Source organism: Lactuca sativa, chromosome 1 (assembly GCF_002870075.4).
Source record: "Lactuca sativa cultivar Salinas chromosome 1, Lsat_Salinas_v11, whole genome shotgun sequence".
NCBI lineage: Eukaryota > Viridiplantae > Streptophyta > Magnoliopsida > Asterales > Asteraceae > Lactuca > Lactuca sativa.
This window is the reverse complement of record NC_056623.2, coordinates 14,655,476-14,727,564: the sequence shown is the minus strand read 5'-3', so window position 1 is coordinate 14,727,564 and position 72,089 is coordinate 14,655,476. Positions and strand designations below refer to the sequence as shown.

The following is a 72,089-nucleotide window of genomic DNA, read 5'->3' as shown; positions in this document are numbered from 1 at the left end:
ATAACAATTTCTCAAACAATTAAAAAAAAAAACACCGGGTTTAGAAATATTAACTTGAGATGACAGTACCATTTCAAGCCATCAATTCCTAAGGACACACATGATAATAGAATCAATAATAGAATAAGATAAGTAATATTATAAATAGGAGATAATGAAATCAAGATAACTAAAATGAAATCAAATAACCTTGTGATGTTTGTAATGTTATGTAACAATGCAGTGAAGGAGAAAAATGATACACTTGATATAGAGGTAAATGCCGGAGATTTCTCATTTTCCAAGAAATTCATTATGCGATTGTTTATGTTGATGGAATATTGGTAAATTACTGTTGTGTATGTGTGCATAGATATAAGAAGCTCAGTTAACTTTAGAATTAGGTTCATTTTCCAGTTGGAGTTATGATATCAACAACTGAACTTGCACAAGATATACTTGAACAAGTAAGATTAGATATTGTTTGCCTTTTTTTTTATCTGATTGTTGCTTGCAATAAATTGATTTCAACCAATTACATGCAAAATGAAATTGAAGACAAATGGAAGAAATAATAATATACTTTGAAATATTTCTGCACTATACCATTTGTAACATTGAATTTTCAATCTATTGTTATTGTTGTTGCTTTTATAACGGCATCTCCAGATTATACCAATAGTTGAAGACTTTTTGGGTAATCCCATCAAATGCATTGTTATTTCTTCAACCTCCAAGATTAAAGCAAGGCAAGGAAAGTCTAAAACAATACAACTGATGTTCGATTTGTGGCATCTTGATTTAGTGATGTACATTTTCTTAGCAACATGGGAAAAATTAGAGCCAATATATATAAAGCATTATAAAGTTTGTTGTTATTTTCTGTTTTTTAATAAAAGACTATGAAATACCGTCCAACCCCCGCAACTCCAACACCCGCAACACGGGTGTTGGAGTTCCCTAGTTTGTAACAAATGTTAATGATGACAATTATTGGTTTAAAATGAAAAATATAAATAATATGAGAATTATTAACTGTAATTGGAAATTTTAAGAAATAATTTGATATTTACATAAACATCTAAACATAAATAATATGTTAAAAAATAGAAAATAAATTTTCGGTTCTTGGGTTAACAATCTGTAGCAAAAAGCATAAACCGTAACCGAACCGAAAAAACAAAGATTTTACAGGTTCGCTTAACCAAACCGAAAATAAAAAAAAATATCAATTCAGCTAACCTAAAATCGGTACGGTTTTTAAGTTCGGTTTTTCAATTTTCGGATATTTGAATATCGGTGCTCTTTAAGTTGGTAATAGTGTGAAGGTGTTCACGTGTGGTATGGGTCACATATGCGACTAGTGCCTTTAGTTGTGTTTAATATAATTCTTTTGTTATTTTCTAATAATCATAATTTGTTAAATAATCACATGGGTTTATTTTTAATATAACTCTTTGTTATATTTTAATAATCATAATGCGTCGTTTCCAAAAAAATGATTTGTTAAATAATCACATGGTTTTGCTTACGATAATAAATCGCAATCATATATACATTAAATTAAGTAGGAAATGAGGTGTATCCACATATTACCTCGGAATCAACCAAGTATGTTCTTCAGCTTTTTGTTGAATTAATTCAAATGAGTTACTACTCATAAAACGATTGGAACTTTGGTGTTATATCCTACATGAGAGTTGTCGATGAAGCCTATAAGGCCAAACGGAGTGGAGTCGCCAAATGAAGCCGTTAAGCTCGCTAATGGTATGAAAACACCGCCCCCTAGCGCTCGCTAGGGGGCTCGCTAGATGAAGCTCGTTAGGGGCTTGGCGAGAGAAGAGAGGGAAGGATGTTCCATATGAAACTATGATTGTCAAAATCGCGATCCTGATCGTAAGATCGTACAATCCTAGATATGAAAAACGAGTCGGATCGTAAATAAATCATATTTGGGATAGGATTGCATGTAGGATCGGAATCCAATCTGATCCTACCTTCCCTTGTTTTTTTATTTTATTTTATTATTTTTTAAATGAATTTTTTTATCATTTTATGTTTTTTACTTTTTATCAATTTACCGGTTTATCATTTTGTGTTGTGATGACTAATATTTTGAAGTTTTTATAACTTTTGGACGAAAAATAAAATGTTTGAAATATTTTTCATGTTTTAAAATTATAAATTAAAATTAGAGTAAATTACACGAATGGTCCCTATGGTTTAGGGTAATTTGCACGTTTGGTCCCTAACTTATTTTTTTAACTTTGAAGGTCCCTATTGTTTGTTTTTGTTGCGCGCTTGGTCTCTATGTTACTTAAAAAGACTATTTTGCCCTTGATTTTTTAATTTATTTAAATAAACACACCCCCAAACCCATCCCCTTCACTTTACCTTATCCATCCCGTTATTTTCCCTATTTAAATAATAGTCTTTTTAGGTTAGACAGGGACCAAACACGTAACAAAAACAAATAGTAGGGACCAAGCGCGTAACAAAAACAAACAGTAGGAACCCTCTGAGTTAAAAAAATAAGTTAGGGACTAAGCGCGCAAATTACCCCTAACCATGGGGACCATTCGTGTAATTTACTCTTAAAATTCTGTTTTATTTTGTGAGATCTTAGGATCTCAATCCCGATGTTACAAACTCAAAAACGATTATACATAAGATTCCGATTTTAACAACCTTAGATGAAACTATTTGAAGATTAATCCAACTACAAAAACTTTTCATGCGACAATTAGACAAAGACATTTGGTGATTTAAGAGGTGTTTAGCAAATCAGATTATTAGCTTATTACTAGTTTCACATAGCTTTATGTTTGAAAAGTGTTTTGATAAAGATAACACAATGATGACAAGTCGTTAATAACTCAATTTTTCATAAGTTAACTCCTCTAACTTATCAATTTATAAGCTAATAAGCTATTAAGAACGATAATTTTTCTTTTCTTGCCAAACACCCTATTTAAAACATCGATTCTTTAACCCTAACGTGTTTGAGTTTTTTAAAGAAGGTTCTTTAGTATGTGGGCCCAGATGGGCCTATTGGTCAAAATGGCCATCCTTGGTATTTCTAGAAACCTATCGGTATTTACCATACTACCCTTGATTTAATCTATCATAATAAATGAAAATGTTATTGTTCCTTGTCATTCTCTTATTTAATTTGCCACATGTCATTTTGTCATAATTTTGAAATATATTAATTTTCCACTTGTCAATTACTTCATTATTCATTTCCACTATATCATTAATTTAGTTTCCATAAATTACACCTACTATAATAACTATTAATTTCAAATTTGAAATTTGAAATTTCAATTTAAATTTCAAATAAATTTACACTTTAAACCTTTGTATTTAACATTTTATTATAATAACTCGTTTAGTACACGGGTCTAACAATTAAACACATAATTTTAATTAATTTATTTTTTGTATGTTTTTTTTTTCATAATTTTCACTTCTTTCATATTTTAAATTCAAATAAACTTCTCATTTAATCGCTTCTATTTAACATTATGTTTTAATTAACCCGTATAATATACGGGTTTCACGACTAGTTTGTTCCAATATATAACATACAAATACAATAAGTTTGTGTCTCAAAAACCGATTTTACTTAATATAATTAAAGGGGTAATATTGAAAATTGAAACCTAACTGGATAAAGCTATTTGACTTTCAAACCTCAGGAGTCAGGTCATCCATCCAGACATTTCCTAGATCGTCGGCGTGCGCATCCTAAAGTTGAGATGCTAACAAGCGCACACAAACCCACTCTATATATATGACATGAACATGATATATTGCAAGTATACACAAAATCTTCATCAACATATTTTCTTTCGGAATTGACGTTCCAAATCAAAAACAGAAGTCGACATGGTGCTAGACAACAGTTATAATTCATGGGCCGATCAGTGGGATACAAGATCAGAGTACGTGAATCCCACAAGCAAGAAGAACAACACAGTGAAAGAAAAGGTCGGTGATGGCTTAGGCAAGACAAAAGCGGTGGCTTTAACTGGGATGAAGAAGGTTAAACAAGGAACAAGTATTGGGTTTCATTGGATCAAAGAGAAGTACAACAAATCTGCTAATAAACGTTGATGATTGATCCATTATATATAAGGATATCTTTGTATATCATCTTTGTATTATTCTGTACATCCATGTTTTGAAGATTAGTGGTTTGATGAATTTGGCTTTGTTTCTATTCTTAGTCGAGTTTTAGTTAATTGTTTGATTGATTTAATAAAAATATGCATTTGTGTTGCTATAAATGTTTTTGTAAATCAAAATAGGGTATTTTTATAAACTTTCACCAAAGTATATGAAAATTTCGTCGTTCATTCTGGATCTTGTTGATCAGGTAATTTGTATTATATTATATGATCATGTAATTAGAGTTAATCTCGTTGTGAATTCAATATTCACCATCAACAAACTTTTGGTCATATATTGTATCATATCAAATATATAATTAAAGACTTAATATATAATTTAAACCTTGACATGAACGTTCTTCGCAATATACAAGAAATATAGCATTTACATATTACATCAGTGTGACTGTGTTATAGATATTATTTAGTTTCTATTTTGAAGAATATAACTCTAAAACGGCCGTCGAATAATACAATACATGTTATATTTAAATGGAAATTTAATAATCTGCGCTCCTTGCTCTTTTATGTAAATTGATATACAAAAAATATGATGGGGAAAGGTCAGGAAGGTTATAGACCACATGGAAATATAGAAATTGAGCAGTTTATATTGGAAAATAACAAAAAAGGTAGCAAGGAATTGTGGACGTAGGTAATGAAGAAAGAATAGGCTGCCCAATGACCGCGCTGCCCGTGCACGACCATCTTCTAGAAGCAAAAGTCCAACTGCCAAGACATAGAGACAACGTGATTATAGAAACAAAATGTTTTATTTTATCAAATAAAAATTATAAAATTATTAATATAATAAATATAAATAATACTTATATTCTACATCAATAAATTGAACATATGATATTTTATGACGCCATAGTTTAAAGCGATTTTCTTTTGTAGTGTATACTGTATATCATCAAGATAAATGTTTGTCTCAATTCGTTTAAAGTTTCGTTTTCAAAATACGATCCGGATAAATAGAAAGCTCTCTAGATCATGGGGCGGCAGTTTTTTTTTTCTTTTAACCAGTCGTGTAATAGGAATAATATGTAGGTTTTGTGGCTTTAGCCGGATTGATTAAACAATATCTCAATTATCAAAAGACGTATCAGATGATATAAGTTCAAAGATACCTATTTAAAGCTAAATTACAAAATACTTTGTAGAAATATCTGAATTATGTTGTATTGGTTCTTTGTCCACAAAACGTTTCTAAAAGTATCTTAAAATAGAAAATAAAAAGAGATATTTATACATTGTTTCTATCATGTCACTAAAACTATCATGTCTACATAAGTCCTTAACATTAAAAAATCTCAATATTTCACAACCTCTAAAACTATTAAAACATTGTTTAAAGTTAAACAAGTCAACTCTAGTACCAATGTGAGCAGTGGCGGACACAGAACGATTTAGTAGGGTGACACTAATTTTTTTTTTTCCAAATAAATCTAAATTTGTAGTGACACTCGTATTTTAAGCCAGTGTATTTAATAGAAAAAACATATTTTTTTTACATTACGCTCCGGAATCGGAGCAGTGGCCCGGGACCCCCTCGGCACCACTAAGATCCGCCACTGAATGTAAGACTAGCCCGATAGGAAGATGTTTTGCCTCTTCGACTGGTGGTCCTGAGTTTTATTCCAAACATTAGCAAATACTAATAATTTGGCGATACTAATTCTAACAATTAACTAACTGTTCAATATATATATATATATATATATATATATATATATATATATATATATATATATATATATATATATATATATATATATATATATATATATATATATATATATATAATCAAGCTCCATCACAACCTAGTTCATTGTCACTTAGATTTAAAATGGTTTTTTTTTAGCTTAAAACAACCAAAAATACATATCCTATTATATTGCTTTTAAATCTACATAGTTTACCATAAACTTGAGCCTTTAACCATTTGGAAAATGACATCATCAAATATAACCTAACTAGCTTTACATACATTTAATTATTTTATGTGTAGCCTTTTGTTGGAGACAAAGAACATAATAATTATCTTTATAAAATCAAAAAATAAATAGATCGAAAAAAGGTAAAACATTACAAGTTCTTAATATCATTAAGGGTGTGTTCGGAAAAACTAACTAGTAGCGGATAACTGATAGCGTTTTGTTAAATGTTACATGAAGTAACTTTTAAATTTGGAGTGTTTTGTTTAAACTAAACACTAGAAGTTTGTAATGTCAAACGAGACTTTTTTTTTAAAACATAGCGTCTTGTCAAACGCTAGAAGCTAAAAGCTCTTAAACATTTAGTGTCGAACACACCTTAAATCAATATAGCATATGGGTCTTTGGCATAACGCTAACGAGTAACTCTCTATGAGAGGTCATGGTTCAAGTCTCTTAGGAGATATATGTGGTATTTAGGAGTGAAGGTTCTAAAGTTGTTAGAGTTGAGCCATTTAATTCTACAAAAATAAATAAATAAATAAATAAAATAAACGAATGGGAGTGGTGTTGAAGCTTCCGGAAGGAATCGTGCGAGCTCATTGTAAAAGTGCTTTGGAGATAATACTGGTTGCGTGTGAGAATATGACTAACGAAAATGCCAAAGTTGTCCCTCTTGATGAGATATCAGTTAACAATCTCATGGGTATAATTGAGAAATTTACGGATGCAGCTCTTTGAATATAATAATTATGTGAATTAGAAGCATTATTTCCAAAAGTCAAACTAAAAAATCAAAGATAGTTCCATGAAGTCGAAGTTATATTGTTAAGAAAAATCAAAATTTATACTTCGAAGGGAGTTCCCTAGAGTTTTAGAAATATGATAGTTTTTGGTCGTCTAATTTAAACTATAGATGGTAAGGGACCAACTACGAAAGAAATTTAGACCATAGGGGACATTCATGTAATTTCGAGTAACTGGTTAACGGATTAATGGATAAAACTAACGATAATGACTTAATTGACATGTACAACAAAAATTAGACGAATTATTGCGTAAAAAAACATAGCAAAACACTTAAATTCATTGTGCTACAACGAACATTTTCCTATTAAAATATCCTACAGATAAGAAAAAAGACGTTATATAAACATAAATGTGATACCTTATTTATGAATAGCAACTTTCTATCGGAACCAAAAATTACAAAAACAATATACATACAAATTAGAGAAAATTACAAATTTAGCCAAAAACATTAATTAATTTGTAGAAAATATCCAAAAAAAATTGAAGTTGCAAATATAGCCACCAAAATCGCAGATGGGGATGGTCCATCTGCGATTTGCCTATCCCATCTGCGAATGTACAAGTGGCTAAAGCACAGACGTGCTTTAGCCACTTGTACATTCGCAGATGGTGTTTTTTTATGTATATATAAGGAAGAATCAGGCTAAAAGCGCAGATGGACAGTGTCCATCTACGATTTCTTCTCTGTTTGATCTGCGATTTTATGGTATGTTTTTCATTTTTTTTTAAATTTTGACTATTTTATCAAAAGGTTTGACTATGAAATTAATGGGTTTAACTACAAAATAACCTTATATATATATAAACTTTTATAGAAAATTATCAGTTTACTTGTTATTTCTTTATGAAATTTCTTAAAAACCCCTCTAAAAAAGATGAATGAATATATGGTTTGTCTTGTAACCGGCGGGAGATGGCAAGTTATTGAAACAAATATGGAATACGTATATCCACAGGGAGGTATTTCTGAATTCGCTTTGATATTTTCTGAATATATTAGTTATAGTGATTTTTTATGTTTGGTGAGAAACAAAATTGGTTTGTTAGAAAAATATAGAATTAGTCTTCGTTTCCATCATCATGAATTGAATTATTATATAATCATGGTTGAAGACATAGATGTTAGAATGTTGATAAATGTAATCAAATGTAATGGAGGAAAGGTTGTGAAAGTGTTTGTGGTGGTTGATAAAGGAGATGAGGTTAATGAGGCTGGTTAAAGTGGAAATCTGGATGTTGGTAATTTATGCAGCTATAAAGGGAGCAACGGTCTGATAGGTACTTTCAATACTCCTAGTGTACCTCAATTTCACAGTGTTGCTGAATATGTTAATGTTACTTATTCACCTATTCAATATGTTGATCCTGAGAATTACAAGTATGTTGGTGATGATGATGTTGGTACATATCTTAATGACGTGGGTGGTCATTGTGTTGATGTTCCTGAACAAGAAGTTAAAGTTTTGAATAGGGTTGTAGTAGACAAAAGTAAAAAGATAAAAAAAATGCCTCAAAAAGATGAAAAAAAAGCATATTTACAGGGATTATGTTGATGTTGTTGATGTAACTTTAGATATAACCGACTTAGAAAACAATTCAGATGGAGATGAGTTGGGTGATGAAGTTAAAGCTAAGTTTCTCGATAACTTTTTTTATGGTATGCCCCCTCTACCAGATTGTCAAGTTGATATTAACGAAAATATCCCAACACAGATGGTAGACATCAATCTTCAAAAGATTGAATGTGAGAGTATATTTAATAACAAAGAACTTTTAAAGCAGGCTATTGGTAAAAAGTGTCTCCGAGAAGGTTTTCAGACGAGGACAAGTAGATCCACTAAATCAAGGTATGAAGTTGTGTGTGTTTCGGAAAATTGTTCTTGGTTACTAAGAGCAAAAGCAATTAAAAATTCCGATGGACTTTTCCAAGTGACTAAATTTGTTGATGTACACACATGTTCTTCAACAATTTTTCAACCTAATCATCGACAAGCAAACAAATATGTTTTGGGTGAATATCTTGCTGATGTTTTGGTTGAAGATTATAGTAGAGTTTATCGAGGAAAAGATATTATTAATGATATGAATGCTCAATTGAATATCAATATCTCATACCATCAGGCTTGGCGTGCGAAGCAATATGCATTGTTGTTGTTGAGGGGTACAAAAGAGTATTCTTTTACCAAACTTCCGGCTTATTTCCACAATTTGGTCAAACATAATCCGGGTATAGTGACACATATTAAAACAGATGGTGATGATCGCTTTGAGTTTTTGTACGTCGCACTTGGTTGTTCGGTTAGTATTTTAATATTTTAGTATTTATTTATTTTTATTTTGGTGTATTTGAATACATATACAATATATTTTAGGTGCGCACTTTTGTCAATTTTTGTAAACCGACCCTTGTAGTAGATGGTGCCCACCTAAAGGGCGAGTTCAAAGGTACCATGTTACTTGCAGTTACTAAGGACGGACAAAACCAAATATTACCGGTTGTTCGGTTAGTATTTTAATATTTTAGTATTTATTTATTTTTTAGTTTTTATAGTCACTCTATCGATATACATTTTTGTAGGGAATTTTTTTTTCTCTATTTACGCTTATATTTCAATTTTAAACTTATATTAAAAACTATATTTTGTATAAACATACGGATCAAAACTATACGCACACAATCTACAATAAAAATAAAACAACAAATCATTCAAATACAGTTAATCATAGACAATTTTTTTTACACTAACTTATCAAAACATAAAGTAAATAAATGTTAAATATAACATAAAAAGAGTTAGAATCTTACCATATTTTCGGGAATGTTAAAGAAATCCTCCATTTTCTTGAAAAAATCAGAGCAAAAACGTAGGGGAAATTGCCTAGAGAGATAGTTTTTGTAAGTTGAATAGTGAAAATGAAGAAAAAAAAAACGGTTTTATACAAAAAAAAATGGGCAAATGTCATATTAGCCCATCGAACTTTTCGTGTTTATTTTAAAAGGTCACTAAATTATTTTTTTTTTTTGTACATTTAGGGAATGAAGTCCGAGTTTACCGTTTTAAATGGTCCTTATTTGACCTGATACCGGATAACCAGGTAAAATTTGGTCCTTTACCCCTCTTCACGTCGTTACCCTCTTCGAACTCGCCACTATCGTCTCCCTCATTCCTTCCTTTATCTACCTTCTAGAGTTCTTTGGCATCGATTTCATTCAATCCTTCATCGGTACCTCACGTGTGGATTGCCGGATAGCGGCTTCGATTTGACGGGAGACGTTAAAGAGAAAACCTGGGAGGTCGTTATTAGGGTTACCACTTGAAGGATTCGATTACAATTCGATATTGGGGCCGTGTTGTGAGATGCCTATTGGTTATGTTCAGGTACCTGTCGGAATCACAGGACCTTCGTTGTTGAATGATAGCGAGTACATGGTGCCCATGGCTACGACAGAGGGATATTTGGTTGCGATTTGCTCGACTTCAAAGCATTAAATGCTCAATCGCCAGAAAAAATCTCCACATCAGCTTCACATGTAGCACAAGTGCTGCAATGGTGATGAACATGGTGTCAAAAGGCGTCCAAAAAGTTCTAGATTTTTTTTCAAATCGACAAAATCGGGTTTTCATTCGATTTCAAGCCCTTGAGGATTGAAATTTGTACAAAATCTGAAATTTGAAATTGATGTATAACAAGTTTTAATCTCAAGTTCATTACAATGAAACTGAAGTACAAAGAATCTAAAATCAACAATTGAAGCTCGGATTAACAGAAAAAGAAGATGAAGTGGATTGTTCCGATTCACGTTTCTGCTGCTCCGATTCGCGTTTCTGGTACACCGATTCACGAAGAATATGAATTAGATTGTTCCGATTCACCCAAATGATTCTAAAGTGGGAAGTATTTCAATTTAGTTTTAGGGATAAGTTTGGAGAGGGAAAACTTGTTACTGTTACAGTTACAGGGGAGGAGGTTGGAGGAGATGAGGCTACAGTCTGAGATTAAAACCTGTTATAATGGGTCATGTGACTTTTTTAACAGGTCAAACGATAGTTTATTCCCTTAATGTATAAAAAAAAAGTTGGATGACCTTTTAAAATAAACACGAAAAGTTCGATGGGCTAATATGATATTTGCCCCCAAAAAAAAAAAGGGAAATCGCAGATGGACTAGTCCATCTGCGAACGTACAAGTGCTTAAAGCCATCTGTGTTTTAGGCACTTGTACCTTCGCATATGGAATGGTAAATTCGCAGATGGATCATTCCCATCTGCGAAATCAGTGACTATTTTTGTAATTGTTATTTTTTTTATTAAATTTGCAAGGTAATTAGTTTTTTTTTGCTATTTTTTGTAATTTTCTCTATAAAATAAACAAAATAGCAGTATTTATTAGGCCTGTCGAAAAAACCCGAAACTCGTTCTACCCACCCGACCCGTTCCGAATTCGGGTAGAATGGGTCGGGTAGAACGGGTAACGGGTATGAACATTCGGGTAATAGGTTAACCTGATAATAATATAGGTTGGGTTTTAGGTATGAATATGTATTTTCGGGTATAGCCGAATACCCGAATCCGTTTTTTAAATAATACCAAATATACAATGCAGTCATGTACGCACACTTCAAATAAAACAAAACTCTTCGTTTCCTTCTTATGAACGACGGCTTGACATTCGACGCAAAATTGCAAAGGGAATACGACGCTGAAGCTGAAGTCCTGAATCGTCATCACAATTCTCAGTTTCTCTCTATCGCACGTAATGAAATTAAAAAAGTATGTAACATATTATAAAGATTTGTATTGTTATTATAGATGTACTTGTTAATTGTATGGAGTATTTTCTTATCCAATTCTTTATTAAACCAACCAACATGTAAAAAAAATATCAGTAAGTGTCATTTAAAAAAATTTCGGGTATACCCGATAATTACCCGACCCGACCTCAAACCCAAATACCCGAAACCCGAATTACAATATAGGTTGGGTATCGGGTATTATTTTCTTAAGAAAATACCCGTTCTACCCGACCCCCGAAAATTTTACCTGTTCGACACCCCTAGTATTTATACTAATCTATAAACCAACTTCACCATCTAATTTAATAATGAGGAAAATGCGTAAGCCCTTCATCCAGTTGATCAATTGTCTACTAATGTCTAATTATATAAAAAAAATTAATAATAATAATAAAAAAAAAATAATAAAAAAAAAAAAGCAAAACGTGGCATGCTTAAAAAAGTAGTTAAACGAAACGGAGAAAGGGCAATACCGTCATTTTCAAAGGTCAAAATTTTTGACTTCAAACACGAGCCATCCACACGTAAACCATAGAAATCTAGAATATAAATAAATAGCCACCTAAAGTTGAAATTCATCGTTCAAATTACATATATACCCTCCAAACCATCATCTCTCTATATAAACACCAACAATCTACATTAATCTCCATTAGTTCAACCTCAAGCAATAAGTACCTTCACATTTCTCTAATCAACATTACTTCTCATTTTTCATCAAATTGGGCGTCTTTGAAAGAAACTGAGGATCGGTATACAAATATTTGATCAAAAAAATCAAGAAAATGGCACTAGACAACAGGTATAACTCGTGGGCAGATCAGTGGGATACAGAGCCAGAGTACTACAATGGTTATCCAGGAAGCAAGAGCAACCATGGTAGTGGTGATGGCATTAAGAGTAAGGTAGGAGAAGGGTTTGATAAGTCAAAAGCAGCAGCAGTAACGGGGATGAAGAAGGTTAAAAAAGGAACAACTCTTGGATTTCATTGGATTAAAGAAAAGTGCCACAAAACCACACATAAATAAATAGTGATCGATCCATTAAGGTGCATATTTGTTGGTATTGTTCATGTTTGTATGATATTTGAGGATCTTGGTACGTAGGGTTTTGTTCATAATTATCTTTTTAAGTTTGTTGATGGTTATGTTATATTTGTTCGTTAATTCATTGATGTAACAAGATAATTTTTAGTTTTTTTTTCCAGTGAATTCGGTATCTCAGTTTATTGATGTGTAGGTCTCTTACTCTTGTAGTCTTGTATTGAAATTTTGCTGCAAAATAAAATTATATACGAAATGTAGCAATTTTAACGTGTGGTAAGAAAGTGTCTAGTTTGGAATGGAAGGACAACTGGTGGCTATAGTTCTCATTCATCGCTTAGGATGCACCGAGTGGGAAAAATCACCGGTGGTACCTGACTACCGGCGGTACCATGGCTCTGCCCCACAGTGAATTCAGCTATCTCAGGGTTGGCCGGCCTCACCACCACCTTCAACCTGTCCATCTCTTTCTCTTTAACCTTGAATCATATGCATCAAAACTTCAACATTGTGAGTGATTTGAGAAAAATGAATTATTTTTGTTGTGGGTTAGATAGATGAAATTATGAGGATAAATAAAAAATGATGTCATGTATAGTTATCAAGTGTATTGGCAGGCTGAGGGGGACACCTTCTACCTTAGGGCATGTTTGGTTCACTAATTTTGAAGAAAGTTGAATGAATTTGAATGTAAATTCCAATAAAAGCTGTTTTTGTTTGACAAAATCAAAGAAATTGAAATTTGCTAGATTCCATTTCGTTATGTGCTTCAAGGAATTGTTCATTATTTGATTAAAAAAAAGATTTTAGATTTCATTCCTTATGTTTTATTACAAAGATAAAAATACACTGTTAAATCATATTAATTTTAACTACAACTCTTAAAATATAAACACATTATCATCATCTCTCTTGCACCCTATCACCCACCCAACCCTACCCCCCACGCACACCATGACACCACCAACTCACACACACGTGCCTACTACCTCACATGTATGCATACCCATCTTACTTTATCCACTTACCCATCCTCACCCCCACCCTACCCACCTAAACCCAAACCCACTGGGCACCAACCCATTCAAACCTATAACCACCCACTCGCCAAACCACTGTCACCCTTACCTCACCCACCCCAACAACCACACTCACACCCACAATTACATGGATACACACATGGTTACAATTAGGGGCGGACGTGCGGACCTACTTGGTGTCCCGTAGTGGCACACGTGACCCATCAATGTAACGTTCAGATCCTTGGAGGTATTTAAATTTATGAATTTTGGATTTTGGGTGGTACCACATCGTGGTGAAGTCATTCCACAACGTGGTGAAGGTTGATGTGTCGCGGATTTTAAATGGTTGTCACGGCGTGGCAGCTGTTTAATGAGAAACCCTAATTTTCAGGGTTTGCGCCCTATTTAAGGGAATATGATGGCTAGGGTTGCTCACCCTCAGCCTCCATCATAATCTCTCAATCTCCAAGCAAACCCTAACCCTCATTGTTGCTCTTTAAGCTTTTTGTGTTAATTTTTGGAGATTAGAAGAAGAAGGAGGTGATGTTAGACTTGGATTCAGCAAGCAACTCTTCTCACCATCTTATTATGCATCTTTTGAACTCTTGTAAGTCCCCAAGTTCTAAGCTTTCTGATTATAGAGTGCTAGATCTTGTATTTTGTCCCATTTATTCTTGATCTTGTTAGATGTGATGGAGAGACTTCATAAAGGTTGCAACTTTATGAATCTCTGGATCATTTGGAGTAGTTCATGGTTTGGATCTGAAGTTTGATGGTTGGTTTGTGTCATGCATAAGATTTTGGTTATAAAATCTCATTTTGACCTAAGTTGAGTCCAAGACTTGCATTGGACATGCAAGTCTAAAAAGCATCAATCTTTAGGATGGTTTTGGTGTTATAAGCTCTTCTGGAGCAAATGAGCTTGAGACTCAAGGGATAAGTGCTTCTTGATAAGTCTTTGTCATTCTTTAGCCTTTTTGGATCTAAGACCTGAGATCTAGACCTCTTGGTGGATCTCAAGGGATAAAGGTGTAAACTTTACCCTTTTGGTCATTAGAAATGATCAGATGTGGACTTTGGAACCTTTGGAATTGGAGGATTCAACTTAACTCATTAAGACGTTTTGGATCCAGTTCCCATGGCCTAACCTAGGATGCCACGGCGTGGCGACTGGGGGATTCCTGTCTGTTTTGTCGTTTGAAGGCCACGACATGGCCAAGCATGACTACGAAGTGGAGGGTCAATCTTGACCGTTGACTTTGACTTTTGACTTTGACCAGGATTTGACTAAGTTTGACCTAGGGGTATTTTGGGTATTTTGAGTTGTAGTCTGAGTTTCGGTCATTGTTATTTGTAAAGGTGACTAGTAGCATGGTTTTCAGAGCAGCTTGTTGTTTCAACTTTCCATCTGTCTGTGAGGTGAGTCTTCTTACCACCTTAAGTGGGTCGAAGACACCAAGGACGGTCCACTATATTGTATGAGTAGAATGTATGTTATTGTATGATTTCGACTAATGTGATTTTATTATTGATGTATGGAGCTAATTTAGGCTCGGAGTAAGGCTGTTCACTATTCGGATAAAACCGAATTATCCAATTGGACAATTTGGATTGGACTATTTGGTTCGGATATTCGGATTTTTGGATTGGTTTTCAAAAAAACCGAATTATTATTTTGGATTTCGGATTGGTTTTAGTTTATAAAATAAGAACCGAATAGTCCAAAAAAACCGAATAAACATTTATTATTTATCTATTTATAATATATATCTATAATTATTTATTAATTTTGTAATTTATTTTTTCGAAAAGGTTCAAAACATTTCACCCGATAAAAAAAACATTAATATGCATTTTATCTCGAAAGTTTTGTATCTATAAAATATTTAACTATAATATATCTTCTTATTAGTTGTTTATAAATTTCAAATCACAACTAAATTATTTCTTTTTGCTTCTTATGTAAAGTTGGGTAACATTATAATTATATGTTGTTTTAAAATGTTTCGGTTTTTGAAAACCGAATTATAAAAACCGATCCAACCGAATTGTAATTGGATCGGATCGAATCGGATTTGAATTTAGTTTGGACAATTCGGATTCATGTTTTGAAAACCGAAATCAATTTGGATTTACTTCATTGGATCGGATCATACCGATCCATCCAAACGAACACCCCTAGCTCGGAGTCATTATGGACTCGGGGTTGATTCGGACCCGACACAGCTAATTGTTGTTATTTTGGGTCGATACGGGTCTAGGGATTGATACGGACCTGACACAGCCACATGTTGTTATATTACATGTATGGTGTATGTGGTACAAAAGGGTCCGACATGATCGCAGCGCATCCATCCATGTTCCATATTTTCTTTATGATTTTGATTTATACGCTGACACTCTTTTGGCATACGATGTTTGGGTTTGTTATGGATACTTAATGGTTTTTTATTAAATTAAAAATGAAAATTTTATCAATATTTTGGGACGTTACACTCAAATTTTACCGTCCATTGCAAAATTTAGTATAAATTCGTCAAAACCCGTTACAAATCCGTTGGAAATTTGTCACGGATCCATTGGAAATCCATCACAAAAAGTCTAAATTAGTGTAAATTTAGGCCAAGTTTGATAGTTTCAATCTGGGAAAGTTTACTGACCGGGAAAGGAACCATGTCGTTTGATTGTACATCTGACTGACTGTACTGAATGATGAAAAATGATCATATTACCCTATTGTTCTGATTGTAACTTTATATATGAAATAGTCTTCCTAAATCCTATGCTCAAAGAAAAGAAAGAAAAAGACGAGGTTTGTGGCACAATTGTCTTTCCGACCCATTCAGCTATGTTAGGTGCATAAGTTGCACGTTTTCATAGGTTAATTTCATGTTTATTTGTAGCATTGCATTGCATATTTAGTGTAATTTTCATATATTTTGCATTTAAGGACATTATCGAGGATCTTTCGATATTTCACCATTTTCTGTGGATGTTTCAAGATGATTTGAAGATTGGAGCATGCTTAGGATGGTCAAAGGAAGCTCTTGGTGCAATTTCGAAACTTTCGGAGCTAAATTGAAGAAATGAAGAAAATCGGAAATTGCCTATTTTATAGTTCATTACATGGTCGTGTAATGACAAGGCATATGTTACACGGGTCGTGTAACGTGATCTGATTGTAATTTGAATCTCTAACTTGCGATTTATCTACGGTTTATGGCACATTCAGACACAACTTCGACTTGGAACTTCAAGGGGCGATTTTGGGAGATTATATCATCATCTAGCATCTTCGAAACACTTTAATTTGCTTTTTGTAAGTTAATTTGAAGATCAAACTTGTTGATTTGTAGTATAACTTAGACATGTGTGGTTGATTTCTCTATCATTTCTAATTCTGGATTCTTAAGTGTTTGTTGTTAGGTTGTAATTTGCACTTGACTTTATGTTTATCATCTAGTAATCTTTGATTTGATCTTAATTATGTGTTTGATTTGTTCTCTTTTTCACTTGATCAATGAATTAGGGTTCTTATCAATCTAGTTAATCAAATTGTGAAATTTGTATATGTTTTATGATTTGATGTTAGTAACATGCACTTGATTAGTTGTAAATAGATCAAAATTAGTGTAATCAAAGACTGAATGTTCATATTCCCAAACTTTTGAGAATGTTGGACATTGTTGGTAATTGTTGCAAGAACTTAATGTCATTTAATGATTTGATACAAGAGTTTATTTGAATTGATCAATTAAATGAAGTTTTATTTGAAGAACATGTTTTGAATAAAACACTTTTGTCAACTTGGATATTAGAGTTTATTAATATCTAAATTACTAACCTAGATTGAACATGGATCATAGTCATATTACACTTTGCAATACAACACATGTATAGGAATCAGAATCGGAAATGTATTTCTTTTATTGAATTTTATTATTAATCTTGTTTGTTTATGAAGTTTAACTTGAATTCAAACATAATCCCCCACTTTAACATTGATTGTATGATGTGTGAAAATATAGCTAAATAAAAGTCTCGTATTCCTGTGGACCGGCCCTGCTTACTCTATATTATTTTTAGTGTAAGTATTAGCAGTGATTTGCATTTTATTGTTATTATTTTATCCCATCATTTGTTGGTTTGACTACCAAACAAATTGGTGTCGTTGTCGGGGATCGAACCCGGGTGACCCGTGTGACAGGCGGTACATTGTACATGGAGTTTGATGGAGAGGTGATAAATTTCAACATCTATGATGCTATGAGATATCCAAGTGATATTTCATCTTTAAATTTTGTGGATGTCACTGAACCATTAACCGAAGAGTGTTTTGATTTGTCTAATCTCGATGTGTTATCTCTTATTTTAGACAGGAATCTTAAAAAGGATGGAGTGGAAAAACTTTCCAAGAAATTCAAAATTGATGACGGGATTATGGAATTTGTATCTTGCATGGACCAAAAGAAGAAAATGAGGTTTGATGTTCCAAAACTAAAATTATCGATGCCTAATGAGAAACTTGTTCCTTCTATTGTGCAGGCACCAGAATTGGAACTCAAAACTTTACCCGAGCATCTAAAGTATGCGTATCTTGAAAAGAAAGAGACTTTACCCGTGATTATTTCCACAAAATTAACAACAAAAGAAGAAGAGTTTGTCACCACTTTGAAGGATGTCACACCCCAAAACCAAGAACGGCGGAAACGTTCTAGGGCGGAGGACGTCATGTAATGTATCACAACACAGTAAATGTAAATAAGCAAACAACATCATCCATTGCATTAAATATATAATTTTAATACAAGCGTGTTCTGTACAGTTATAGACACAAAAATAATGTAAAACAAAATAATATGAGATGAGTCTTGGATGCGCTCCATCTTCTCAAAAGCTGGCCTCGGTACCTGTCTACTGATGACTTGAGAATACAAGTTATTTTGAAAGAGTTTATCAGCATTAAGCTGGTGAGTTCATAAGTATTTTAGTGTCGGGTTTGTTATCAAAACGTTTGAACCTGTCGCAAGTATAAGTTGTAAAATGTATGTAAGTGTTTGTAAAAGTTTGAATCTCTCAGAAAAACCTATATTTTCTATTAAAGTAGCCTTCTACCAAGGCTTAACTGATTTCTATGCTTGTTTGTTGTAAAAGTGTGTAATTTCCCAAGTGTAACTATCATTTAACAAAATATAGTTTGTACATTAATGTTTAAGTGAGGTTATCACTAAAAATATGTAATGGGTAAATCATTGTAGTACTGTAGTTTTGTATTATAGGAACTACTGTTGTACTAACTACCTTAAACCGGATTTTATATTAAGGCATTATGTGATAAATTGCACCATACTATCGACTAGTAACAACGACATAATGAATGGTCGTAATAACGAAATGACGTTTGGCACCCGCAGACCTACAGGTCCGGCTGTAACTAGCAGCAAGGTGTAGGATTGTCAATCCAGCATATATCTATACGCAAACTCACGCTCCCCCTCCAAGAGACTCTGGCCACAACTCGAGTCATGACATTTAAGTCATGCTCCGATTTAAATCACATTAATTTAAGTATTCTAGTATGTGTAATGTAATGTTTCTCGTTCTAGTATAGTTGTATATGTTCTCCTCCTAGTATAGTTGTATATGTTCTCTTCCTAGTATAGTTGTATATGTTCTCATAGTATAGTTGTATATGTTCTCATAGTATATGTAATGTATAGACTCATGAATGAACTGACTCATTGATCTAACAGTTGTAATAGTATGATCCTGTGTTACACCGATGGTAACTCACTAATGATGTGTCTAGTACGTATGAATATGGAAGTACTTTTATGTCTATATAGGTATATTTGATATATAATTAATATTGAAACGACCTTCGGATGGTCACCCGAAATCCCACCAGACCACATCCAAATCGAGAAAAAGGAAATAGGGCGGATGGCCTTCCTAAGCCCTTTAAACATTACTTATATATCTATACATATATGGGCATGCAATTTATAATATAAAAGCATAAATAAGCTTTTATAAGACATTTGAAACATAAATATTATTTCAAGAAAAGATCGACTTGATGTCAATCTATAAAACAATTTGAAGGCATAAGTTTGATAAAACAGTTTAAGTATAAGGAACATTGGTTTGAATCACAGTTGTAAATAAGTTTGAAAAGTAAAAGAGTTTGTAAAACATTTTGAAGTAAAACAGTTTGATAAAAAGTTTGAACAGTGATAAAATCATTGGTTTCCTAGTTATTAATCACATGTGATTAAATGCAATCACATGTGATTGAAGCAATAACTATAAGTATTTAACTTGTATCCCCCCCCCCATAAAGTATTTAAAACATTTAAAATCATTTCAAAGGTTGATTAAAGGGGTATGAACTCACTTGATTGAAGTGGTTGATTTGAAATAGTCTAGAGAAGAATCGAGCAGAACTTCGACAGGAAGAGTTGAAAGCGGGGGAAAAATCTCGGGATTCTCGGGATTCTCGGGAATCTCGGAAATCCCGGGAACACAAAACCTTCCTTCGGGACTTGAAGGTGAAAACCGGGGCTTCGGGAGGGCTTCGGGAGCTTAACCGCAGAGTTTCAGCCCGAGAGATGGAAGAATGGAGCACCTAAACCCGGCACCCCAAGAGTTCTATTTATAGGGGCATTTCTGGTGTGCCACGTCGTGGCTAAGGTTGGCCACGTCATGGGGAGCAAGCCTGATCCCCTTCCGTTGATTGGACGCCCTCAGTCACTTGCCGGGTCGCGGCCAAGCTGTGCCACGTCGTGGGGGCCTGACAGCCTCGGATTTTGGACCCCGAACTTGTAAAATCCGTAACTTTCGCATACGAGCTCCGTTTTCGACGTTCTTTATATGCACGCATAGCTGAAAATATTATCTACAAATCTCGTTTAGACTTCATCGGCAAATTTTGACTTTATTTTTAATTATTTATTTTTAACGGGCCGGGACACGAAAAGTCCGATAAAAATCCATAACTTCTTCATCCGGTGTCCGTTTTCGTCAGACTTTTCGCCGTTGCGCTTCTAATGTTGAGACCTTAGATTCTCATTTAGGTTGTTTTGGTCAAAAGTATCTCGAGCTCTATTTCGAGTTTTTAGCTGTCTACTGCTATACCCGAATCTTGGAAAAATCATAACTTCCTCATCCGAAGTCAGATTTGGACGTTCTTTTTATGTACCCTCACGGTTTGAGGTTATCTATAACTTTCATTTAGATACTTAAGGCTAAAAACTATTGTATTGAAACTTCGCATTTTTCGTTTAATCGATGTTGTTGGTTTTGCCGAGAATCTTCGGTTGGTCATAACTTCTTCGTTATAACTCGGATTTTAGGGTTCTTTATATGTACGAAAACCTTGATACGATTCCTACTACTTTATTTAACCCAAATAAGATTTTAGGAAAGTTATATTTTGACCTAAATTTGATTGGTTTTACATTACATTGTCTCGAAATATCGGGTTGTCACATCATCCCCCCGTTAGAGGGAATTTCGTCCCGAAATTAGAGTTTAGGCAAGGAAGTATGCACGAATGATCGAGTCGTGAGGAGGAAACTTCCTAATCGATTGGTTCTAGTGCACTTAGGTGAAATCGGGTCTCGGTTGGCATTCCAACGAACCTTCAATAACTGGCGACGGCGTTGCTTCGTCCGCTTGACCTCTCGGTCGAGGGTCACTACGGTTCTAATACGAAGGCTAGGATCTCGATGAGTGGACTTGCAAGAGTCCTAACGGAAACGTATGGTTTCACGATCGAGATGCGAAGAGTAGAAAGTACGTTACTGAGTTCGCGGAGTAGGTCTAGTTTGTGTGAGGCACAGGATCGATTCTGATAAGAATCTCGGAGGTCCTGTCTAACTTGGATTTAGCTTTCCACGCTTTACGAAGTGTATTAAGCCATTCCCAGAGTGAGTTATCCTAAAGAACTTGGTCACTCACTTGGAATCTCAAAGGTTCCTTTTCTTGCGTAACTTCCCAGTCAAAGGCCACCCCTTGTTGGGTCAAAGTCGTACGAGTTTCTGTAGCTTGCGAGGAGTTCTGAATGAACTAAGGCGGTAGGTCGGTAAGACCTAGAATCTGGCGAAAAACTGTCGGCGTCTCTGGTGTCGATAAATGCTCAACGGTTTTGACAAATTTGAAAGAGTACTCAAAATTTCCCACATTACTAACAGTGTGTCCTAGAAATTTGACTCTTCAATTTCAAAACTCGTGCCTAGAGAACTTTGCTAAAAGTTCCTCTGTAGGAATGTTACCATGGGCTTTCTTCTTACTACGAGGGTAGATAAGTAAGTCATTACATGGAGAAATGACGAACTAATCCAAGTAAGAAAGACGTACTCTACTCGATTAGCTCATGAAAGCTATGGGCGTATTGGTCCTATCCGAAGGGTATCACTACGAACTCGAAGTGTCCGCATCGAGTTCAGGAGACAGTCTTCCGGACATCCTTCTCTAACACTCGAACTGGTGATATTCGGATTTCAGATCCATTCCTGGAAGTAGTTTCTTTCCTTGCGTTTGCTTAACCATTTTGTCTATGCGAGGCAGAGATAACGATTTCTATGAAAATCTTGACTGAGTCCTCGATATCCGAGGAACATACGTTGCAATCCGTCGATCTCTGGGAGAATATGACCGGGGTTCCCTAGGGTGAGAAACCTAGTCTTCAAATTCTATTTCTGTGTAGTTCGCTAAGTTGTTTGTACTGTTCTGGTATCTCCGTGGGTGTTTAAACTATAGGGCGATCTGTTTACGGGAGTCGCACTGGGTTCTAAGTTTGTTCACATGACGATGTGATTTCTCGTAGGATTAAGCAGTTCTCCGTCCTGAAGTTCATATTAGAATTCATACTTGGTTTCACAATCACAATTTCGGGTATACGAGTCGCATATAATTAAGGTTGAAAAGGTAGTCGAATAACTGATTCTTCTTTAAGCTCACATCCCATCGGGGAAAAAGAAGTTAAAGTGGAATCGTCAATTCTAAACCTGTAGAAGCTTGATCATATATAACACTTACGTATACCTTCCTCAGTGATAGATCAACCGCATGAACCCTTGGATTAAACTTGACGTACTGCTCGAGTGGTACTTCAGGGATTTCTTCGGAAAGAAAATAACTAAGTGGTACTCCTGGCATGAGTACTTCGGTGTTCTGATATGACAGCTTCGCTGGAAAAGTGATCTAGAAGAAAGAGATGTACGTAAAAAGCTGTTTTCGTGAGGATCAAATTTAATCGAGTCGTATGATAATGTCGGAATCATACTGAAATTTAAAGACATTAGATTTGAACATAAGACGTTCACAGACAAAACACAACCGTGCAACCATGAACAGAGTTTCAGTACTTTAGATTTACCACAAGACTATTGCTGCGAATAAGATATACTACAAAAGACAAGTATACGCAGCATGAGAATTCCTATACAGCCAGGATCTCGCACAAGGTAAGACTCTAGTTGCACTAGTTCTAGATAGTTTATAAGTTTGTAACAACGAAACGCCTTAATTACATTAACGTGGTTACGGAGTAGGCTCTCCTGCAGCTGTGATCCTGAGAATCTTCCCATCAGCACCAGAGTTCTGCGTTATCGGGCAATCCTTCTGGAGGTGTCCAATTTCACCACATTGGTGACATATCTGGACAGCACCCACATCAGTGGAGGAAGTGAAGTGTCGAGTAGGAGTTATGGGGCCACGACTGCTTTTGTTGATCTCCCTTTCTGGGCAATTTCTGTAATAGTGCCCTGCCTCACCACAACTATAGCAAAGTAGGCTTGCTCCAGTGGTGGAGGTAATTCTATAGAAACGAGCAATGTGTCCCATCTTGTTGCAATTATTGCATTGCCAGGCTCGGCAAATTCCCTTGTGGTGGTGGTTTCACCGGTCGCACTTCGGGAGTGTTCCTTTATATGGTATGCTCGGTACTAGGATGGCAGAGGTTTGTGGTTGTTGCCTGACAATTCTCTGAAACCGTTTGCGTTCCACTTTGGCTTGACGTTTTCTTTTCTTAAACTCTGAGTTGTTGTTTTGGGTGGTGGCGCCTGTTACTATTTGTTGATTCCCCGGATCATTAACACGATCGGGATTTTCAACTCCTTTTTCAGCCTTGTCTGCATTGGCAGTGCTGCGGTTTGCCAGGACTGCTGTCACGGTAGCCATCACGGCAGCTGTAACGGTGGCTTGAAAAGTAGTGGCGTCCATAGGAAAAGTAGAGGTCTCGTTGCTTGGCTGGTTGTTTCCGGATGACGACATGATCCTGTAACACGCAAGGTAAGGGTTTTGTGAGCGATTCTGGTTGACCCTGATGTACTTAGATTGTTCATGTAAAGAGTAAGAGTATGATCTCGAAAGTTTGACCTACGTCCCTATGATGCAATCCTAGTAAAGAATGAAAGTATGTTCGCGAAGGTTTGACCTACATCCCTATGATGCAGTCCTAGTACGGAATGGAAGTATGTTCGTAGAATGGTCTCAAGACGTTTGACTTTCGAGCTGAGGTATCGGGGTTGGTGAATAACAAGATCCAACCACTGAAAGAGACTTGGAAATGTCTCTGGAGATAAATCACCATAGTCCAATGACTTGACTAAAGCATGTTTCAGATAGACTCTAAATGAAAGTAAGATAAAAGTACTTGAATGAAGAATGACACAGAAGTTAGCCGGCTGTCAATATCTTTGATATTCACGATGTAAGGATTTTGGAAAATGACCTTGTAAAGGTCTTACATCATATCCACAGAAGATAGTTCTTGACAGCATAAAGACCTAACTAAAGTTCTTACAGTACAAGATAAGTTCATGGAAAAGGCCACATCGGGCATAGACAGAAAACACGATCACTATTAATAAGGAAATAAAGTAAAGCGTCTACTACTGGCGATGGTCATCCCTCTGGTGATCTCTCAGTTCAGCCAATTGATGTTCCATGTCAAACGGGTGTCTTTCGAACACCATCTGGCGTACTCGGAGTTCTAAGACCTCGGCTCGTGATTCAGCCAGTGCTTGCAGCAGGGTTTCATGGTTTCTCTCTGATCTCTCATGAGCATGTTCTAGTCGAATGGTGCGGAGGGTATGCATTCTAGCATAGGCGACTATTTCTGAAATCTGATGTAGGGCTGTCCTGCCTTGAATCTCATTTCGGGCCACTCTGCGGACCAAGATTGGCAAGACTAAATCTGCTAAGCCCTCATTGCTCAAGTCGTAAAAGCTTCGGTCGCCATCAAATAGCATAGACTGATCTTGTCCTTGGCTCCATATTTCCAAGCATTCCACTCACTCAGGGTCGGGCCATGAAAAGCCGGACGAGGGTTAGGAATTGGAAAGGGAGCTGCTCAGGGTAGGTTCTCAACCTCCGGTTCGGAGTTAGCATCATACGAAAGGTCTTCATCATGGTGATCATCCAAGGGGATAGGATGATCATTCTCTGGTTCTTCTCCAAATCAACCAGCTATGACTTCATTCGGAAGATACTGGTTGTCAAGGGGATGGAGTCCAGCTATGATTTCTATGCGAGAATTTAGGGTAAGAGGATAATTATTAGACGAACTATCTAGATAATTATTTAGAAAACCTTCATTAGTTACATCGCTATTTGTAAAGTGCATACCAGCTATGTGTAATCTAAACAGGATAAACCTTCGAATAAGTGACCTTAGTTCCAAATTCACACAGAATAGGGGTAAGGCAAAATTTCCACAAATTCTAAGTCTATAACATCCTAATTACATATAGCCTCAGTGTATCCACTTAGCAACTATCAACTTAATAATTAAGATCCCGTTTTAATTCTCAAGTATAAAGTACTTATAGTAATACCAAATACTCCTATAGTATTTTAAATTTATTGTTATGTTCTATTGTTCTCATTGTGGTAGGGTTGGTAAGATTTTAGCATTGTTGCAACCACACACTTAAACTTAGGCACATGCTAGTCAACCCTCGGATAATATAGGTGATCAGGCTATATCTTCCCGGTTTTGACCATATGTCTCTAAGCCCACTTGTGTTGCCCAACAATCGTAATTCTTTTGTACTGTCCTAGTGACACTGATTTTAGTATGAATGCAGCATGTATACTTACTTAATTATTTTACTATTTAAAGTATAAACTCTTGGTCAGAGTATTTTTAATCCCTTATGTATTTATAGTTAGTATATCTTTTATGGGTTGATATACTTAATTCACTATAAACAATGCTCTGATACCAATCTGTCACACCCCAAAACCAAGAACGGCGGAAACGTTCTGGGGCGGAGGACGTCATGTAATGTATCACAACACAGTAAATGTAAATAAGCAAACAACATCATCCATTGCATTAAATATATAATTTTAATACAAGCGTGTTCTGTACAGTTATAGACACAAAAATAATGTAAAACAAAATAATATGAGATGAGTCATGGATGCGCTCCATCTTCTCAAAAGTTGGCCTCGGTACCTGTCTACTGATGACCTGAGAATACAAGTTATTTTGAAAGAGTTTATCAGCATTAAGCCGGTGAGTTCATAAGTATTTTAGTGTCGGGTTTGTTATCAAAACGTTTGAACCTGTCGCAAGTATAAGTTGTAAAATGTATGTAAGTGTTTGTAAAAGTTTGAATCTCTCAGAAAAACCTATATTTTCTATTAAAGTAGCCTTCTACCAAGGCTTAACTGATTTGTATGCTCGTTTGTTGTAAAAGTGTGTAATTTCCCAAGTGTAACTATCATTTAACAAAATATAGTTTGTACATTAATGTTTAAGTGAGGTTATCACTAAAAATATGTAATGGGTAAATCATTGTAGTACTGTAGTTTTGTATTATAGGAACTACTGCTGTACTAACTACCTTAAACCGGATTTTATATTAAGGCATTATGTGATAAATTGCACCATACTATCGACTAGTAACAACGACATAATGAATGGTCGTAATAACGAAATGACGTTTGGCACCCGCAGACCTGCAGGTCCGGCTGTAGCTAGTAGCAAGGTGTAGGATTGTCAACCCAGCATAGATCTATACGCAAACTCACGCTCCCCCTCCAAGAGACTCTGGCCACAACTCGAGTCATGACATTTAAGTCATGCTCCGATTTAAATCACAGTAATTTAAGTATTCTAGTATGTGTAATGTAATGTTTCTCGTTCTAGTATAGTTGTATATGTTCTCCTCCTAGTATAGTTGTATATGTTCTCTTCCTAGTATAGTTGTATATGTTCTCATAGTATAGTTGTATATGTTCTCATAGTATATGTAATGTATAGACTCATGAATGAACTGACTCATTGATCTAACAGTTGTAATAGTATGATCCTGTGTTACACCGATGGTAACTCACTAATGATGTGTCTAGTATGTATGAATATGGAAGTACTTTTATGTCTATATAGGTATATTTGATATATAATTAATATTGAAACGACCTTCGGATGGTCACCCGAAATCCCACCAGACCACATCCAAATCGAGAAAAAGGAAATAGGGCGGATGGCCTTCCTAAGCCCTTTAAACATTACTTATATATCTATACATATATGGGCATGCAATTTATAATATAAAAGCATAAATAAGTTTTTATAAGACATTTGAAACATAAATATTATTTCAAGAAAAGATCGACTTGATGTCAATCTATAAAACAATTTGAAGGCATAAGTTTGATAAAACAGTTTAAGTATAAGGAACATTGGTTTGAATCACAGTTGTAAATAAGTTTGAAAAGTAAAAGAGTTTGTAAAACATTTTGAAGTAAAACAGTTTGATAAACAGTTTGAACAGTGATAAAATCATTGGTTTCCTAGTTATTAATCACATGTGATTAAATGCAATCACATGTGATTGAAGTAATAACTATAAGTATTTAACTTGTATTCCCCCCCCCCCTAAAGTATTTAAAACATTTAAAATCATTTCAAAGGTTGATTAAAGGGGTATGAACTCACTTGATTGAAGTGGTTGATTTGAAATAGTCTAGAGAAGAATCGAGCAGAACTTCGACAGGAAGAGTTGAAAGCGGGGGAAAAATCTCGGGATTCTCGGGAATCTCGGGAATCTCGGGAACACAAAACCTTCCTTCGGGACTTGAAGGTGAAAACCGGGGCTTCGGGAGGGCTTCGGGAGCTTAACCGCAGAGTTTCATCACGAGAGATGGAAGAATGGAGCACCTGAACCCAGCACCCCAAGAGTTCTATTTATAGGGGCATTTCTGGTGTGCCATGTCGTGGCTAAGGTTGGCCACATTGTGGGGAGCAAGCCTTATCCCCTTCCGTTGATTGGACGCCCTCAGTCACTTGCCGGGTCGCGGCCAAGCTGTGCCACGTCGTGGGGGCCTGACAGCCTCGGATTTTGGACCCCGAACTTGTAAAATCCGTAACTTTCGCATACGAGCTCCGTTTTCGACGTTCTTTATATGCACGCGTAGCTGAAAATATTATCTACAACTCTCGTTTAGAATTCATCGGCAAATTTTGATTTATTTTTAATTATTTATTTTTAACGGGCCGGGACACGAAAAGTCCGTTAAAAATCCATAACTTCTTCATCCGGTGTCCGTTTTCGTCAGACTTTTCGCCGTTGCGCTTCTAATGTTGAGACCTTAGATTCTCATTTAGGTTGTTTTGGTCAAAAGTATCTCGAGCTCTATTTCGAGTTTTTAGCTGTCTACTGTTATACCCGAATCTTGGAAAAATCATAACTTCCTCATCCGAAGTCAGATTTGGACGTTCTTTTTATGTACGCTCACGGTTTGAGGTTATCTATAACTTTCATTTAGATACTTAAGGCTAAAAACTATTGTATTGAAACTTCGCGTTTTTCGTTTAATCGGTGTTGCCGGTTTTGCCGAGAATCTTCGGTTGGTCATAACTTCTTCGTTATAACTCGGATTTTAGGGTTCTTTATATGTACGAAAACCTTGATACGATTCCTACTACTTTATTTAACCCAAATAAGATTTTAGGAAAGTTATATTTTGACCTAAATTTGATTGGTTTTACATTACATTGTCTCGAAATATCGGGTTGTCACAAAGGATTATAAGGAAGCTATTGGGTAGACTATAGCCGACATCAAAGGGTTAAGTCTTTCACTTTGCATGCACAAGATCCTTATGGAAGAAGATTACAAGCCTTCACAAGAAGCTCAAAGGCATTTGAATCCTCCAATAATGGAGATTGTGAAAAAAGAGATTCCGAATTTGTTGAATGTGGGGATGATTTATCCTATATGGGATAGCAAATGGGTAAGCCCAGTCCAAGTTGTACCTAAGAAGACAGGTATTACCGTTACAAAGAATGACCAATGTTAATTAGTCCCCACTCGTGTGCAAAACGGGTGGAGAGTTTGCATAGATTATAGAAGACTCAATTCCTCAACCCAGAAGGGCCATTTCCTACTTCCCTTCATTGATCAAATGTTGGAAAGGTTAGTGGGAAAAACACACTATTGTTGCTTGGATGGGTATTCCGGTTACCATCAAATACCCATTGCACCCGAGGATCAAGAAAAAACTAGTTTCACATGTCCCTTCGGAACATTTGTATATAGGCAAAATGCCTTTTGAAATTTGCAATGCTCCCCGACACTTTTCAAAGGTGCATGGTAAGTATTTTTTCGGAATATGTTGAGAAAATCATTGAAGTTTTATGGACGACTTCACAGTTTATGGTAATTCTTTTCATGAATGTTTGGGTAATTTGAAAAAGATTTTGCAAAGATGTATTGAGACCAACCTTGTTTTGAATTATGAGAAATGCCATTTTATGGTTGATAAAGGTCTCATACTTGGTCATGTTGTGTCTTCTATGGGTCTAGAGGTAGACAAAGCAAAAATTGATGTCATTGAGTCTTTACCTTATCCCACTTGTGTTCGTGAGGTACGCTCATTTCTTGGTCATGCAGGTTTTTATAGAAGATTCATCAAAGATTTTTCCAAGATATCCCGTCCCATGTGTGAGCTCCTACGAAAAGATGCAAAATTTGAATTTTCCAAAGAGTGCAAGCAAGTTTTTGATCAGTTGAAGGAGCTGATAATCTCAACAGCAATACTTCAATCACTGGATTGGAGTTTGTCTTTTGAAATCATGTGTGATACTAGCAATCATACAGTCGGTGCAGTGTTGGGGCAAAGAAAAGACCGAGTTCCTCATGTCATTTATTATGCTTCAAAGACACTTGATAGTGCACAAGCCAATTACTCGACAACTGAGAAAGAATTTCTATCTATTGTCTTTGATTTAGAAAAAATTCGTCAATATTTGTTAGGTTCTAAAGTGATTGTTTATTCTGATCATGCAGTTATTAGGTACCTACTTCCAAAGAAGGATTCAAAACCTAGACTCATTCGATGGGTTTTACTCTTACAAGAGTTCGATATTGAAATCAAGGACAAGAGCGGAAAGTCAAACCTTGTAGATGATCATCTTAGCAGGATTGTTTCTCCCGATGACTCGACTCCCATTCATGATGCATTTCCCGATGAGAATCTATTTTCAGCAAAACCATGGTATGCCAATATTGTGAACTACATCGTCACAAATCAATTTCCACCAGATTTGGCTCGATGGCAAAAAGACAAAATCAAGAAAGAAGCCAAGAGGTACGGATGGGATGAGCCATATTTGTGGAAATATTATGTTGATCAAATGATTAGACGATGTGTGGAACAACATGAGGTATCTTCTATCTTAACATTTTGTCACTCTTATGCATGTGGAGGGCATTTTGGTCCTCAAAGAACTGCAAGAAAAGTATTAGAAAGTGGATTTTACTGGCTAAGCATTTTCCATGACTCTTATGTTTTTTTGTGCAAGCTATGATAAATGTCAAAAGATGAGTTCTTTAAGCTCAAAGAATCAAATGTCCCTTAATCCCATTTTAGTTTGTGAAATTTTCGATGTTTGGGGCATTGATTTCATGGGACCTTTCCCATCATCCTCGGGTTTACTTACATCATTTTGGCTGTGAATTATGTTTCAAAGTGGGTGGAAGCAAAAGCCACCCGCACTAATGATTCAAAAGTTGTGATAGATTTTTTGAAGGCTAACATCTTCTCCAGATTTGGTGTTCCAAAAGCCTTAATCAATGATCGTGGTTCACAATTTTGCAATCGTATGCTTGGAAGTGTCTTGAAGTAGTATAGTGTTACTCATAAAGTTTCCACAACATATCATCCACAAACAAACGGACAAGCAGAAGTGAGCAATCAACAAATCAAGGGTATTTTGGAGAAAAATATCAATACAACAAGGAAAGATTGGATTACTCGTTTTGATGATGCCTTGTGGGCATATCACACAACATTCAAAACTCCAATTGGTATGTCTCCATATCGCATTGTTTTTGGGAAGCCATGTCGATTACCTGTTGAGTTAGAGCATAGAGTCTATTGGGCAGTCAAGCAATTCAATATGGATGTAAATGAATCGGGAAAGAAGGGGAAGCTTGACATTCAAGAGCTTGAGGAGATCCGCAATGAAGAATATGAAATGTAGTTCTTTACAAGGAAAAGACGAAAGCATACCATGACAAGATGATATCACGCAAGGTATTTGAAAAAGGTCAAAGGGTATTACTTTATCACTCTCATTTTAAATTAATTCCTGGTAAATTAAGGTCCCGTTGGGTGGGACCATTTGTTGTCACTAATGTTTTTGAGCATGGTGCAAAAGAAATCACGAGTGAGAAAACCGGGAAGATCTTTAAGGTGAACAGTCATCGTTTAAAGCCTTATTATGAAGGATTTTAAGTCAAAAATGAGGAAGTGGAAGAAGTAGCGAATCCAAAGTACCAAGATTGACAAATGATTGGGGTCCATGTCGAGCCATCGACTTTAAACAAGGGCAGTTATTCGAGAGGCAACTCGGGGGTATTTTGGTCATTTTTGTAAAATTTTCGTTTGGACATTTTCTTTCAAGTTTTTGTGTTCCAAGGTTCTTAGAATAATTAGGGGGGTCTAAAAACAACTTTTATGAGGATTGGAAGTGAGCGGATGTGAAACCAAGAAAAAATTTTGTGTCCTCAGAACATTACATGGGCCTTGTAATGCATGCATTTGCAAAACACAGCCGTGTAATGAAGATTGGTATCCGGAACTATGGCGTTACACAACCGTGTAACGGGGCCTGTATGTTAAAAAAAAATATTTCTTTTAGAATACCAGCTCCTTCTTTTCTTCATTCCAGTCGCGACTTCTTCTCTTGTTTTCCCTCACTACACATGACCGATAACCACAAAAATACATCAAGTATTCGATTTTTCCATGGAATTAAGCAAGCAAGGTATGATTTTTCACTCTCCTTTATTCTTCCTTACACTCAAGCAACTTCACAACACCATTTTAATCGTGGTTTTCGGAGGTTTGGAAGAACCCTAGAAATTAGGGTCCGAAAATTTTGTTCTAATTTCTTCAAATTGCTTGTAGGATAAGCTTGGAGAAGCATTGTGGAAGAGATTACAAGTGATTTCAAGCACCAAATTCGTGTTTCAAGCTCCAAATTGGGTATTCTCTTTCTAATTCCTTGACTTTGCATTGTTAGTCAAAAAGCTTCAATATTTGGATGTTAATTGTGTGTTGGTCCTTTGAAGTGGTTGTGCATTGTGCTTAATAGTCAAATTTTTGTGCTTAAATTTCATTTCTCTCATGGCTTCATCATCTCGTGGGGGTGGTAAAAAGGGTAATTCCAAGCATTCTAGAGTCGTTGACTCTAATGTTAGTCAACATGACCCAAACCCTCCACGCCAAAATTCGGGTGAATTGGCATTCTTAGACTCTCAACAAGAGGCTAGGTGTCATAATTTTCTTAGTCGTGGGCGCGCAACACAGAAATTCACGGACATGCCCACTCTTGTGTCCCTTCATATACATGACCAAGTCCGTGTTTTGTTCAGAAATATTGGATGGGAAGGTTTGTTGTCATTGCATGATGTTGGGTATGTCCAACCTACTTTTGAATTTCTGTCATCTGTTTCCTTCAATCATTGAACCGAGTATCTCTTATTCCGTGCTTTTAGCCGTAATTATCAGTTGCATAAAAATAAATTATGTTAACTCATTGGTGCTCCAAATGCTAACACTTACAGCCCATTTCACATATTTAATTTTCCATTTCAAGAGGATGCTAAAGCTTTTTGGGGGAGAATTTCACGATTGAGATACTTTCCAAGTGCTACCAAAGCATCAAGTATCATTCATCATGTTATTAAGGCCACTCATCACATCCTTGCCTCTATTGTATTTCCATAAAATGAGATAAGCAAGGTTGGCCAAAAAGAATTAGAGCTTATGTGGTGTATGATCCACAACCCTAATCAACTTCCTGATTTTGGATTATGGATTATTTTCAAATTGTTGAAAATATCCCACAGCACCAGTGGTAAACTACTTTGTGGGGGTATGATCACAATTATCCTCAAACACCCACATATTGTCATTCGCTTTCCACCCGGTCTAAATGTCATTGACGGAGAAACTCGCCTCACGACAAACATCTTGCAAAACATGCATTTGTTCCACACTACCCTCCACCGTACAATCGACAATTTCCACATCCATATCCTCCACCATTCCCACCTCAAGATCCTCCTTAATAATATGTCCCACTCTCTTTCCAAGCATCGGGGACGACGCATATTTTTAAGCTTGGGGAGGAGGATATATATATATATATATATATATATATATATATATATATATATATATATATATATATATATATATATATATATATATATATAAACTTAAAATTTTAAAAATTACAAAACATAAAATACAAAAAGATTTTTCTTTTTCATTTAGGTTTTTAGGATCATTTCATGCATTTTTCTCTCCTCTTTCTTCTCATCTTTAGAATGCCTTTAACTTTTTTTCACAATACACGGTCAAGTTCAAAGTTTTTTCTACTTATACCCCGTAGACATATGGTGTCACTAATTTGTGAAACTTTAGAACTATTGAGAACACACTTATTTGCTATTCACTTAGTGACGGTGCATTGAGGTGTTTTATGACAAGCAGCTCCTCTTAAATAATTTGGTCACAACATGGGATAATCAAACGTAGGGCGTTTTTAAAATATCCGTGAGTACGTTATTGTGTGAATCGGTAAGGCATAAGGAGGCGCAAAAGTTCATTTGGTTGTCTAGTTTCATTTTTTTAGTTTATCTTGTTAATCGTTTGTATATATGCTTGTTTTTATTTTGTTTTGTAGTATTTAGTTTAGATTAATTGACTTTTTGTTGGATTATACATGATCTTCACTTGGTTCAAAAAGATTGGTTCTAAAAAAAAATTAGGATTTATGCAGCTTTTTCAACATTTGTCTTTATGCATTTAAGGTCAAACCAATTTTTCCGAAGAATAGTTGTTAAAGTTGTTTATCATTTTCATTTTGATGTTAGTAACATGCACTTGATTGGTTGTAAATAGATCAAAACTGGTGTAATCAAAGATTAAATGTTCATATTCCCAAACTTATGAGGAATTTTGGACATTGTTGGTAATTCTTGCAAGAACTTAATGTCATTTAATGATTTGATACAAGAGCTTATTTGAATTGAATTAATTAAATGAAGTTTTATTTGAAGAACATGTTTTGAATAAAACACTTTTGTCAACTTGGATATTAAAGTTTATTAATATCTAAATTACCAACCTAGATTGAACATGGATCATAGTCATATTACATTTTGCAATACAACACATGTATAGGAATAAGAATCAGAAATGTATTTCTATTATTGAGTTCTATTATTAATCTTGTTTGTTTATGAAGTTTAACTTGACTTCAAACATAATCCCCCACTTTAACATTGATTGTATGATGTGTGAAAATATGGCTAAATAAAAGTCTCGTATTCCTATGGACCGACCCTGCTCTATACTATTTTTAGTGTAAGTAGTAGCAGTGATTTGTATTTTATTGTTATTATTTTATCCCATCATTTGTTGGTTTGACCACTAAACAAGCCAGAAAGATATAGTTTTGGGGCTTTATAGGAAAGACATATCTTACCGAGAAAGACTCTTTTTTGTGCAAATCAAATAGTCTTTCCGTCCATTCAACAAGAAAGATTTGTTTAGACCTGGAAAGATATCTATCAAACAAGATCTTCATGTAAATACCTCAGTATAACTAGGTTAGTGATGGATTTTATGACAAAACAGTCGTGGAAAAATAAGTTTTTTATTAGTGCAACCCTTAAAAAAAAACTATGCAACCCCTGATATATTTTTTCTGCTTACGCTTATGCCCACATGCTCATGCATATATAGACTCGGGTGCATACATATGCTTTCCTATTATTTTTTTAACTCTTTAAATTCACACCCAAATTATGACTATATTTTCATCATAGGTTTCATATATAATTTATATAATTTTTACAATATATAAAATTATCAATCAATGATATAATGACCAATAAGTTAAAACTATGATGTTAAATAAAACTAATAGGTTAGCTAAATGTTTGGTGTACGACTCATATTGATTTTTCTCATAGAAATATTAAATAATCATTTGTTAAGAGTTATTATTTTATCTATAATTATATTATGGCACAACGCACGTGGATTCGTTTAGTTAACAAATAATACAAGAATTCACAAGAAAATGGAAATTTAAGTGGGTTTTTTTTTGAGGTAATTAATAAAGCATGTGTAAATCATTCTAAGAAAAATTAGTAAATCTTTTACTCTTTTCAAATACCCAAACTTATTTATCTCATAAAAACACTAATGTTATAAAATATATATGTACGCCCTTAGATATTCTATATGTAATATCTAAGTTTACTATCTTTTATCCTTTTCAATTACTCAAACTTATTTATCTCATAAAAACACTAATGTTATAAAATATATAAATATGCCCTTAGATATTCTATATGTAATATCCAAGTTTACCATCTTAATTACCTTTTTTTGTTTTTTACTTTTGACTTAGGTGTTCATTTGGATGGATTGATTCGATCAAATCAACACAATCAAAATTGATTACGGTTTTAAAAATATAGATATGAATAATCCAAACTAAATTCAAATTCATTCTAATCCAACAATATTACAATTTGGTTGGATCGTTTTTATGTAACATGTATATATATATATATATATATATATATATATATATATATATATATATATATATATATATATATATATATATATATATATATATATATATATATAACTCGAGTATTAATGAAGTCTATAAAATAAATTAAGAAAATTGTTTAGCTGTAAATTAAAATTTAGAGTGAACTAGGGAAGAGTCCGCATTGCGGGATTGGTTACGAAAAACACCACTGAGAAACATACGGATAAAATCAGTAGATTCAGAACCCAAATAGTGACAATTCCTAATAGATGGTTTACAAAGGTTGCAAATTGTATAACTACTCCAAGAATGTTAAGCATAAACTTTACAAACATTCAGGCTACATTTTGAAAGATTCTCTTCCGTTTATCTTTAATTAATGTCTCTAGATATCAAATTTAACAAATGATTTCAAATAATGAATACAAAACTAATTTTTAAAACAAAAAATTACCCTAATCTCCTGCTACAACCATTTTTTGGTCTTTCTTTCTCCATCCAACAGCACGATTCTGAGGAGTCCAACCATCATCACTCAAGTTTTTAATATTATCATAGAGATACTTCGTCATGTCATGTTGACCAAATAAAGCAGCCATATAAAGAGGCATCATTGCTTGAGTACTATGGATTGAAAGCAACCTCTTGTTCTTATTCACCATAATCCTAACCGTTTCAACATTTCCAGCTGTAGCAGTTAAACAAAGGGCAGTATTGGAACTGTTTTTTTTGAATTTCTAAGTCCTTTTCATCCATCTTATTCACTAAATTTTCCACAAACTCTTGTAACTGTTTTGTTCATTTTACTTATGTTGCAACATGAAGGGCTGTTTCATGATTTTCAGTGATGCTAAAGCGTACCAGTTTTAGATCTTTATCAAGAATCGCTTCAGTAGTTTTCCAATCGCCTTTAATGGCTGCTTCATATAGGGGAACACCAACTTTGATGTAATCTTCTCTACTTCCTTTGTAGAAGTTAAATAGCAAAGTTAACATTTAATACATCAATCCATAACTGAAATTATCTTTCCACTAAGATTACGCACATTTTGATGTAAAGTTTGTGAAAATTGAATGAAAGGGACCCATGTGATGATGATTGATTATAGTTTATAGGAGTGTAGTCCCGATGAAGTAAAAATTTTTCCAGATTTTTTTGCTTTAACAGTTTTGGTTGGAGGTCAATCGAGTTAAATATAAACGAAAAATTAAGAAGCTTCGTTTAACGACTTTGTGATTATTGATCAATGTAAAGCATCTTCAAAGCGATCATGAAACATCAATTTCTCAATACAAATAGAACCCTAAGAGTCTTGGTGATCATTATATCCGATACTAATACAAAATATCTTAAGTGTACATGAAAAACAACAAATACTAAAAAAATAAACCATATGTATGTATTTATTATTAAAATTTGATGTCAAAATAATGAATAGCCTAATTGTATATTTGTATTGTGCCAACATGCCTGATAGGCATGTGTGAGTAAAGTTTTCAGGCCTCAAATACCCCAAAAAAAATACTCTTTCTTCTTAAAAAGGGAGCCAATCAGCCTAAAGCTCGTGGGGATATTTATTGACCTCTTTAATGTTAAGGGGAAATCTATCCACTTTGCCAAACATTAAAAAATAGACCTATAAGAAGAGCAGAATGACAAAGGTGCATGCACATATATGATTAACCAGAATGACAAAGTTGTGATATTCATCACATAATCATTACTATAGATGAAAAAAATGTATTCTCAAAGCAATTAAAAGAATGTACCGTGAAGAAATGGAAAAAAGATAAAATAAAGTAATCAAATAAAACCATCAATGGTGAACATATTTAACTGTCCCAAGTTAAAGATGCATCACACAACTAATGGACGCGTCACCTAAATTTTGGACAGATTTACCCCTATAAATGTATACTTGATTTTGTGTGTATTAGGGGTGAGGTAATGAACACCCTCATGTTTTGCCTGTGTGTTTCAGAATCGAACATATGAGTGAGTTGAAGATTGACATCCAAATCAAGCTAAAATGGATAAGAAATCAAACCATATATACATCTCTCTATAAGTATATTATTGTAGTTAGAGCGGGAGAAGATGGAAAGACAAATGAAATAATATGCAATCTAAATGATACCCAAAAAAATGAACATATAACCATGCGTTTGCTTCACGTCCATTTATCTAATATACAAATTCTAAGACAAAATTAAAGGTATATGTACAACATTATAATGATAAATTTGACAATTTGATTTATAGAGTCCATTGAGAATATGATTGGTAAATCAAATTCTTCAGTTATAGGTTAAAAATATAAGAAAATTGCAACAAAATAAACTGTAAATCCAGGTTCAGTAAACTAAGAGTGAAATATTATCCAAAGATATATGATGACCAAACTTCAACATTGTATACAATTCAGGACGCACATTTCTGATCAAGAAGAAGATAGATAGGATAAATTACAATCCAGGGCAAAAAGAAATGGGTATTCGATTCGCATTGTTCTAGCAACAACAAACGTTGCCCATATGATCTATGTACACATACCTATACGGAAAAATGTGCAGAGCGAACAGATAAAAAAAGGGAATTATTGGGATTATTGAAAACACACAACAAAGGCTAATTACGTGATTTTATGGGACCTAGAAGGTGAAAAGGCATAACCTATCATTTGAAGGGTGTTGGTCCAGATCGAACTGGAAGTATGAAGCTTAAGAGCCGATAAACATCGCATAAAAGTTTTAGTTGAGTTTGGGAGAGGCAGAGTTGTCGGCGTCTGCTGTAGTGGAGGCGGACTCGCCAACGAAAAAATCGACTTCTTTTGCAATCGATATTACACATATTTCACTTATCCACTTTCCATCGGTTTCAATACTGTAGCTAGAAGCAAAACTATTTGACCGAAAATACAGCAAGAACTTGAAAAGAAACAAAAAAGGGAAGAAATCGAAGAAATTACTTTGAAATTCTTGAAAGCTATTCGATGTTATACGTTCGCTGCCTCCTTTTTTTCCAGAACTACTACTTATCCTCTGTTGATCTTCATCGCATATTATCGAACCTGGGAGCAGTGAATACGGGAGGTCCAAGTGGAGTAGATTTAGAAAAGAAGATGGTAAAGGAAGAGAACTTACAGTTACCGGCGTTGGCGGAGGATGTGATTGAGTGTCATGGTGGCGAAGAGAGCGATGGACTGGCTAGAGGAGATTGAAATTGGGTAAAACCCAGATGGTAGGCGGTGGTGCTTTTCTGGAAGAAGCCGATGGGAAACACGTAACAATGGTGAACCTGGTAGAACGGGATCCACAACTCAAACAGTGATTATTTTAGTACCAAAAGAAGGATCTGTATTGATGAAGATAACCGATAAACGTTCTTGATGTTCTTATTATGCGAGGCGATAGATTTGAGGCGGCAGGCGGTGGGAGATTTGTGGAAATCGAGATTAGACGCGGTGGGGAAGAGTCGACAATAAAAGAAGAAAGAAAGAAGAGACACGTATTGGCCATCAAAGCACGTGGAAATCACTGTATTGAAGAAGACACAATAGACAAAAAGAAAATTTAAAAAAAAAAAAAAAAAAAAAATCAGCCAGTAGAAGCAAAGAACTGTTTATCTGGTACTTCTAAATTAGTATGTATATATAATAATTATCGTTTTTATGTAACATATATATATATATATATATATATATATATATATATATATATATATAACTCGAGTATTAATGAAGTCTATAAAATAAATTAAGAAAATTGTTTAGCTGTAAATTAAAATTTAGAGTAAATTACACAAATCATCCATCGTGCAGGTGTCAAAAAACACATTCAATCATTATTTTAAAAAATTAAATCGGATCGGCCCTTAAAACGTAAAAGAAAATTGTACGCTTAGTCCCTAACAACATAAAATGACTATTGTCATTTCAAACTCTTTTTCAATTATTTTTAATATTTCTGGTTAAATTTAATTATTAAAAAATATTTTAATCAAATTTATTTTTTTAGAAAAGGTAGTAGGCCCCACCACATACGCATACACCGTCTATTAATGAATACTCTCTACTCTTTAAATCTTAGAACCTAAAGACCTAGAACACACTAGTCACCTCCTCTCCATCAAAAACCACCGTCCATCGTCGTTGACTACCACTACCCATCGTACCATTGGAAACACCACTTCTCTCCCTTTATCTCTCACAGACAGATGACCAACACAGTCATTGGGTTTGTTAAAACTCTAATCAATGTTCTAAAAAGCTCGCCACGGCTTCGCCATTACGCAACATGGCTCCAAGGCTTGTACTTGCCGCCAAGCTTTGAAAAAATGTCGCATTAACTCACATATGTATATAAAAATGAATAATAGTAGAAAATAGATATAAAATTATTAATTATATACAAAGTTGTCGCCTTAACTCACGCTTTACAAACGACATGGCTCGCCATGACTCAAAAAAACTTGAGGCTTGACATTGCCGCCAAGTCACGCCTTACGTTATTTAGAACCTTGACTCTAATCGCCAACGACCGACACCCTCACCAGATCCGTTAACATCGCCATTAGAGATTTGGACCACCAGAAAGTAGCACTTGTTTTCTCTCCCTCTTTTCATCTGGTTTTTGTCCTTCTTGCCACCAGATCTACACAACCACAAACTTGGATTTATGTAGTGTTGCAAAACTCGGCCTAGTCTGCCGAAACACCTAATTAGGAATCGGCCAAAAATCAGAATCGGTCAAAATCGACTCCAGTTCGGTCAAAATCGGAAGATTTCAGAATCGATCAAAATCGGAAAAAAAAAATTGGTTAAAATCAAAAAAAGTCGAAAATTCTGACTTTTTTTAGTTAAAAATCTAAAATTGATATTGATATGCATCTATTTCTTTATATATTTTAATAAACTTGTTATATTTGGTATACATAATTTTCCTAAAATTAATTTCATATAATTTATTCAATCTGAATACTCCCTGCCTAGACCGAATACTCATTAGGTGCTAGTTGGCCGCACTGTGAACGCCTAACGAGTTTTGCAACATTGGAACTAGGGCTTCGACCGGTGAAGAACATATACAATGGTTTCAACAATACTAGAGTTTCAAGTGGTGCTATGGTTTTCAAGTAGTGATGATCATGCAAGGGTTTAAGAAAATCAATGAAGATCAAAGGGAGAGAAATCGACAGTAGTGATGTTATTTCTGACAATGTTCCAGATCTCTGATGGAGGTGGTACTCGTCGGACGTAGTCAAGAGGGTTTCCAGTATATATATATATATATATATATATATATATATATATATATATATATATATATATATATATATATATATATATATATATATATATATATATATATATATATATATATAGAGAGAGAGAGAGAGAGAGAGAGAGAGAGAGGTTCTACGTAAAACAAAAACCCTAAAAATCATAAAAATGCATAAAAAATACTTAGAAATTACAAATCTTTTTTTTACTTTATATGTACAAAAATCGCTACTTTTTCATTAAATTCGCTAAAAAAATTTGGAGCAAGTAAATTTAAACTAACAAGAGATGAAACATGCAACTTTAAACCAAACGAATGACAGTTCTAGCTAATTTTTAAAAATATAGACTGAATGTGTTTTTTTGACACATGTACGAGAGGCAATTCATGTAATTTACTCTAAAGCATATAAACAGCTGCTAAGAAAAATATATTATAATTCAGTAATTTACAAATAAAAAACATTTATGAATAAATACATATTAAGGTTTATAATGGATGAAACTCTCTAATATATTAAAAGACTTATTAAATTAATAAGTGACTAAAATATATATAATAAAAACAAAGTTATAAATAAATTGTTGTTCAAGTTTTTTTAGATTATTCGGTTCTTATGTTATTAACAAAAACCAATATAAAATCCAAAATATTACTTTAAAACCAATCGAAAATCTAAATTGTCTAATTTGATTTATTCAAATAACGAACCACTCTAATCACGCATCAAAACATCATTGTATATTTCTTGTTAATTATTGATAAAAAAAATGTTATATCCTTCTATAAATGATTCTATATCTTTTAATATGGGACAGAAATTTAAATATCACAAAGTTTATTTATTTATTTATTTCTGTTCAAAATTATCAATAAGGAGTAATAATTAAACATTCAATTACATAGTTTATTTAAATTTTATTTTTTTCTAAATACCACATCCATTTGTTGTATATGCTTGTGTCAGTATATATATATATATATATATATATATATATATATATATATATATATATATATATATATATATATATATATATATATATATATATATATATATATATATATATATATATATATATATATATATAGAAAAGTGCAATAATTTGGTTGTGGTTGTGTTTTTTTGTTGATATGATAAAAAAAAATGCAGTTGTCATCGTTGATATGTCAGGCGCATTACTAGAAGCGTATGATGAATTACATAGATGCTGCTTCTTAAGCACTTCCAGAGAGGCAGAAGAGATCAAGGAAAATATAGTCAATTTAAAAAGGTCATCATCTTTGACCTCAAATACCAGTCATCCAACAAACAAAACAAACAATAAAGAAAGATACAGCACCCAAAGTTGAAATTCTACATTCAAATTACATTTATACCCTCCAAACCAATATCTCTCTATATAAACACCAACAATCTACATTAATCTCCATTAATTCAACATTACTTCTATTTGTTCGTCTTAATTCAGCTTCTTCTCAGGAAATTAAGGATTGATATACAAAGATTTGATTGTAAAGATCAAGCAAAGAAAATGGCACTAGACAACAGCTATAACTCATGGGCAGACCAGTGGGACCCAGAACCAGAATACTACAATGGTTATCCAGGAAGCAAGAGCAACCATGGAAGTGGCAACAGCTTTAAGAGTAAGGTAGGAGAAGGGTTTGACAAGTCAAAAGCAGTAGCAACAACGGGGATGAAGAAGGTTAAAAATGGAACAACACTTGGATTTCATTGGATTAAAGACAAATACCACAAAACCACTCATAAATAATTAGTCATTGATCCATCAAGATTCAAGGCACATGTTTTATTTGTTAGAATGGATCATGTTTGTATGATATATATTTGTTTGTTAATTCATTGATGTAAAAAAAGGAACATTGACTTACTTTTTTCTTGATACACAAAAAAACTTGTTATCATAATCTGAAATGACGAGGGAGACGACCACATTTACTCTGTGCTCTAAGTATCTCTTGAGCAAAATCTTGATTTCCAGTAAGCAAAAGCCCATTCAAGATTCGATTGAAGGTAAATTTTCTAGGAACAAAACCTCTGTCCACCATTTCTATCAACAGTTTCCCTGCCACCATTAAATCATCTGATCTCTTCCTCACAAACATTGCACTAATCAAAATATTGTATGTATCCAAATTAGGCAAACATTCACCACTACCCATTCTCTCAAAAACTTCCAAACTCTTTTCGATTTCACCTTCATCACAATAATACCTAATGATCACATTGAAAATTTGAACATTTGGTTCACATTCATCTTGTTTCATTCTGTCCAGATACTCCATTGCCTTGTCCATCTTTCCAACATGACATAATCCTCTGATGAGTACACTGTAAGTTGTTGAATTAGGTGTATAGCCCTTCTTTAACATCTCTTCAAACACTACAATGGCGTTTTCCACAGTGTCTTTCTTGCAGAGAACTTGAATGAATGCGGTGTATGTAGCAACAGAGGGAAGAATCCCTGTTTCAAGCATTTCATCAAACACCTGGCGTGCCTTTTGGATCTCACCTGAAACTCCAAAGCCGTGAACCATTGTTGTGTACGTAACAACATCCATCACACATTTTCGCCGTTTCATCTCCAAGAAGAACTGCCAAGCTTCTTTAATCTGACCCGCCTTGAAATACCCATTAAGGATTATGTTATACGTCTTGAGAGTTGGCTCGAGACCACTCTCCACCATCTCCCTCAACACTTCCAATGCTCTAGGCGTTCGCTTAATCAAACAAAAACCATTCGCAATGATGTTGTAACTGATTGTATCTGCTTTGAATCTTCTCTTTAAAACCTTAAACAGGTTATAGGCCATTTCAGCTCGTTTAGACTTGCATAATACATCAAGAAATGTATTGAAGCTATTCAAGTCTTGTTGGCAGCCATGTTCGTGCATCGACAAGAAAACTCTTACGGCTTTGTCGGGTTTTCCAGCGGATACGAACCGCTCGGTTATGATCGCGAATGTTTTCGGGTTCGGACCGAGCCTTCGTTTCCGCATACGGGCGACGAGCGTCCAGACGGTCTTGTAGTCGCGTAATCGGGCGGCAATGTCGATGGCGTGGTCAAATGAGGTAGTGGAGTGGGTGTAGATGGGATGGCGTTCGAGGAGCCTGAAGAATTCAAGTGCTTTGGGGCCATGGTTCCAGAGGCGTTTCAGGATTTTGTTTACCAGGTCCGGTGTCCAGCAGACAGAGTTGGTTTCAAGATTTTGACTTAGGGTTTGTAGGTCTAACTTTAGGATGAGGTTGCAAAGGCCGGCGGCATCATCTTCTTCCAGCGGCGGCGGTGAAGGAGGCGTGGTGGTGGTCAGGTTGTGAAACGACGATTTGAATTTTAAGGAACATACTAAAGAGGAGCGATTTATCGTGTGAAGCCTGCTAACATTTCCGATCATTGTCTCCGACCGACCACCATCTCAGTCGCCTCCTTATTTCTCTTAGAGTATCTGTACGGTAGCAAAAAAACACCCTCACGTATAACGAAATTGCAAAAAATTACCTTAGTCTGATGCAAAACTTTGCATGTGGGCTAGGATGCAAAATGCAGTTTTCTTTCCACATTCTCGAGTTACGCCTAGTTAGTAGTTACTGAGTAAAGTCAAGGAAAAAAAAAGGAAGGAAAAAAATTATACATTGGTTATTTCTAGTTGGAAATGAAGATCAGGAAAAGACAGATCCTTAAGCCTATTTTCTTTCAAAAAAATATATATAATTTGGGAGGAAAATTAGCATAGAAGATCACTTCTTTTTTCTTGTCTCCAATTATTTCAGAAAACTAATCTCATAACAAGATACAAAAAATTATTCCCGGTTGTCTTCATTTTTTTTTCTCTTCTCTTCTTAAGTTGGACTCGGAAGTTAATTTAAAAAGTGGAATGGAATACAAGGAAAGTAAATCGTACAGGTAACATGTGTTTTGAATTTTTTTAAGAAATGAAAGCAAATAGATGCATTTTTCATCCGCCCACTTTTGTGCGGTTAAGAGGGGAAGTTAATTTAGGTTCATTCACCTTACGTGAATTAGATGACACATGGACAAACTTGAGTGAAATTACAGGATCAAATAAATATCATAAAAAGCTTTGATCCCGATTTCCGGTTTCTAAGAGTTGACAAGTTACTTATTCATCCTATACAATTTTAATAAGAGTTATTTTTTCTTGAATTATACAAATACCTCTAGTATTATTATATCTTTCAAATCACAAAATGTTTTTACTATAGTACAATAAGTGAAATATACGGTGGTAATATTCAAATATTATTATAAATTATGTATCAACTTAAACCACTATGTTTGTTTTTAGACCAAAAATAATCGTACACAAAAAGCAAAAAACAAATGGAATTGTTTTGAAACAAAATAATAGTAATTAATTAAAGGTATATTTGTAAAATTTCTAAAAAGCTCTTGAAAAGCTACTCAAAATAGTTTTTTAAAAGCTAGCTTACGAGTTATTTTTTGACATGGCAAACATAACCAAAAAAAAAATAAAAAAAAATAGATATGACGTGTCAAACTCAACCTTAACAATTTATGCAACCATCAACTAGTTAATTAAAATATACAAAGAGTAAATTACACGAGTCGTCCCAGCGTAAGTGCCAAAGAATGTTTTTGTCATTATTTTCAAAAATTAACTCGAACAATCCCTCGTTTATTTAAATTGTCCATGCTTCATCCCTAATGTCGCTAGCCAGACATAAAAAACGGCCCTTATCTATTTCATTTTGATTTATCTTTATTTGTAAGTTATATTTAATTAATTATATATTTATTTGTTTATCTATCTCTTCATCTACAAATTGGGAAATCCAGTGATGTTCTTACGAAGATGGCTCGAAGACGGCAGTGTACAGATGGGCGACGTTGGCGATATTCTTCTCTTTCTCTCTTAGTAACTCCAATGGTGGCCTTCCCTCTTGGTATCTCGTGCGATGTTCTTCCTTCTCTCTGTAGCTCAGCATCATAAAAGACGAATTGGTGGAGATTAAATGTGTGGGTGGGGCTAAGGTAGTGGATTTGTGGTGGTGGGCCTCATTTTTGTTTTTGTTTTAAATTATTAATACTAAGAAATTAAAAAAATAAATCAAAAAGAAATGGAAAGGATAATATAGTCATTTTATGTCTGTCGGGAACGGTCCAAATGAAAAAAAAAAAAAAAACATTAAAGGGATGGTCCGAGTTAATTTTTGAAAATAAAAACTAAACACGTAATTTGACACCTGCACGAAGGACAAATTGTATAATTTACTCTAATACAAAATTTGGCGAGAGATTAATACATAAGATAGTTATATAAATATAAATTGATAATCTTCTTATTCTAATAAAAAAATAGGTTTATTCTTCTTTTGTCATGTGTCACCCTATTAGGCTATATAATTAATGTCATGTTACTTGTCAACTATTAATTTTCCATTTCAAATTTTAAAATTTTTCATTTTAATTACATTAAATTAATAAAATTTAATTAAAATTAAAAGAACATTAATACAACTTATAAGGTCACGTATTTATTTAATAACTATTATAATTTTATATAACTAAAAAGTTATCTCTTAATTAACAATTTATTTAAAATGATTGATTAATAATTTTGATTTTTTTACGATGAAATTTAATTAATTTTATCACTTTGGTTCCCACGGGTTATAAAACAGTAAAGATATACATAAATCAATGAGAAAAGCATAATTTCATTGCATGTTTAGGGATACGTAAAGAGACGATCAATAGACTTTCTCATTTCGTCGTAGCTTCTTCTCTGGGTTTGGGAGTGGCAAGGAAAGACCCCAAGTCAACGAATCATTCCACAGTCGCAAAAAGTTATAGGAAGAAATACGGAAAACACCTTCAAATTCTCATATTTGCCCCTTCATACCAACATATCAACAATATCACACAGTGATGAATATGATGCACAACTTAGGGGTATAACAGTCCTCGCCAAACGACCAAAATACCCCACCACAGCTATCATATACTAATATACTATAAACTGGTCCCACTAGCTAGGCCACCATTCATATTCCTAAGTCAATAGTCTTGCCAACAAGAACCTGTGCCAAATGACAAAGATAACCATCACCAAACTTCTCAACAGGAGTACCTGTAGCTGTTAATGTTTATATCATATTCCCACTAGCTTACTAAAGTCAAGATCTGGTTAAATTACATAGATGCCCATGTCCTTTAATGACACTTTTTAAAGACTTCTAATAGACCAAGTCTTCTCTTTTGCAAACACACACACACACACAGAAAGAAGACGATGAGAGAAAGTATAGGGGAGAAATCAGGGATCAGCGAATCAGTGATCATAAAAGCTTCTTCTTTATCAATCAAATCACACAAATCCAACGGCTGCTATATTAAGGATTCCGGTCCCGATGAAACCATTTTCGCCTTCACCGGATCATGGTCCGTTCAAGATTTTTACAGCCGGGACCCGTTTGGCGAAACCAAGATCGATCTTTCACACTTTCCATCACTAAAAAGCATTGGAAACAATGAACTTGCCAAGATCAATCAAGGATTCTTCCAAAAATTCCAATCCCTCTTTCAAACACCATCTTTCAAGTCCGAGGTAATCCTCTTCATTTCTCTCTTCCAGTAATAACAAGGGCATCTATGTCTTTTACACAAAAATGTACCTTGTTCCACTTTTTTGTCAGACAAAAAATTAACAGCCGGTACAACTTGTTCTGTTCTGTTCTATTCTGTTTCTGTCTCTTACACCAAAATCATTATTTTTGTGCAGGTAGAGAGAGCGGTGAAGAAAGATAAACCCATAATCTTCACCGGAAATTCGTCTGGCGGTCCGGTGGCCATCCTGGCGGCGGTTTGGTACCTTGAGGAATACACGCGATCCAACGGTCGGCCGCCCTGTAAATGTTTAACTTTCGGGTCACCTCTCGTAGGTGACCGGATATTCACACACGCCTTAAACCGAGAAAATTGGGCGCGTTTCTTCCTCCATTTTGTCGGGAGGTACGACATTGTTCCTAGGATAACACTTGCCCCGTTCTCCTCCCTCAAAAATGAATTCGGTCACATTCTCGATTTCTTCAATCCCAAATCCAGAAACTTCCGGAAACAGTCACCTTCGGGGTCACAAGAAGCTTTGACTTTTTACAAAACGGTTTTGAAGAATTCATCGTCTGTTGCGAGTCATGCTGCTTGTAATCTCATGGGAAGTACAAACTCGTTACTTGAAGTGATCTCGAGTTTTGTTGAGCTTAGTCCTTACAGACCTTCCGGAACGTATGTTTTTTGTAGCGGGAATGGGAAATTGATTTGTGTGACGAATCCGAATGCGGTTCTTCAGATTCTGTTTTATTGTTGCCAGCCTGGCAGTGAAGCGGAAGTTACGGATGCAGTAAGTAAAAGCTTAAACATGGATTATAATGATGAATTGGAAGAGAGCTTATTAGGGATGCAAGATGTTGTGTACCTTGATGATGATATGGAGATTCCAATGTCTTCCAATGATAATGGTTCTGGTGACACTGACACAGCTACCATAAACGCAGCTTTGAAGGACCTTGGTCTGGTGAGTATTGGTGACGTATAATGCTTTATATAAAGATGTAATTTTTAGGGTTGAATGCAACATACTTAAGTATGATGCTATAATACACAAATGAATGCAAGTACATTGATATATGTCGCCCTAACTTTATGACTTACGAGTTATAATCTTTATCTTCAGAGCACAAGGGCAAGGCTATGTCTTCAAGCAGCACAAGCGTTTGAAAAGCAAAAGCTACAAAACCAAAATACAATTGATTCCAAGAAACCCCAGATCAGGAAAACACTCAAGATAATAGCTGACTACCAAAAAACGAGTGAAGACCGAAAGATTGGTTATTATGATGCTTTCAAGATTCAAAAGGGTAATGATGACTTCAATGCAAATGTAACAAGGCTAGAACTAGCAGGTATATGGGATGAGATTGTGGAAATGTTGAAACGTTATGAACTCCCGGATGGATTTGAGAGTGAGGAAGAGTGGATCAAGTTAGGAACCGAGTTCAGGAGACTGGTGGAGCCATTAGACATAGCTAATTACTATAGGCACTCAAAGGATGAAGACACTGGAACTTATTTAAGAGATGGGGGTAGACCAAAGCGTTATAAGTACACTCAAAGATGGTGGGAGCATGAAAAGAAGTTGAATGAAGGGTCGAGCTCAGAGACCATTTTTTGGGCAAAAGTAGAGGAGATGAAAAGGAAACCTTTTGAAGAGATAAAGGACCAAATTGTTGCTATGGAGAAACAAGTCAAAGAATGGGTTCAGAAAGAAGAACTGAACAAGGATGTGTTCCTGGAAAAATCTACTTTTGTTAAGTGGTGGAAGACGCTCCCTGAGAAGCATAGATCAGAATCTTGCCTGAAATTTCACTTCCAGAATTCCACATAGTGAAAACAAACATGTTTTATAAAGAAAGAAGACCACTTCCATCTACAATAAGCAACTAATAGCTATCTTGTGTACCCTACCCCTACCCTGTAATGGTGTCTATGTCATTTGTCATGTTTCCCTTTCGGTTCCAATAAATACATTCATCCACATTGTAATATATGTATTTATTCATACATATTACATAATGCATACATAAATAACATGGAAAGCTTCAAGATTCCTTATTATGCTGCTAATGATCAATTGAATAAGGTTTAAAGATGCCCTCTATAAATTTCAATCAAAATGTTTGTATTCAATATCCATACCAACTAGTCCTCTATAGAATCATATTGCTATAAAAATGGTTCAACCGATAAGAGAACTGCATAACTATTAACAGCAGTTTCTAACAGTAAAGAGACAAGAAAGATGTGAAAAAAGAGGTCATCATACATACTTTTCTAACGCCTAGGGATCATGCTGTAAGAACGGCCCATTTTTGAAGATAGATTACCCTGGCCATGGTGGTCATACTGTTTCCTGCAGCCTGGACAACGACCATCATCTTCAAGAATTCTCTTGTGGCAGAAAAGACAGAGCCTGTAGCCACATGGACAAGGAAGAAAACTTGTATCTGTCAAATCCAGATCTTCACAGCATATGGGACACGTTGATGGTGAACAAACATTCTTGAAACATGGAAAGCTGTTTTGTTTTAGTAAGTTTGGCAGACTCTGAGGTCGAAAAACATCATCTGCTCTCCAAGCTCGAGCACAGCAATCATCTTGACTTGCCTCCATGGTTGCTGTCACAGAATCTGGCTCAGGGGATTCAAGATTATTATTTTTAATTTCATCAGCTGCTAAAGCATCGGCAATGGCTTCCCAATCATCCAAGCACTCATCTTCTTCATTCATGCTTTCTGAACAACAACCTCCACTGCTACTACTACTGCTGCTGCTATTGCTGGTAAAATGAGAAGGTGATCTGTTACTCCCGAAAACACTGCTCATCGGACTGTTAAATGGTGACTCGTAATCACTGCAAAGATTCCTCAAACCCTCATTCTCTTCACCACTGGGATTAGTATCATTCCGTTCAGCAGGCATTTTCACACCACTAACACCGTTGGTTTCTTCCTTGCATCCTTTGTTCTTCACTGTAAAACAGTTCAGCGAATCGGTTATTAAAGAATAAGTGTAACCTACATTATGAAAACCAAACAATTCCAATCTATGCAAATGGTATATACTATAGGAAGAGAGTTGAATCACCTTGGGAAAGCCACTGTTCACGACGAACATCAAGTTTGCTCTGCTTCAATTTGGCTGTTCTATTCACCTTCAAACCCGAACAAAAATTCACAATTACTCAAACGAATATGCAAAAAACACTTTTCAAGACTATCCTCCAATCTATAAAAATAATCAACGAAAACGACAAGATCCACATAAATTTACCCTCTTTTTCTTGCCAAATTCCTTGGCGTTTGATGCTGCAATCGGGATCGAATCGTAACCCATGGCTGAAAATTATGTCAAAGAAAACCTAAAGATATACAAATCTATACTATCCAAAGCGTATGCAAAATATCTCCGAAATCAAGATATGTATAAAAAGAGCTTTAGATATTTATGAACAAGTAAATTGCGTTTTTACGTGGATAGATAACGGAAACTGCTTTGCCTCGTTCGCCCCTCTTTCACTGTTCACGGAAACATCTGGAGCTGAATAAATAATAATACTATAACTGCCGTTTTTACAGTTATGCCCTTGTCATTGTTACTAATTTATGGACTTGCCCTCAACGTGAAAGAAAACTATTGGTTGTCACATAAAAGCTAGACGTTGTCGTTTCGATAAGTTAAAGGATGCCTTTAATCCAAAATATCCGCCGGCCTAATTTGTGTAACTAAATGCATACAATTAGGTTACATTGTTGTACGTGGTTGGTTCATGTTGTCTTTTTCATTAATTTATTTATTTTATAAATTATTTAAAAGCTTTTAAAATGATTATTAACTTATTTGTACTAAGAATTAAACTGACATTTCTATTATTGTACAATAGTATTATATGACCAATATAATGTCAATTATCTTCTACTTATATCCCATCATCGTAAGTACAATAAAATATTCTTTCAAAAATGGTCTTCGATAATAAATCAATTTCTTTATATTTTTTTAATAATTATATTAATTATAATTTATATTTTTTATTTAATATATTTATATTATTAATAGTTCTTATTAAAATTATAGTATAAATAAAAATGTAGTTTTATTTATATTTTCATTAATGTTTGAATATTATTTTTAAAAGATCCAAATCAACTTGTAGTCTATCTATATATTCTATATTCATGTATCACATTAAAACTACCAACAATGAATGCCACTAAGGCCGGAAAAAGTGATACCATTCTCTCGTTTTGCCACACTTGTTTTATATATATATAAAATATATATATATATATATATATATATATATATATATATATATATATATATATATATGGTTTGTTGTCACACCTAAGGAGTGGTGTCATATTTGAGTTTTTTTTTAATGAAAAAAAAAACTTTATTTAAAAAAAATACATTTTATTAATTAAAAAATCAAAATATCAGTATATTGCATAACTCAAAAAAAATCTCACCTCAAACGATTAAAATCTTGAAAAAAAAAACTAAAAACTAAAAACGATTTGCGTAACATTTTTTGACGTCCTCCTTCATCGCAAAAAGAACTTTGAAGTTCATCCCCGGTAACTTTTGATGTTTCCATTGCTAGCACTCTCATATCGTTGTTCCTTTTTTTCCAATCTTTCTATCGAAGCAAGTTGGAAAATTTTATTTAGACAAAATTGCAAAAATGGTCCCTGTGGTATGCATTTTTTTGGGGATTTTAGTCCAAACCTTGACTTTTTTGGATTCGTGGTCCTTTTGAACTAGTTTCATTGCGTTTTTGGTCCCTATGAATAGTGGAATGATTGTAATACCCTTAGAGTATTTATTTTCCATTTTTCTTTTATTTCTTTTTAAATCTAATACTAATTTATTTATTTTAATAATTAAAAAAATAACAAGGGGCCCTCTCTCTCTCTCTCACTCACTCTCTCTCTCTCTCTTTCTTTCCTGAAGAATTTCATCTTCTTCGTATTCTTCATACATCCCCAAATCAACACCATAACTCTTCTTCTTCTAGAATCAGTACTTATACACTCAAAAGGTTGTTTAGGTATAAATATTACAACATCAGGTAACGATGATTAGATGATGATTAAGATTCACAGAAGAATCAAATATATATCCCAAATTTGTAATACCTTCAAGTCCTACAATTAAACCCAAAATTGATTTCAAATTAAACCTAAAATCGATTTCATGGCTTCTCAGCTAAGCTTTCTGATGTAGAGTAGGAAGAAGCTACACCACCCCACTGCCACCACCTTCTCCCGACCATCCCAACTCCACTCAACTTCCGGAGCAACCTCCAACCACCAAACTACCTCCTTTCCCTCACCCCTCTCCTTCTCGTTCGTTACCGACAAAAGAGAAACAGGGCAGCAAGGTCACCAACTCATTGCCATCGTGAGACTTTCCGACCCACCACTACCGAGCTGTTGCTGCCGAGTTACTTCATCCACCACCTGCCACCCCTCGTCGACGCAACCCACCACCATTGTTGTTGATGTCCGAATCTTCTCATGATATCAATTTGCACCTTCCTCGTCCTTTTCCCTAAGTTTATGCTAGAAAAAGACAAACGAACAACACAACGAAACTGCCACTGTGCGCCACCCATCAACACCGTTGCCATTTTTTTCTTTTTGAGTTGCTTCCACCGTGAAGACTCTGATCAACCATCACATCCCCCCCCCCAACTGTGAGAGGTACATCCGCTTGTTCAATTTCTGGGTTTGGAAGCATAAAAGATTTCTTGATTGGATTTATATAAAAGTTGTACAATGTGTATTAAATGTGTATGAATCTGGGGATACGGAGTGAGAGAGAGAGAGAGAGAGAGAGAGATGTGGGCCCAAATTATTTATTTATTTTCTTTTTCATTTAAATTAAATAGAAAAAACATAAAAAAAAAGTATATCAAAAGGGCATTATAGTCATTTCAATTTTACGAGGGACCAAATTTACGTACAAACATGGTCAAAAGGACCACGAATCCAAAAAGTCGGGGTTTGGACTAAAACCCCAAAAAAATGCATACCACAGGGACCATTTTTGCAATTTTGTCATTTATTTATTCTATCTTTTTATGTCTTGCACATTGTCGCCCATTTCTTTAAAGGCATCCAACTCCGACGTTTTTCCCTTGCATTTTCTTTTTGTTTTGTCCCTTCCCATCGGTCCGGGGGAGAGGGTGACACTTGAATAAACTCATCATCATTGAGGTTGAAACCAAAATCACATCTTCACTTTGGCTACTTTTCCATTGTCGTTTCATGTTGTTATACAAATCATTAAACAACATGATTTATTTGTTCATTTTCCCCATCTCGAGTACACTTGATCTTTAGAACGATATGATGGTAGGTTTATTTCTTTATGAAACCTAGTTCTAACTTGCATTAAAAAACGATCATGTTTTTGGTCCGCTCCCGTCATCGGATCTTCTGAAACGCCAATCCATGATTGTGCCAATGCTAACACTTCTTGGGGTTCCCACATTTTAGCATCCGCCTTCTCTTTTCTTTTCTTTTGTGGTCGGAGGGGTTGAGTTTCTTGAACAAATTCAGGTTTAGATACAGAAATGAGTGTTTGTGGAACAAATTCAGGTTGAGTAACAAAATCAAAAGGATCAATGTACTTGTGTTTGTGGAAGTGGTTGTGTAGGTCGTTTGTGGTTGTGAGATATGTTGTGGATAATAGGGAAACCTACGTCGTAGTGGTAAAAAGATGGAAAATAAATTGATTGATCGTATGAAGGTCTTGGGGTTGTGGTGTTTCTAGTGGATGTTTTTTGGTTGGTAGGCTTTGGAGGATGATATTTTCAAAGGTTTTGGAAACAAAAAGACGGTAAAATATGAAGTGCTTGTGAGTTAGTTTAGTTAACAATGTCATATATTTATAGAGTTGGTAAAAAAATTAATTTTGAATTTTATTACTGTTCCAAACAGTAAAAAAAATAGTCGGCCAACCAACAAATGTGTCCTACTGCTGAAGTGTGGCCCTAGACGCACCCTAACCGCAGTCAAGGGTCAATGTTCCAGCTTATGTGGCATCGGAAGTGTGGTAGAGGCCGCAGCCACTCCCACTGGTCTAAATTAAACTACGAACCTGCAACTAATTCTCTAAAATCCTTTCAATTTAAAGATAATTAGATAATTCCTTATTTTATTTAATAATTAAAGTAGTTTATTTTTTAACAAGAATAACCAGTTTGATTCATGATAGATTCTTATCAAATACTATAAATTAGTTATTGCTATAAATTTCAATTCGTAATAACCAAATTAAACACACATTTGCACACTACAAACTAGTTTTTTTCTTCTCATGTTCGCCACATAAAATACATAAAGTTAAATCAACATCAACCCTTTTATCAAATAAATTGGCCTTAGTTGTTAATCGGTGAAGATTAACCCTTCAGGCTTCAACCAATAGGAGTAGGTTTTATGGAACTTGATTGTTCCAATGTGTCCTTCCGTCTCCAACCTAAAAACATAAATCATTTATTTAGTCGACTAGGTCAAATAAGCTCCAAAATCATCTAACTCCAAAACCCACTCATTGTCTTTATCCACATCGTCAATTCCAACCCCAAGCACCATGATCAAACTGATGACTCACCACACAACCTCCATCAACTGAAAGTGGAAAAAAAATCTAGGAAACATGTTCCGAAAGAATAAATATCAATTCAAACATCCTCCCAAAACATAATAGAATTGAGAATTTTCATTGCCAACCTTCTAATGAAAAAACACCTCAAAATCAACATTTTATATTAAAGATACTTAAAATAACCCCTTTAAATTTAAGTCTATTTTGAACCCTCCCCAAGGTCTCCTATATGTTTGTGAATCACGAAGACAGTAGAAAGACCATATAATAGTCGGATTAGTTAACAATCTATGCTCAATCCTCCCGCTAAAATTTTCTTCCACTTATTCTAAAATCTCAAGTACTGATTTTTTAAGTATTACAGCTTTGATGATTTTTTTTAATGTTTTTAAAATTGTTTTCACTAGTTGCATTTGGTTCAAAAGCTTTCACACTTGGATTTCAGTTTCGAAAACATGAAAATCTGGCAACAACTTGGTTCATAGTTCTAACTAGCATCAATGTAACATCTTAATACAACAAAGGTACCTCCTAAAAAATTTCTTTTAAATGATATCTAAAATCATTATGACATGTATACTTATGAAATAACATGACTAACATCGCTTACGGGGACATTTAAAACCTCTCAGATAAAATGAATACCTTCCAAATGTACCAAACATGTTCCAACTTCATAATAATTAATTAGATATAAAGATTAACAGGTTGCAATAAACAATGCCATGTAAATCATCCACCATTCAAAACTAAACATTAAAGTTACCTTTACAGTTAACAACAGTCTAAGTCAAAATTCCCTAAAACGAACAAAAGACTCAACAACACAACAATGGCTGCAACTTAATAAACATTAACCAACTTAAGTTATCGACCTCAAAGGATCTAAATTCTGTCTTTAAATGATACCCTTCCAACCAGAGTTGAATCGCCAATAACTGTTAAATCTTGTATCTATATATGTATTTGCTTCTTCCTCTCACTCAGAGATTCATTGTCACCATTTTATATAAGCTGCATAAAAAAAACAGAACCAGAAAGAGGTCATCATGTTTACATATGGACCTTTGCAAATTTTGCCACATTTTGGGACTAGACAAGCTTTGTAGGCTATTTTTGATGATGAAAATGAGAAGGGCATTTACGTCTTTTGCACAGACAACAGATTCTCTGTCCCACCTTGTCCCAGTAGGACCAAAAATTGCAATTTATGTTTCGTTGACAGCAGTAGGCTAAACCTAGTACAATTTGTTCTGTCATATCATGTCATGTCTTGTTTGGTGTAACAGATGGGGTCTACAGTTTGCAAGAACAAGTGATTTTAGACAAATTTTGAAAATGTATAGATTCATTTTTCCCTCCAAAATCCTTTTTTTTACATTTTGCAAGAAATATGGTTTATCGTTCTGATTAAAAAGTCGAGCACTTTATAAACTGGTGGTAATTTAGAAAATATTTATAATGATTAATCTAATCTAAATGGTTATATATGTAGATATAACACCAACCTGTTTAGCAACCTTTTCTAGGTATGACTCCTCTTTAGTTGACTCTTCTATTGAGATGGCTTTCTCATTCTCACCTTGAGTTGACTCTTGTATTGACTTGACTTTCTCAGTCTCCTCTTGAGTTGACTTTTCTGTTGCGATGACTTTCTCAGTCTCCAAAAGGGCATTTTCGTCCTCTTCTTTCTTCTTCTTCATGTTGTTGACCAAGTCACTTCCATTGGTGCTGAATGTCCCACGTTTCCTCTTCCTTTGGAACGTGTACTTGATAACTCTACCACTTATTGTATGAATAGGAGCCCCAACCCCACCAGTCTCAACAACCTTCAACTCCGGGGCATCAACCGGAGCTTCTGAGGTTGGGGGCAATTCAGTCTTTTCACATTCCATAGGTAGAAGTTCCTCTCTCAATCTTCTATGAACGTCGCTTACTCTTACCAAATCCCAAACGGTATTAATACTATCACCAGAACCTTCCCTTAAACACTTAGCTGACTTTGCCATGGTTGAATATGAACTCTCAGCCACATGATCAATCTCATTAACTTGATCCAACGGTTGAGATCTCTTTTTCCCATCTGGACTCCCTCTTTTCCTGTCCTTTTTTCTTTCATCCCCGAGGGAGGGCTCTTTTTGTAATTTCTCGCTTTCTTCATCCGTTTCAGTAATCAAATCAGGCTTACGGACATTTGTTTGTTCATATAGGGTCCCTTCACATGCATGAATTCTATGAGTACAACCGCTTCTGTTTAACTTCCTTCCTTTGCTTCTTAAGATTATAGCCGGTAAATTTTGGTCATTAACATAAGACTTCCAAAAAGGAATCAAAGAATTATACAAGATCTGGCCTCTGTTACTCTCATCTTTATCAGAATTCCGAACATCAGAAGTTGGAATGGAATCAGGGTTAACTGCATTTTTTGGTTTGCTCCTCTCTAATTCAGCATGCATGAAACTTAACTCTTCTCTGAGATCTTTCACTATGTCCTCAGCTTCTTGGACTTGTGCTTCTAGTTCTTCAATTTTCTTCTGTTGGATTTGGGATACCATTTCCGCTTCATTAATCTGAAAATTTGTCAAATTAGTTTGTATATTGTGATAATAACTCAATGAAGTGTATAATAAGAGCACACAGTTCTTCCACGTACAATTAAAAAAAAAACATTTTTTCGGGTTAACAAGTTATAAAAAAGGTTAAAATACTGAAAAGCACAACGTACTTGGTGTTTTTTTGTTGTACTTTTACCTCTTATCAAAACCTAGTAACGTTTTTATTTACATAATTTAAAAAAAAAAGTATAATAGTTTAATCACTATAGAAAATGATTAAGTGGCTAAACCGACAAAATGGTGAAAGTACAAAAAAAATTCTGTAGTTTGCCTTTATGATAACAATGGAACTTTTTCCAATTCTAGTTTGAGTTGTTAACGTTTATGTGAACATTCCACAAGTGTATAGGTAAAGCAAAAGGAGTATTTCTTATAGAATGTTTACATTCAAGGTAAGGATCAAGTGATATTTAATTGTTTATAGTTTCCATCTTCATCGTTCTTGATATCTCCTACATAACACATTTGGTCTGTTTTACCTAATCTTTACAGATATATAGCACATTTGAGGAAAGTGAAGTAGCATTTGTTTCTAACAGACGAATACATCGCACATGCGATATCAAATGATAAACTACATATTAGTAAAAAAATTTAAGGGAAGATAACTTAGTCGATGCCCTAAGGTATATTGTAACAACTTCAAAGATAACATTCACATACATGATTTTAAATAATCTATATTATCTTTGATACCCACTTATGTTGTTTAAGATTTCTCGTAGGATACCAAAATAGTGAAGCTATTGTTGACCACAAACAACCCTACTTGCATCCAACAGAACATGATCCCTTCATGCCAATCAACAAGTAAATTTACATCATTTGTTACATAATTAGAAAAGACCCAGAAAGAATGCAAACCCTCTAATTAAATTGCATTGAAGTGACAAATGCTTGAGCAACAATGGAAACAAAAATAGCTCAAAGACTTCATAGCACAAAGCTGCAACAACCAGAGCTCAGAGTAACATATTCTAAATAACAACACCCGAATCAACTAAGAAGGCATGTCTCTATGATAATGATGACTAGGAATATAAATCACAGCCCTAAACTTTCTGAGAGACCAAATTTAGCTAAACCCTTAGTATGCAAATGTCAACTCAAGCTCCATACAGGACTAATATTTCTAAAAAGAAACAAAAGTATGCAAGAAAATCTAGATGCAGAAACATTAAAATCAAAAGTTTATCAAATCGAATAACCTAAAGATTACGAACCCTAATAAAAGGAAATCTCCGCTTATCGCATACAGGGAAAAAGGCAGAATTTTAAATTTTGGTCAGTATACCTTCAAATCCATATTCTGTTTCAAGGCAACGAGTGTCAAGTATAAGTAATTAAAAATAATATCACTTCCACTATCCAGCACTTCATATTAAGGGTACATTTAATGCTATCTCTCATTCGTATAATTTATCTTTTGATAGATTAGTAGATATACACACTTTCTATAAATTGTTATTAATGGTTAGAATGTGATTACTATTAAGTATATCTCATGCCAATACAGTTGTTACCTTGCCACCTATCAGATATTCCAAGTTTAATGCTCATGTAGTATGTTGTTACTTTCTTTGGCATGTAAAACTAATACCGTTGGTTCCAGTTTTGGTGTAAAAGTATGCATGTCTCATCATGTTATAGACATATACATCCTTAAAGTGCATATGTGTAGTTGGCTTAACTATTTCTTGTCATTTAGAAAACAATGGAACTTTTGACAAATTATAGTGTGAGTTAATTTTGCAAAAAAAAGTTATTCTTCCAGCAATCCCTACACTGGCTCACAACACCCCGCCCCTTGAGCATCATGTGAGATATAAATCAGATAAACAGCTACACACTAGGTGGCTGACATTTGAGCCCAGTGCCCACAAAGAGCCCATACATAACCAATTCTGCAAGCATACCACCTTGGAACCAGCTTTGCTATGCCCAAGGGGATAATTTTATTTGCAAGTGTCTGTGTGAACGTATTCAGAAGTTGTTCAACCTTAAGGCCAAACCAAAAGGAGTATTTTTTTTTCTATTGAAAAGGTTACGTTCAAGGTAAGAATCAAGTGAATTTGATAGTTTCCCTTTTAATCATTCATGGTATCTCCCTACATACCATATGTGTTTCCAGCTAAAGAAGACACCCCACTTGCATTATCAAATGATAAACAACAAAATAGTGAGAAACATTTTGAAGAAAGACAACTTAGTAGATGCCCTATGCAGCTATGCTATATCATAAAGCGTCAAATAAAGCATTCACACAGTATGATTTTAAATAAACATACATAATCTTTAATAAGCAAAATAATGAAACTATTGTTGATCTCGAACAACCCTAGTTGAAATCAACCAAACATTATCCCTCCAAGTCAATTGACGAGTAAATTCAGATCATTTGTTGCATAAATAGAAAACCCCAAAAAAGAATGCAAAGTGTTAACCGAACTGCATTGAAGTGGAAAATGCTTGAGCAACAACAGAAACAAAAATAGTTTAAAGACTTCATACCACAAAGTTGCAACAACAAGAACCAAGAGTAACACACATTCCTAATAACAACATTTGAATCAATCAACATGGCGTCTCTTTTTGATGATGATGAGCTAAGAATCAAAAAGACAACCCTAAAATTGCAGACGGGTTCAATTTGACTAAACCCTTAGTACGCAGAAATCAACTCAAAGTTCAAAACATAGCTGAAATTTTTTAAAAAGCAACACAAAAATGCACGAAAACCTAGATGAGAATTCATCAAGATCACAATTTTATCGGATCAACTAACCTAAAAACAAGAAACCACAAAAAAGGAAAACCCAATTCATAGCATATGCGGAAAGGCAGAATTTTAAATTTTTATCGTTATACCTTCGAATCCATCATCTGTTTAAGTCTCGTAAGCATCTGAAGAGCGTTTTCCTTGGATTCTTTGAGCTCGAATTCTAACCGATAAGCTTTCCGCTCCGATATCATAATCCTCCCCGCTGCCTCTTTCACTGTATTAAGTATCATATCCGCATACGCCTTCTTCAATTCCGTCAACTTCTACAACAATCAGACACCAAAACAAAAACATCAGAATGTAATTAAAGACGATCAACCCCGATTCCTCTTCTAAACAAAAAATCAACAACTCAATTCAAAGGGAAAACCCGTAAAAGAAATCAGGCGAGTTTTTTAGTGGTGATTGTGGCTTCCGCCATCATCCTGGCGGTGTAAAAGATAACGACAATGCGTATCGGAGGTTTACCTCATCGGCGTCCATCGTTAGAAACTTAGAACAATCGAAGAGAAAATTTTGGGGTTTTTAGACCCTAGGGAGTTTGTTGTGTCTCTTTGTAAGCAGCTGTCTGTTATGAACTTCAATTTCAGTTGCCCTTGTGACGGTTTTACCCCTTGTCTTTTAAGAATTACCGGTTCTACCACTATTTGAAACCGTTACATTCTATTTCTGGGCGCCGCAAACATGGTTTTTAATGACGTGGCAGAAAAATGAGGTTTGCCTCGGTGGAAAACCGACACGTGGTTAAATCGCCTGTGTAGAAAGTATCCGAAAAAGATTATAAAACAATAAATATGAAATATTGAAACGTAATATTTTCTGAATCCCAAATAAAATAACGATACATTTTATTTTGATTTGACTTTTCAGTTTATATCATTATTAATTAGTATTTATTATAGAATCCTTACAAGATTTCATTATATTCCATAAATTCTTGTAATTAAAAGATATTTAGATACATTTATTACAACCTTGATTATATTATTTTATTTTAGATATAATGGCAAAAATGTGATGTTAGTTGGACGGTTTTAATAACATTAAAACTTTTAACTCACCTAAATCAGTGTTATGCTTATTTAATGTTCAGAGTCAAATCCAGTCTTGAACGTATTTGAAATTAGGAGTAGATAACTACTTTCTTTCATACATAAACTTAAACACTTTGCTCTCATGCCCCCACCTACGAATGGGTGTACGGAGGTCTGTTGGCGGAAAACACGGTGGTTAGTGATAACAACAAAGATTTAACAAATCTTTTCGTTGTTGGCTTCCAAATGGAACTAGTAAGTCAAAACTTTGGAGGACGTTTGACAAGTACGGTAGAGTTATCGATGTGTATCAAGGATTTCTCCAAGATTGTCGTTCCCCTCACCAGATTGACCCGGAAGGGCATGGCTTTGGCTTGGGGTCTAGAGCAGCAGACCTCGTTTGAGATGCTACGCCAGAGATTATGCGAAGCCCCAGTGTTAGCCCTTCCGGAGGGAATGGGGGATTTTGTGGTGTACTGTGACGCGTCTATATCAAGGTTGGGTGCGGTGCTTATGCAGAGAGGGCACGTGATAGCATATGCATCGAGGCAGCTTAAGCCTCATGAGACGAGGTATCTCACCCACGATCTGGAGTTGGGGGCAGTAGTGTTTGCCCTCAAAATATAGCGCCATTATTTGTATGGGGTTCGGTGTACCATATACACGGACCACAAGAGTTTGAAGTATCTGATGGACCAACCCAACCTGAACATGCGCCAGAGGAAATGGTTGGATGTGGTAGAGGAGTATGACTGTGAGATTCTGTACCACCCGAGCAAGGCTAACGTGGTAGCCGATGCTCTGAGCCGCAGGGCGGAGAGTGCCCCGATTCGAGATATATGCATGAGGATGATGGTGATGACTCCGGTATTGGATATCATCCGAGAGGCCCAGGCAGAGGCTGTGAGACCAGAGAACTGCAAGAGAGAGTCAGTGATTGGGTAGGTATTCGAGTTTGTTACTGATAGCCGAGGGCTTACGACCTTTCACGGTCGGGTTTAGGTGGCGTTTGTAGGCGGGGCACGTAGCATATTGATGGAGGAGGCGTACAGATCAAGATTCTCGATCCATCCCGGGGCCACTAAGATGTATTTGGACCTGAAGAGAGATTATCGGTGGCCCTGTATGAAGAGGGATGTTGCGTGGGTTGTAGAGAGGTGCTTGACCAGTCGCCGGGTTAAGGGCGAGCACCAACGTCTGCATGGCAAATTGCATCCGCTAGAGGTTCCCCAATGGAAGTGAGAACAAATTTCTATGGATTTCATCACCAAATTGTCGAGGACTACGAGGGGTGTTGATGCAATTTGGGTGATTGTGGATCGGTTGACGAAGAGCGCTCACTTCCTTTCCATCGCTGAGATCTCTTATGCCGAGAGGCTGACAGAGATATATGTGAGAGAGTGGTGTCGCGGCATGGAGTGTCGATCTCGATTGTGTCAGACCGAGATGTACGTTTCACTTCCATGTTCTGGAGGAAGTTCCATTAGGATTTAGGTACGAGATTGCTCTTCAGTACTGCTTACCACCCGCAGACGGGTGGACAAAGTGAGTGGACAATACAGACGCTTGAGGACATGCTTCGGGCATGTATTATGGACTTCGGTGGGAGTTGGGACACATACCTACCTTTGGCTGAGTTTTCTTACAACAATAGCCACCATTCGAGTATAGGTATGCCTCCATTTAAGCTTTTATATGGGAGGAGGTGTCGAACTCCCATCTGTTGGGGAGAGGTAGGGCAGCAAGTGATGAGTAGCATTGAGATAGTGCTTAAGACGATTGAGCAGATACATCAGGTCAGGCAGAGGTTGCCGACAGCCCAGAGCCGCCAGAAGAGTTATGCGGATAGGCGGCGATCCGAGCTCGAGTTCCAGGTTGGGATTTCGTTCTCCTGAAGGTATCTCCTTGGAAATGAGTGATCGGATTCAAGAAGAGGGGCAAGTTGGGGCCCCGATACATTGGTCCTTTCAGGGTGATCTCCAGAGTGGGCAAGGTAGCATACCGTTTAGAGCTACCCGAGGAGTTGGGTCAGATCCATGATACCTTCCACGTATCCCAGTTGAGGAAGTGTATGGCCAATGAGACGACGATAGTGCCACTAGAGGATATTCAGGTGGATGTAAGCTTGAATTACATTGAGAGGCCGATTGCGATCTTGGATCGAAAGATCAAGGTTCTGAGGAACAAAGAGGTTCCCCTGGTTCAGGTCCAGTGGCAACATCGGAGAGGGTCCGAGCTGACTTGGGAGCTGGAGATGGAGATGCGGGAGCAGCATCCAGAGTTGTTTGCAGAATGAGACTTCGAGGGCGAAGTCTGATTCTAGTGGGGGAGAATTGTAACATCCGGATTTTTAGGTATCATAATTTAAGTGTTTGTTTTGAGTTAAGAAGAGGGACTCGATGAGTTGACGCCTAAACTCGTCGAGTAGGATCGCGACTGATGACTAGGATTAATGAGTGGACTCGACTAGTCGGCAAGTCGACTCGACGAGTCCGCGCTGTGGACAGAAACCCTAAATCTTTGGGTTTGTGCCCTATTTAAGGGTCCTTGTGGCCTTCATTTGTGGCCACACACACACTTTAGAAACCCTAATGAACCAGAGAGCATAAAGAGTGAGGGAAGGATCTAATTTCATCACCATTATTGCATTCTTGCAAGAAGGAAGGAGGGGATTCAAGCTAGGTTGATTGAGGAGCTCAGATCTACTATCACTTCATCAAAGTTTGTTGTTTGAGGTATGAATCCATGTGTATTTTCGTGTATATAGTAGATCTCATGAATCTAGGGTTTCTTTACCCCTTTCTTTAGTTGGAATATGGAGTATGTGGAGTCCCATTGAGGAATAGACCTTAGATCTGGACTTTTAGAGGTCCAGAGAGTCCCAATCATCCAACCTTATGTAGTCCCATAAGAGTTTTGAGTCTAGGTTACCATTATAAGAGTTATTTCATTAAATAGAGCCATGTGTGTGATGCATGAACATAAAGATTGGACCTTTACGTGACTTTTGGGTGTTAGAAGGTCAGATCTATAAGTTAGAGAAACAGATCTGACCTCAGAAGTTCGTTTGAGCATTTACATGGAGGAAACTCGCCGAGTCCATGGAAGGACTCGACGAGTCGGATCGGGTTGCTCCACGATTCGTGATCAGTGGTAACCTGTCGAGTGAAAGGTTAACTCGACGAGTCGGTGAGGTCTTAGGAGGATTTAGAGGACATGCATGGACTCGCCGAGTCACTCGAGTTCACTCGACGAGTCTGGTCAAATTTGGACTGTTGACTGGAGTTGAATTTTTGTTGACTTTTAGGGTTTGGTCAACAATTGGACATTTGGACCATCGAAGGGGTAAAATGGTCTTTTTCCCTTCTGTGAGATTATAGGAAGGGATTAGTCTAGCCTTTGAGAATCGTTGTTAATTAGAGGTAAATTACTTTATGTGATTAGGCGGAGGCTAGATCAGTATTTCGAGTTCGAGACTTTCCGAGATTACTCGAGGTGAGTCTTCTCACTATACATTACCTTGAATGGTATCTATGTGCAGACCAGAGGGTCTTATGTGTTTGTGTATGTTTGAGATTTATGTGCATTGTGTTATATGTATAATATGTGTTATATAGATCGGACCAGAGGGTTCAACGACTCATGAGGCCAGAGGGTCCTCGATCAGACCGAACCGAAGGGTCCAACGAGCTAGACCGGACCGAAAGGTCCAACGAGCTACGGGACTGGAGGGTCTCATTGAGACACATGGACCGGAGGGTCATACCGAGTTATAGCCTCGAGTGGCTTATGTGTTGTATGTGTTATATTGAGGAGCTTACTAACAATTTATGCTTACCGCGTTATGTGATATGTGTTTCAGGTACTAGCGAGGATCGCGGGAAGGCACTGACATGATTTGTACACACTGATAGAGGACTTTGTATTTGAGATTCTGGGATATGTTTTACCGTGATAACATTGGATACACTTAAGTTTTGAGATGATTTGTATGATACATTTTATGTTTAAAAAATGAAAAGTTGTTTTAAATTTTCACGTTATTACAGAAAAAAGAAAAGAGAAAAGTAGAAGTAAAAAAAGTTGCAAAGTTGTTGAGTGAATAATAGTTGTCAAAGTATGAAGATCTTGAAGAAAATGAAGAATTAAGGCAAATTGCCAAGTTATTTTATATTGTAATTTTTCTTTCTATGATATTTTACCATATGTATGCTTGGGAGCTTAACCAAAAATACCTTGAGGTTAAGAACGTTTTTCTGAGGATGGATTCGGATGGATGCATAAAATGAGTGTTGTTCAAAATAAATGAGGAATTGTTTATGAAGATTGTGAATATTTATGATTTGGGAGGTTTGTATGAAAAATTAGACACAAATACATGCATTGCGGTATTGGAGTAATGGAGATGCTCAAAATGGATTGTCTCGTGCGATGTTGGTAGCTAAAGTCTTGATTTGATAATAATAAAATTAGTTTTGCTTGGGGGAAAACAAAAGACAAGTGTGGAGTATTTTGATATTTTCATATTTATACATATATTTAGGCATTATTTTAATACATTTTAAGCTATATTTTGGTTATTTGCAAAGATATTTGGTACTTATTGAGTTAAATTATATTTTGCAGTCAAATATGACATTCTTGAGGAAAAAGGATCAAAACCGACAAAAGTTGAAACCTGGAAGGACTGAAGCTGAGTTGGGAGCTTAATGGAGCTTAAAGGAAAAGAAAATTGAGTCAAATAGAAGATCACGAAGTTTTACATTAATAAAAATGGAAAAAAAAAATGAAAATTGGTTTGGAATGAACATTTTTCTTAATAATGGAAAGTTTTCTATAAAACTCTGATTTTAAATGAAAGTAATTTGGAATGAATGATTTTCTTAATAATGGAAACTTTTACCTTAATAGAAATGAAAAAAATGGTTGTGAAAATGGGATGTTACACGTTTAGTGTTGATGAACCCTAAAACAATGTGTTAGTTTCTAGCTTATATTTGGATTTTATGAAGTTGGTTAATCCATGTGTTTGATTATCATTACCTAGCATGTTAAAGTTTACATCTTTGTTGCTTAGATTCAAGTTAAATGTAGTTTAATGACCATTTGAATTGTATGAACTTGTTTACCTAGTAGTTTATGATCATTAAATTGATAGAGTTAGGGTTAATCACATCTTAGATTAAGTAATAAAGGTAACAATTTTAACTGTATTAGAGAATATTAATTTGATCATAATTATGTTTAACTTAGATATATCTTATATAACCCAATTATCATTAATAATCAATTTTGTGTTTGCTTGTGTATGATCATTACATAGTACTATAGTAGTCCATGAATTGGTGAAAATATTAGGAGTTCGGATCAAGATTGCTAATTACATCTAAATTGGTAACCAACTGAATAAATCCATACTTAGAAACTACACATAGGAAAAAGGGGATTCGAAGCTAAACGAAAGTGTGTTCTAAATCTTGTTTACAATTGTTTGTGCTTGGTTTTAGGTTAATCTGAACTTGGAAAATAAGATAAAAACCCCTCTTTAATTATTGTTTTTAGATTAATTTTTAGTAATTATATTATTAGCTAAATTCGTTCTCTGTGATCGACACCCGACTTATCCATGATATTCTATAATCTGACTAGGTACACTACCTATAAGTACATAATTTAACTAAGTAGTTAGGTTTATAAATTTAAAGTTAGATAGGTATATAAAGTGCACAATCATATACGTTGAAGACTTAAACTCAAATGATGAAGTTTTTTACTTCAGTTTCTTGGATTTTTCACAAGAAATCATTAAGCTCCCTTCCAACCTCTATAATGAACCTTTTTCTTAACTTTTTGTGTTATGAAAATATGTTAAAGATGGGTATAGACAGGGTTGGAGGATGATCAAAATCGACATGGTGTCAATGAGGTTGAGCATGGCTACATACCAGAGGTAAGTGTGAAGAAATTGGTGTGGAGTATAGAGTCCATGATCCAAATCAACTTTGGAACGACATTAATCGCGAAATTTCGAAGAAGCATAACTTTTTCATATGAAGTCGAATTTCAACGTTCTTTATATGTGCAGAATCCTTGACACACATACTGTAACTTGGTTAAGATTATTTATACTAAATAATATTTTATAAAAATGTCATTTTTATGGCCTATTATATTTTAATTAACAAGCCTGAATCTGCGAGCGTTACAACATGGTTAAATTTTGTAGCACCTGGTTCCTGCTATGTAAATCTTATTTGAGTATTCTCTTCCTTTTTGCCTTGGACTCGGCGAGTCATAGGTCAGACTCGCCGAGTAAGGACGGGACCCGGGACATGTTTAAGTTGGCGACTCGGCGAGTCCATATTCTGGACTCGGCGATTCACCGCTGTTGGATGAAACCCTAAGTTTCAGGGGTTTGCACCCTATTTAAACATCATATCCGCCCCATGCCAGCCCCCATTCACCCCCAGAGCTCCCAACCCTCGTTCTAAGCTTGTTCCTTGAGAGTTTGAGGCTATTGTGTGTGTTCTTGAAGGTTTTGAGGCAAAAAGGGGAAGTAGATCAAGAGGAAGGAAAGGAATCCAGGCATCTTTGCACTCTTTCAGCAGTTCCTTTGAGGTATAATCCGTTTTTCCCCTGTTTCTATGCTTATTACTTCATGAAAGTCATTCTTGAGCTAATCCCCAAGTTTGTATGTGCAAATTATCTCGTAATAGACTGATTGGCCCTTAGATCTAGGCATGGTTGAGCTCCAGGAGCTCAGATATGTTGCCTTTATGGACCCTCATTGCATGAAGACCCTAGATCTACCCTCTTGAGTACATTTTGAACCCTAAAACCCTCATGGGTGAATATCTACACGTAAAGTTGGAAACTTTACGTGTCATTCGTGTTCTAGAAGTCCAGATCTGTGAATGGCATGGACTGGAATCGAACAAATTTGTGTATTTAGTGGGTGCATGGCAACGACTCGGCGAGTCGTTCATGTGACTCGGCGAGTCTGCTCGCGAGTCTCCGAGTTTGTCCCCTTTTCGTAGTGTCGAGTGTGCAGTGAGTCACGGGGTGTGACTCGGTGAGTTGGCAGCTGAACTCATCTATGGAGGAACTCGACGAGTCGAGTCCCTGACTCGGCGAGTTCAACGCAATCTCCTTAGATCAAGAACAGACTCGGCGAGCTGTTCATACAACTCGGCGAGTCGCCGCATAAGTGTTCATCGGATGAAGATGAACTCGACGAGTTGTTCATACAACTCGGCGAGTAGGATGAAGGACTTGAATATCAGTTTAGAAGAAGAACTCGTCGAGTGATAGCCTAACTCGACGAGTAGAAACGGGACTCAGGACAATCGTCTGGATAGGCTCGGCGAGTTGGAGAGCCAACTCGGCGAGTCGGGTCAACCGAAAGTTGACTCTGACTTTGACTTAGGGATTGACCAGGGGTAAAATGGTCATTTTACCCAAAGGACAGTTAGCAGTGTTTGATTGAGTATGTTGTGGGAATTACAGCCGGAGGATTTCTGGAGCAGCAGCAGTCAATCAGTTCCCGATCAGTTCAGCAACTACTTTGAGGTGAGTTACCTTCCAGTAGCGGTGGGTCTACGGCCACAATGTCGGCCCACCAGTAGGAGTCGTATGTTAGATGATTGTCTTTGTGATATCATCTTGGTTGCTACTACCTGTTATGTTATATGCTAGCATGATACGTTATATGTGATAGTAGTAGAGTTCGGTTGTTAGGACCGAAGGGTAGTCAGACACCCCATAAATGTCTGACAGTATGTGATGATATGTTTGTATGCTGGCCTGTTATGTTATGCGATAAAGGTAGTAGGAGGGGACCAGTCCCCGAGGATCGGTTGTTAGGACCGATGGGTAGTCAGCACCCCAGAATGGCTTGACATGGGTAGTCAGCACCCCATAATGGCTTGACATGGGTAGGACAGCACCCCAGAATGGCCGTATGGGTAGGTCGGCACCCCAGAATGGCCGTACCGGGTAGTCAGGCACCCTAGAATAGCCTGGCAATATGTATGTTATGTGTTTGTATGGTATGTGGTACTATGGGGGAACTCAGTAAGCTTTGTGCTTACAGTTTACAGTTTTGGTTTCAGGTACCTCTTCTTCAAAGGGGAAGGAGCTGGCGCGGTAGCGGCACATCATGCACACACACTGATTTCCGCATTTACGAGATTCTCTGGGATTTGTACTCTGATATTTTGATTGGTTGTATGGTTTGGCTTTTAGACATGGGTTACGTTGTGTTATGGTTTGATAAAACAATGTTTTTAATTATTAATGTTTTCTAAAGTAATGTTTTTAAAACGAAATTTTCGGACGTGAAAATTGGGTCGTTACAAATTTGGATATGCACAATGTAACGTCCCAAAAATTACAAATGGATTTTTTATTTTCAAAATAGATTAATCAATTAAACCGTTGTTTCAGAAAAAAACCATTGAATAACATTTGATTAATTGAAAGTCATACATTATCAGAGATAAGTTTACAAAATCGCCTTTTCCAAAAAAAAAAAAAAAAAAAAAAAAAAAAACTACTACCGTTACCCTTACACCTAAAAAACTACTTAAACACCAAAAGAAGCACCATCCACCGCCTTTTCCAAAACACTAATGCCCACATCTTCAACTTGCTTGAACCATAACTCTATAAACCATGAAAAACAATAAAAGCACCATCACCAAAAGAAACATCATCATGATCACCACCACCTTCAAAAGTTTCAACATTATTTTTTGACATTCTTTAGCTTCATTTTCCTATTCCAACTCAACATACAACTTCCACATGGTTTCCTTTTTGTGATTGTTTGGCAGTGGCGGATCAAGCCACAAAAAAAATAACATTTTTTTGTTCTGTACATTGTGAAAAAGGATGTCTTATTTCTTAGTTCAATAGCAACAAAATCACAAAAACCATGTCACTTTTACTTGATAGTTAGGACACGCTCATAATTTTCTGCTTGTATTTTCATATGTTGTAAAGATCGAGAAAGTGGCAAGTTCATTACAACCACACCTAAGGTCTTCAATGTAACGTCCCAAAAATACCAAGTAATTTTTTTTTTTTGAATCCAACCAAAACATTTATTCATTACTTCCAAAAGGTATTAACATATCAAAAGTGTTTCTAAACAGCACTAGAGTAATGATAAAATCAAAAGTGTGGAATCTTCAGTGGGATGTAATCATGCCAGACCCTTCCTTTTGGAACTGGAAGTACCTGAAAACATTTAAACATAAAACCGTAAGCACAAAGCTTAATGACTTCCCCAAAATACCACATACCATACATACATTTTCCATAGGCTACCACCATGGTCTTCTCCCTCAAATTTCATGGGTTACCCCATGGTCTTACATCCAAGTGACATGGGCTAGCCCCATGATCTTTCCTTGAGATGTCATGGGCTACCCCCATGGTCTCACATCCAAGTGTCATGGGTTACCCCATGGTCTTTCATGTAATTTTCATGGGCTACCCTATGATCTTTCATACAGTTGCCACAGGCTACCCCATGATCTTCCATGAAAGTATCACAAAGAGAACTAGCATACTACATAGTATATTGAAAAGACTCGCCTCAAAAGTCGTCGTAAACAACTAACATGATCTTGCAGTAAAAAACAAGTGCTAAACACCACCTAAAAAGCCATACAGGTGAACCCTGAGTCCACCTTCTAAAATTAGCAAATTGACCAAAAGTCAACCAAGTCAAAAAATCAATGATGAAAGTCAATTGTTCTAGTAAACTTCTGCGGGTCACCACCTTGTGCCTTCCCACTGGCCACGTCGTGGTAGAATAAATACAAAAAATAGTCGGCTTGCCCCCCACGTCATGACAGTCAAGATGTCACGTCGTGAGGACTAGGTCTCAACAACTTAATGGATTAAGTCGTTTTCCATCCTTTCCATGAGCTACAAAGCTCATATCTGATTCTTCCCTAGGTCTTGATAGATAAAGTTTCCAACTTTATCTATTAAGACATCCCAATAAGTCAAGATCTCCAAACCTAGATTCTTAATGGCAACTTAAGGCATTAAGTAAACCATTAAGCACTTAATCCTTAAAGTCTCAAGTACGTAACTTTAAGAAGGGAAGGGTTTCATACTCCTAATTCACCATAAAAATCAGTGCTTTATGGACATACATGTCCAATGCATGTCCCTTCCAAACTAGGTCAAACTCATGGAAGAAAAAAGCTCAAACTTCTCCTATATGAGACCAAATACCCC

General features: G+C 35.5%; 4 protein-coding genes across 6 annotated transcripts; 1 reads left to right on the top strand and 3 right to left on the bottom strand.

Annotated features, from left to right (window-relative positions):
- Positions 1-42,407: 42,407 nt before the first annotated feature.
- Positions 42,408-44,977, bottom strand: LOC111916789 (pentatricopeptide repeat-containing protein At1g74900, mitochondrial). The gene has a single exon (XM_023912449.3). The coding sequence runs from the start codon at positions 44,579-44,581 to the stop codon at positions 43,088-43,090; it is 1,494 nt and encodes a 497-aa protein (XP_023768217.1). The 5' UTR covers positions 44,582-44,977; the 3' UTR covers positions 42,408-43,087.
- A 2,329-nt stretch (positions 44,978-47,306) lies between these two features.
- Positions 47,307-49,835, top strand: LOC111916790 (protein EDS1L). The gene is made up of 3 exons (XM_023912450.3): positions 47,307-47,776; positions 47,951-48,742; positions 48,902-49,835. The coding sequence occupies exons 1-3, from the start codon at positions 47,462-47,464 to the stop codon at positions 49,610-49,612; spliced, it is 1,818 nt and encodes a 605-aa protein (XP_023768218.1). The 5' UTR covers positions 47,307-47,461; the 3' UTR covers positions 49,613-49,835.
- Positions 49,836-49,858: 23 nt separating this feature from the next.
- Positions 49,859-51,312, bottom strand: LOC111916791 (uncharacterized). The gene is made up of 3 exons (XM_023912451.3): positions 51,058-51,312; positions 50,872-50,938; positions 49,859-50,756 (listed from the first exon to the last, which is right to left on the bottom strand). Exons 1-3 carry the CDS (start codon positions 51,118-51,120, stop codon positions 50,059-50,061), a joined length of 828 nt encoding a protein of 275 aa, XP_023768219.1. The 5' UTR covers positions 51,121-51,312; the 3' UTR covers positions 49,859-50,058.
- A 4,745-nt stretch (positions 51,313-56,057) lies between these two features.
- Positions 56,058-61,406, bottom strand: LOC111916792 (uncharacterized). Of its 3 annotated transcripts, none has more exons than XM_023912453.2 (4): positions 61,270-61,406; positions 60,888-61,064; positions 56,913-57,974; positions 56,058-56,418 (listed from the first exon to the last, which is right to left on the bottom strand). In XM_023912453.2, exons 1-4 carry the CDS (start codon positions 61,282-61,284, stop codon positions 56,410-56,412), a joined length of 1,263 nt encoding a protein of 420 aa, XP_023768221.1. In that variant the 5' UTR covers positions 61,285-61,406; the 3' UTR covers positions 56,058-56,409. The 3 variants fall into 3 exon arrangements, with proteins under 3 accessions (XP_023768221.1, XP_042755044.1, XP_023768222.1); XM_042899110.1 differs by having other exon boundaries at positions 56,925-57,974; XM_023912454.2 differs by having other exon boundaries at positions 60,888-61,061; positions 61,270-61,377.
- Between the last annotated feature and the right edge of the window lie 10,683 nt (positions 61,407-72,089).

Coding starts and splice junctions, on each gene's coding strand:
- LOC111916790 (XM_023912450.3), top strand. CDS start 47,462: ATGAGAGAAAGTATAGGGGAGAAATCAGGGATCAGCGAATCAGTGATC. Junction 47,777..47,950: donor CACCATCTTTCAAGTCCGAG/GTAATCCTCTTC, acceptor ATTTTTGTGCAG/GTAGAGAGAGCGGTGAAGAA. Junction 48,743..48,901: donor CTTTGAAGGACCTTGGTCTG/GTGAGTATTGGT, acceptor CTTTATCTTCAG/AGCACAAGGGCAAGGCTATG.
- LOC111916789 (XM_023912449.3), bottom strand. CDS start 44,581: ATGATCGGAAATGTTAGCAGGCTTCACACGATAAATCGCTCCTCTTTA.
- LOC111916791 (XM_023912451.3), bottom strand. CDS start 51,120: ATGGGTTACGATTCGATCCCGATTGCAGCATCAAACGCCAAGGAATTT. Junction 50,939..51,057: donor AATTTGGCAAGAAAAAGAGG/GTAAATTTATGT, acceptor TCGGGTTTGAAG/GTGAATAGAACAGCCAAATT. Junction 50,757..50,871: donor TGAACAGTGGCTTTCCCAAG/GTGATTCAACTC, acceptor ACTGTTTTACAG/TGAAGAACAAAGGATGCAAG.
- LOC111916792 (XM_023912453.2), bottom strand. Junction 57,975..60,887: donor AACAGATGATGGATTCGAAG/GTATAACGATAA, acceptor ACAAATTTTCAG/ATTAATGAAGCGGAAATGGT.